This window comes from Trichechus manatus, unplaced genomic scaffold, assembly GCF_000243295.1.
Source record: "Trichechus manatus latirostris isolate Lorelei unplaced genomic scaffold, TriManLat1.0 scaffold00061, whole genome shotgun sequence".
NCBI lineage: Eukaryota > Metazoa > Chordata > Mammalia > Sirenia > Trichechidae > Trichechus > Trichechus manatus.
Window position 1 is genome coordinate 6,406,787 of NW_004443997.1, and position 64,953 is coordinate 6,471,739.

The 64,953-nt window shown below is 42.7% G+C and overlaps 1 protein-coding gene and 1 non-coding gene across 2 annotated transcripts; one reads left to right on the forward strand and one right to left on the reverse strand.

The window, feature by feature from the left end:
* Nucleotides 1–10,639: 10,639 nt before the first annotated feature.
* On the reverse strand, nucleotides 10,640–53,622 carry TMEM233 (transmembrane protein 233). The gene is made up of 3 exons (XM_023733753.1): nucleotides 53,437–53,622; nucleotides 21,518–21,654; nucleotides 10,640–11,115 (listed from the first exon to the last, which is right to left on the reverse strand). Exons 1-3 carry the CDS (start codon nucleotides 53,620–53,622, stop codon nucleotides 11,109–11,111), a joined length of 330 nt encoding a protein of 109 aa, XP_023589521.1. The 3' UTR covers nucleotides 10,640–11,108.
* Nucleotides 49,168–49,238, forward strand: TRNAG-UCC (transfer RNA glycine (anticodon UCC)). The gene has a single exon. It is a non-coding gene; the product is annotated as a tRNA-Gly (tRNA).
* Nucleotides 53,623–64,953: the final 11,331 nt, after the last annotated feature.

The following is a 64,953-nucleotide window of genomic DNA, read 5'->3' on the forward strand; positions in this document are numbered from 1 at the left end:
TCAGATGACCTAAGTGTTCCGATAAGAATGGAGAGCAGGATTTTTCTCTGATGGTTTGATGGTTTGCCATAGAGAGGCCTTCTCTCTCCCTGGAGATTGATGAGGAACTTTTTTCCCATGAGGGAAGCCAGTTTGTAATCAAAGAATACACATAGAAGAGGACCGAGCTGGGAGAACCAAAGAGAAACTGAGACATATACTGCTGACCTCATGATACGCTGGATCAAATCAACCGTGAAATTTGCCTTCTCTCTGAAATTTTCCATTTTGGAGAACCAGTTATGTCCGTTATTGTTTAAGCTGATTGGGTTTTCTGTTACTTGTAACCGAAAGCATTTAAATCATACACTCAGATTAGCTCATATTCTTAAACTATGGAAGTGTAGTTTTTTTCCCTGTGCATATCAATTATTGTACATAGAAAATTAGACACAGAAATGAGACCTTAGGGCTTTAAAAATATCTGATAAGATTCCAAACAGCAACTGTATGGTAATAAATGCAAGTCTGTCTTAAAAGATCAGTCCATGCAAATTTATGTCAAGCTTGGAACTAATTAAGGAAAATGGGTAATAGGCAATTAAGCCATTTTGTTCTGTCATATGTTTAAATTCGAATTTTAAGAAGTAGTTTTGTTGTTTTTTTCTAAGTTATGACTAAGCTATGAGAATCTGTTTATGGGAGCTAGTCAGGTTATTGATTAAGGTGTATTGATTTTGGAATCAAACTGTCTGGGCTTAAATCCTAACACTTCCTAGTTGTGTGGCCTTGGACAAGTTATTTAACCTCTGTGTGCCTCAGTTTCCTCAGAGGCAAAGAGGAGTTAATGATAGTATGTATGTCTAGGTTGGTTATAATTAAATGAGAGAGTACATATAAAGGGCTTAGCACAATGCCTTGGAGATAGCAAACCATAATGTTTGCCATAATATTATTATAAAAATCAGTTGCTGTGGAGTCAGTTCTAACTCATGGCGACCCCATATGTTTCAGAATAGAACTGGGATCCATAGGGTTTTTGGTGGCTGATTTTTTGGAAGGAGGTCACCAGACCTTTCTTCTGAGGTGCTTCTGGGTGGACTTTGAACCACCAACCTTTCGGCTAGCACCCAAGCGTGTTAACCATTTACACGAAGAACTCCAATATTATTATAGTTACTCACTGTTAAAAACAAAACACAACACTTAAACAATTCCTTTGAGGTAAACGAGTTTAGTACAGTGTTGCAGAATATAGAGACTGAAGAACAAGCCCTACCTGAGTCAGCCATTGGCCTCCACAATCACTAGGCATTTTACTATCTTACCTACCTTTGGTGTTTTTAAGGAACAGATATTTAGAAATTTCAAACCAGAACTAAATCTTAGAGTGGGCTGCCCAGAGGATCACCCCAGACAAGTATCTGATACAAAAGCAACAAACTGTACTTTTGCATGCAGGCTCTCAATAAGGGGTTAACTCAAGCCACTCTTGGGCAAACAAAGGAGGGGGCAGAAGAGAAGCTGTTGTTCGCAGAAAATATGCACCAAGGATGTTCCAGAAAGCATGCAATGAAAATGTTCTTAAAATTGCCTACCCAAACTGTTATCAGGAACTGACATGAAGAAAGAATTGTTCTTTTGAAATGTCTGTGGTATTGGCCACACTGAACCCTGTGTTTAAGAACTCTGCCCTTTTTTAGAATGGTGGAGCACTTTCTAACTACTTAGTGCTGCCCAGCTCGACCTGTAATATTTCTCAGTAAAACTCTTTGCTTTCACTCTTCATAGAGTAAGAACTTTGTATACGTGTCAACAAACTAGTGATTACTGGCAATTACTGTGGTGGTGAGGGAGCCCTGGTTAACATGTTTAAAGGTAAAAGAGAAAATTTGGGAAAGAAATTTAAGGTTGGAAGTTGGAGTGTCCCTATGGTTGTTAGGAGTAGGTATGCATACATCCACAAAAACATCCTCTCTTTGGATTGTCGTTGTGGTTCTTGTGTTGCTAGTTGCCGCTGAGTTGGCTTGGGCTCATGGCGACCCCATGCGCAGCAGAACAAAAGGTTGCCTGGTCCTGTACCATCTTCACGATCGTTGGTATGCTCAAGTCCATTGTTGCAGCTGCTGTGTATTTTGAGTGCCTTCAAACCTAAGGTGCTCATCTTCCAGCATAATATTAGATAACATTCTGTTGTGATCCATAGGATTTTCACTGGTTAATTTTCAGAAGCAGATCACCAAGGCTTTCATCCTTGTATGTCTTAAGTCTGGAAGCTCCAGTGAAACTTGTCCACCATGGGTGACTCTGCTGGTATTTGAAATCCTGGTGGCATAACTTCCAGCGTCACAGCAATGTGCAATCTACAATAATATGACAAAGTGACGGATAAGTGGTGGCTCTTTGGCTTGGCTCTCTGTATTCTGGAATGCTGTATCTAAATCTCTTCTCTCATGTGAGTATGTCCAAGTCCTGGTAAAGTTCATGCTACCTGAGGGTTCTTACATAGTCCAGATGTTCTAGGTTGAGTCAGCCAGGCTGGCAGAAACGGGCATGAGCTGAGTACAGGGAAGCCTTGTAGCAGTAGTGAGCCCTACTGTTGGTTGCCAAGTTTATGCCCTGGCCAAGAAAGGCTTGCCTTCCTCACCAGACGGTGATAACCAGACCTCTCCACATCTCAGGCCCACTTCTCATCTGCCTGCACCCAGAGCAGGAAGTAACCCTTCCTTGTTTGTCTACCTCATGTCCTATCCCAGAGTGAACCACCTCCTGGGGTGACGAACAGCCATTACCTGCATCCACCAGGTGACGTTGATATTGGGGATGCTACCCCAGGCCGTGTGAGATGGCCTCCAGATAATCTAGAGTTGATTCCTTCCAGAAACTCAGGTTAGTCAATTTTTTTAAATTTAATGTTCATTTATTTTAATAAACTTTAACTTTTATAGAATTTTTAGGTTTACAGAAAAATTGTGCAGAAAGTACAGAGTTCCCATACATCTGCCATCCTTCTGCACGCTTTCCCCTATTATTAACATCTTCCATTCCTGTAGTACATTTGTTAAAATTGATAAACCAATACTGATATGTTATTATTAACTAAAGTTCATAGTTTACATTGTTGTTGTTGTTATTGTTGTTAGGTGCCATTGAGCCCATTCCGACTCACAGCGACCCTATGTACAACAGAACAAAATACTGCCTGGTCCTGCGCCATCCTTACAGTTGTTGTTATGCTTGGGCCCATTTTTGCAGCCACTGTGTCAGTCCATCTCGTTGAGGGTCCTCCTCTTCTTTGGTGACCCTATACTCTACCAAGCATAATGTCCCTCTCCAGTGACTGATCCCTCCTGATAACATGTCCAAAGTACGTGAGACGAAATCTTGCCATCCTTGCTTCTAAGGAGCACTCTGGTTGTACTTCTTCAAAGACAGATTTGTTCCTTCTTTTGGCAGTCCATAACATATTCAATATTCTCTTCCAACACCACAATTCACAGGCATCAGTTCTTCCTTGGTCTTCCTTATTCATCATCCAGATGATTGAAAACACCATAGCTTGGGTCAGGTGCACCTTAGTCGTTTGACATCTTTGTTTTTGAACACTTTAAAGAGGTCTTTTGCAGCAGATTTGCCCAACGCAATGCGTCTTTTGATTTCTTGACTAATGCTTCCATCGACATTGATTGTGGCTCCAAGTAAAATGAAATCCTTGACAAGTTCAATCTTTCCTCCATTTATCATGATTTTGCTTATTGGTCCAGTTGTGAGGACTTTTATTTTCTGTTTGTTGTGGTGCAATCCATACTTTGGTCTTCATCAGTAAGTGCTTCAAGTCCTCTTCATTTTCAGCAAGCAAGATTGTGTCATCTGCATAATGCAGGTTGATTATGAGTCTTCCTCCAATCCTGATGCCACATTCTTCTTCATATAGTCCAGCTTCTCAGATTATTTGCTCAGCATGCAGATTGAATAAGTATGGTGAAAGGATACAACCCTGACTAACACCCTTCCTGACTTTAAACCACGTAGTATCCCCTTGTTCTGTTCAAACGACTGCCTCTTGATCAATGTACAGGTTCCTCGTGAGCACAGTTAAGTGTTCTGAAATTCCATTTCTTCTCAATGTTATCCATAATTTGTTATGATCCACACAGTCAAATGCCTTTGCATAGTCCATAAAACATGAGTAAACATCTTTCTGGTTTTCTCTGCTTTCAGCCAGGATCCACCTGACATCAGCAATGATATCCCTGGTTCCACATCCTCTTCTGAATCTGGCTTGAATTTCTAGCGGTTACCTGTCCATATACTGCTGCAGCTGCTTTTGAATGATCTTCAGCAAAATTTTACTTGCATGTGATATTAATGATATTGTTTGATAATTTCCGCATTCTGTTGGATCCCTTTCTTGGGAATAGGCATAAATATGGATCTCTTCCAGTTGATTGTCCAGATAGCTGTCTTCCCAATTTCTTGGCATAGACAAGTGAGCACTTCCAGCATTGCATCTGTTTGTTGAAACATTTCAATTGGTATTCCGTCAATTCCTGGAGCCTTGTTTTTCCCAGTGCCTTCAGTGAAGCTTGGATTTCTTCATTCAGTACCATCGGTTCTTGGTCATATGCTATCTCCTGATATGGTTGAATGTCAACCAATTCTTTTTGGTACAGTGACTCTATGTATTCCTTCCATCTTCTTTTGATGCTTCCTGTGCCATTCAATATTTTGCCTATAGAATCCTTCAAAATTGCAACTTGAGGCTTGAATTTTTTTCTTTAGTTATTTCAGCTTGAGAAATGCCAAGTGTGTTCGTCTCTTTTGGTTTTCTATCTCCAGCTCTTTGCACATTTCATTATAATACTTTCCCTTCTCGAGCTGCCCTTTGAAATCTTCTGTTCAGCTCTTTTACTTCGTTTCTTCCATTTGCTTTAGCTACTCGATGTTCAAGAGCAAGTTTTAGAGTCTCTTCTGACATCCATTTTGGTATTTTCTTTCCTGTCTTTTTAATGACGTTTTGCTTTCTTCATATATGATGTCCTTGATGTCATCCCACAACTCGTCTGGTCTTTGATCATTAGTGTTCAGTATGTCAAATCTGTTCTTGAGATGGTCTCCAAATTCCGGTGGGATATACTCAAGGTCGTATTTTAGTTCTCGTGGACTTGTTTCAGTTTTCTTCAGCTTCAACTTGAACTTGTGTATGAGCAGTTGATGATCTGTTCCACAGTCGGCCCCTGGCCTTGTTCTTACGGATGATACCGAGCTTTTCCATTGTGTCTTTCCACAGATGTTGTTGATTTGATTCCTGTGTATTCCATCTGGCGAGGTCCACCTGTACAGTTGCCATTTATGTTGTTGAATATAGGTATTTGCAGCGAAGAAGTTGTTGGTCTTGCAAAATTCTATCATACCATCTCTGGCATTGTTTCTATCACCAAGGCCATATTTTCCAACTACCAATCCTTCTTCTTTGTTTCCAACTGTCGCATTCCAATCACCAGTAATTATAATTATCAATGCATCCTGATTACATGTTTGATCAATTTCAGACTGCAGAAGTTGGTAAAAATTTTCAATTTCTTCATATTTGGCCTTTTTGGTTGGTGTGTAGATTTGAATAATAGCAATATTAACTTTTCTTCCTTGTAGGTGTATGGGTATTATCCTATCACTTACAGCATTGTACTGCAGGATAGATCTTGAAATGTTCTTTTTGAGGATGAATGGAACACCATTCCTCTTCAAGCTGTCATTCCTGGCATAGTAGACCTTGTGATTGTCCTATTCAAAATGGCCAGTACCAGTCCATTTCAGCTCACTAATGCCTAGAATATGGATACTTATGCATTCCATTTCATTTTTGACCATTTCCAATTTTCCTAGATTCATACTTCGTACATTCCATGTTCCAATTATTAATGGATGTTTGCAGCTATTTCTTCTCATTATGAGTTGTGCCACATCAGCAAATGAAGGTCTTGAAAGCTTGACTCCGTCCATGTCATTAAGGTTGACTCTACTTTGAGGAGGCAGCTTTTCCCCAGTCATCTTTCGAGTGCCTTCCAACCCAAGGGCTCGTCTTCTGGCACTATATCAGACAATGTTCCACTGCTATCCATAAGGTTTTCACTGGCTAATTCTTTTCAGAAGTAGACTGCTGGATCCTTCTTCTAGGGAGATTATCCTGGATTATCTGGTTAGGTCTAATGTAATCACAGAGCCCTTAAATGGGGGAAGAGGGAGGCAGAAGAGTCAGAACTAGAGATGTGAAGCTGGAAAATGCAAGAAAATGGATTATTCCCTGGAGTCTTCAGAAAGGAATGCAGTTCTTCTGACATCTTGATTTTAGCCCAGCGAGACCCATTTTGGAATTCTGACCTCCTGAACTATAAGATAATAAATTTGGATTATTTTAAGTCATTAAGTTTGTGGTCATTTGCTACAGTATCAATTGGAAATACACATACAGGGAGACCAATAAGAAGGCTATTGTAATTTTTGGACAAGAGTTGGTAATGGCTCCACAATCCAGTGTTTATTGGATACCTGCTAGTGTTGGGAGTTGTGTTAGTCATAGGTCATTTATTACCTCTATAGTGGGAGGATTTGGACTTTCACCAGTTCCTCCTGGTGCTTACACTCGCTCTAAAGCACAACTAGTTCCCATGCAAGGGATTCCATGTCACCGGGAGGAATAAACACTTGATGGATGTGCCAGGAGCAGACAGCTTGGGAAAACCAAATGGCAGGACACCTCCATTAACCCAGTACGAGTGTCAACTGGGCAAGCCTGCACTCTGAACAGAAGAGGGCTGACAGCTGGGACTAGACCATTGCAGATTTGACTGTGCTGCTTATCCAAGGTTTGGAGCAGTTGCATTACATGAAACTCTCAGATGCCTCAACCAGAAAATACACAAAGGCAACTTTGTCCTTCTCTCTCCTGTCTTGACCCCTGCTGCGGAAATCTCTAACAGAAAAGAAAATTTCTTCTTTTGTGGCTATTCCAGCAATGATGGGTGGTGTTTGTATAGTGTTTATCTTTGTATTCATATGTTTGTGTTTGTCAAAGCTGCAATTCGGAGTGTCCTCATTCCAGGACCTCCCCAGGCTCAATTATTCAACCTCCACTAGTATTTATTAAGGATTAGTACTGACTAATGAATGTGGATGCTGTATTAGAACATTTTTTTTCTTTGTAACCAGCAGCCCAAAACTGTCTCTTATATTTAGAAGCCCGGATCTACAGTTACATATCAAAATACAGGCAGTGCTGTTTTGCTGAATGCAGCTGTCCTGGTGTAGGCCAAAGATAATTTGCTGATCCTGGAGCTGAGGCTAGCGATTTTACGTCTGCGTCTGCTTCTGCCCATACCTTATGGGCCAAGACAGGGCAACTTCAAGAGCTGTAGCGATACCAGCCTTAGCGATGCAAACAGTAATAGGACAGAGACATTTGCTACCCAAGCCTTCCTCCCTCTGATACAGCCAGTGCTGCCTCCTCTCTGATCACAAAACACTTTGTTTCTGTCTCCGTCTTCATGCTCTCATGCTTCTTTCTAATTGTTTGCATCCACATCTGTACCCCACTAGCCTGTGAGCCCTTCCCAGGGGTCTCTCTTCAATGATACCTGTATTTCCAAAGTCTAGCCCAGTTCTTTGGTAGAAAAGGTGCCCCGTAAACAGGTCAAATGAGGAAATAGATGAGATGGACAACGTAATGGGGACATTGTTTGGAAAGCTATTAGATTACTTTCGTCCGGCTTGTGGAAGGAATAGGAAGAAGCAGCATGCTTGATGCAGATAGCGGTTGATCTATCTCTCCTGGTAAAAGCACTTTGGTTTTTAGAGGGGAGTCACCCTTTCCGCACCCTCAATCCATAAAGTTAGAGTGGAGCTGACCTCAGCCTCAGCTTCAGTGGCTGAAATGTGACACAAGTCTGGCCAAAGAGGGCGCCACAACACCCATGGCCACAGTATCAATTCATACCATCGTCACACCTGTTTGTCAACGGCTGGGATCCTTTCTGATTGGCCGGTTCCTGTTCCAAATCAATTGTGCATTATTTTGAATTGAATTTTTTTTTCTTCCCTGAAGCTATTGGGAGAAGAGGCACTTCCTTTCCACAAGCACTGTTAAACTGGTAGGAAGAAGCCTGAAGTGGCTGGCAGCCAAGGCAGCGGGGGATTAACCAATAAGCAAGGTACGCACAGATTTGTGTTTATTTACTCATCTGTAGCGTACAGTTTCACCTGGGTTTCGCCACATGTTTAATTTCACCAGGTGAAATTGTGCGCTATAGATTCATAAGTAAGCACGAAGAAACCCATGTTTACCTCGCTTACTGTAAGCAGGTGCATACCTTGCTTATGGATTAATCCGCCCCTTCTCGGAAGAAAGTTGTTGTTAGTTGCCATCTAGTAGATTCCCACTCGAGGAGACCCCATGGGTTGCAGAGGAAAACTTCATTGGGTTTTCAAGGCTGTGACCTTTTGGAAGCAGATTGCCAGGCCTGTCTTCTGAGGCACCTCTGGGTGGGTTTAAACCACCAAACTCTTGGCTAATAGAGCATTTAACCATCTGCGCCACCCAGGGACTCTTGGAGAAAGTTGGGGCTGAGAAATGGAGAGGGACAAGTTCCATATAACACTGAGCATCAAGATGCAGACATGCCTGAAGCTATCCTTGGAATTTTCGGTTATGAAAATGAGCCAGTAAACTCTACCAGTTTTTATCAGGTTGCTGAAAGAGCCCTCTGGTGGATATACCTGGTCATCTTTTCCCTAACTGTACTGTTAGGAGCGGAGCCTAGGTGATCTCAGCCTTGCAGAAGGCCCTGGAGAAAACCTTCATCTTTTTTGTCACTGTTAAAGCTCTCTACAGACTCCCTCTCTACCTGGGAGATCTCACTTTGTTATGGGAATTTTCTTTATTTTATTCTGACTTTAATGGGACGAACAGTTTTTAATACGTAATAGAAAAGCTTTTACCTTTTTGATTAGCCCATAAATTAGTTCAGAATGGATGCCTTTCTAGCCATGCCCTGTCCTCTCCACTGTTTTCCCTACAGGTTTGGGCAGGGATGGATTAGCACATTTTGGTTTTTGGAGTCTCTGGAAGGTGAGGAACCCCCCAAAAGCACAATTTACACACCATGGTAAACAGGCTTTCCTAAAACCATTTTTATTCTGCCTCATTCTCATTTGATTTGGGTAAAAGACCAGGGATCCCCCCCACACAAATAAAAACCACGATATGGGAAGCAGAAATCAGGATCCAATATGTTGGGCTGCCTCTAGAACCTCTGTGTGCTGAGAATATATGTCCCTGATTCAAATGCCCTTCAGGGACATGTGCTGACTCAGGACAGACACGTTGGTGAAATGACTGGTGGAATCTGGTGTCCATCAATTTTTATTTTTTGTTAGGTTTCAGTACTTTAACAAATGCCTGAGATTTATAATAAAACTCAGAAAATGCTTTGAATTTGCTCAGAACTTAGAATTTCCCCCCAGGGGCATTCACATCTATTATGGCAATTCTCATAACAACACTGTGAGGTAAGCAGGCAGGCGTTCTTATCTCCATATTCCAGATGAAGAAATTTGAGGCACAGAGAGGCTAAGAAAGAAACTTGCCTAAAATCAGCTTGCATAGCTAGTTAGTGGGAGAAAAGGGACTGGAAAACAGGTATTTTGTTCAGCCCAGCTTCTTGTTCATTTAACTAGAATAAGCTACTTTCTTTTTTGCTTAAAAAAGTTGGTGCAGTTATCATGGTATTTCTAACATTAGTTCTGTCAAGTGATTTTTGCCATATAAACACATTACCTGTTATGTTAATCACTTGGTATTTTTCTTTAAGTCCACTTTTCTTAAATTTATTTGAAAAGGAACACATCCCTAAGTAGAAAGCCATAAATGGAAGGTCATAAATAAAAATAAATATAGTCAAAACAAGACAATGGTATTAAATTTTATTTTGACAGAAGGCTCTGAACTTGAGGCCTGCTCTTTCTTTGATAAAAAGGGAAAAGAGCCATAACATCAGAAAGGTGTTAAAGACCTGCTAGTACTAAACAGAGACTTTCTCCTGGCTGTAATCAGGATTGAAAAAAAACTAGAAAACGGGAAAACTTTCTTTATGATTCAGTGTCACTTAATGTTGTGTGTGAACTACATAAAATTATCTTGTGTACCACCTGTGGTACACGCATCTCACACTTTAGAAAACACAAGGTTGGTGTGTTCTGGCAGGCAGAATAATGGCGTTATTAAGCCAGTATATTCACTCTGGAAGGGTTTACATTTGACAGAAAAGAAATACAATGGGTAGCACTTCCAGGTGGCATCCAGAAAAACCAAAGATCTTTCTTGAAATTTGCAAAAAAAAGAAGTTGGAAAAAGCACATTCCATAAACAGCCAGTTTATTCCCCAAAATGGGATGGGGATGGTGCACATATGCCTAGAATTGACCACGAAATATATTCTTAGAGTCTGTTTGTGTGAAGCGTGAGGTTGTGCTCAAGTTGACCAGTGCAGAATACAAGCAAGGTGCTATTAGGAAAAGTGAGGACCAACACAAAAGGTCATGGGTTCATCTGATGACCCATGGGTGAACTCTGGGGTGTTGACAGGAGGAGGAGTTCCTGAAGATTGGAGTGAAGCTACAGCATATGAAAATAAAAAAAAAAATCCACGAACCCAACTATTTTAGACAACTGTAAACATGCAACAATTGCTTGTGCTCAACATCGTCAACACCTGAGCCCACAGCTTGTCCCAGGAACCTCCTTCCCCCCCGAGCCGGAAGTCTGCCCCTCATCTAAAAGCGCCGACTCCCTGAGGCGCCGCCCTGGAGAAGAGGCGTGGACGCCGTGGCCTTCGAGAAACTGAGACACTGAGACGAGATACTTTCTTGTTTACAAATCAATGACTTTGGCTGATGTGGCTGTGCTGCTTGGTTTTACTAAATTTTGGACTTTCAGTTCAGTTGCCAGGGACCTGCCTTTGGAGAGTCCTGGAGGAAAAGACTTCCCAGTCTGAAGTCGAGGGTCCGTTCCTCAAACTCTTGGGGTGTGTGCGGGTGAGGTACATCCTCCACGCTCCCGGCCGATGGCTGGCTCCTCACATCCTGTGTGGTGCAGACAGAGTGAGAAAGACAGCGTGACTGAGGCTCCACGGTGCGAGACTGCTTCCTTATCTAATGGTGAGTACGCATGGGGTCGCCGTGAGTCGGAACCACCTCGACGGCAACGGGGTTGGTTGGTTGGTTGGTTGGTTTTTACTCTGATTAACGAGTACTGAACACGGACCAGCAGGACTACATGCTGCTGCCTCAAAGCACTGATTCCATTTTGAAAAATTTATTTTATTTTTCCAATTTTTGTTTACATTTCCATATATAAATATGCACATACAAATTATATAACCTTGTGTGTGTTGGGGTGGGGATTTAATATACACGGGACCATGCTGTATATATTCTGCAATTTTTTAAACTTATTCAACAAATGTTTATGTGCTGGGCATTGCTGCAGGTGTAGGTAATAATAATACCCAACAGTTACATAGTAGGTACAATGTGCTAGGCACCGTGTTTTACATATATTTACTCAAATTTAATCCTCACAACAACTCTATGAGGTAGATACTGTTATTATCCCCATTTTATAGATGAGAAAACTGAGGCACAGGTTGGTTAAAAGACTTGACCAAGGGCACAGCTGTGGAGAGGTAAAACCAGTAGCCAAGATGCCGAGTCGTGGTGACTCCACGTGTGTCAGAGTAGAACTAAGCTCTATAGGGCTTTCAAAGACTGATTTAATGGAAGCAGATTGCCAGGCCTTTTTTATGAGGCACCTTTCGGTGGACTCGAACTGCCAACCTTTCAGTAAGCAGCCAAGAACATTAACCGTTTGCACCACCCAGGGACTCCAATTAGAGGTAGAACCTAGATTTAAGCTCCAGTAGTCTAGCTTCCAAGTAGACACATTAAGTACTACATTCCACTATTGTGAGCAGTGAAAGAAATGAAAGTGTTCCTGGAGTTTTTCTGCACAGTAGGAGGAAACTGTGGTATAGTGGTTAAGAGCTTGGCTGCTAACCAAAAGCTCACAGTTTGAATCCACCAGCCGCTCTTTGGAAACCCTATGGGGCAGTTCTCCTCTGTCCTATAGGGTTGCTATGAGTTGGAATCAACTCGACGGCAACGAGTTTGTTTTTTTGTAGGAGGAAACAGACCATAAACATATATGATTTGTCAGGGACTGCTAAGTGCTAAGAAGAAAAGTAAAGCTGGGTAAGGGGATGGAAAGAGGGAGAGTGGGGCTGTGAGTGCTATTTGAGAGAAGTTGGTTAGGGATAGTTTCTCTGCTAAGGTGTTACATGAGTAAGCACCTGAAGGAGAGATGGGAGTAAGCCATGTCAACATCAGGAATAGAGTTCTAGGCAGAGGTTAACAGCAAGTGCAAAGGCCCTGAGGCAGGAGCATTCTTGTGTTGCTCAGAGAGCCTGGAATGAGTGTGGAGGTGAGTGCTGGGAGATGAGGAAGGAGACACAGCAACCACGTCATGCAGGGCCTTCTAAAGCCATAGTCAGGAAGGCATTTCCATGTTTAAACTGCAGTGTAGTATCTATCCTACGGATAAACTACTAGTACTTACTTAACAGAGCCCTGGTGGTGCAGTGGTTGAGAGGTCAGCTGCTAATCAAAAGGTCGGCAGTTCAAATCCACCAGCCGCTCCTTGGAAACCCTATAGGGCAGTTCTACCCTGTCCTATAAAGTTGCTGTGAGTTGGAATGGATTCGACGGCATCAGGTTTGATGTGGTTTTTTGGACTTATTTAACTGTTCTCCTACTGATGGACATTTAGTTTTTGAGTTCCCCTATTTCAAACAGGTGCAATGGATATCATTCCACATCCGAGGTTCACCACCCTGGTTGCACATTAGAATCCTCTGAAGAGCTCTAAATCATACCAACGCCCGGCTCTGTTGCTGGAGATTCTAATTTAATTGGTCCACGGCAGGCCCTGAGCGTTGTTGTTGTCGTTTTTAAGCTCCCCAGGTGATTCAAATATGCAGCTAGGGCAGGAGAACTGTTTTACATGCCTTTTTGTGCACCTGTATCCAGGGTGGATGCTAAGAAGTTGAATTGCTAGGTGGGTGGATACATGGGTTTTTTTGTTGTCTGCCTCGAGTTGATTCTGACTCATAGCAACCCTATAGGACAGGGTACCCCACTGGGTGTCCTAGGCTATAATTTTTACAGGAGCAGATCGCCAGGTCTTTTCACCTGTGGAGCCGCTGGTGGGTTCGAACTGCCGACCTTTCAGGTAGCAGCTGAGTGCTTAACCATTGTGCCACCAGGGCTCCTACATGGATTTTTATTCTTTCCTTTTTTTTTTCTACATGGATTTTAAGGCTTAATAAATACTTCCAGATTGACTTCCCAAAAGACTTTTCAATTTACTCTTCCATCAACAATGTAACATCCCATTCTTCATACTCTTGCCAACCTTGCTTGATATTACCCATCTTGTAATTATTTTAATCTGGTAACAAAGAAAATATTTCCTTGTTGCTTTAGTTTGTGTTTCCCTGGTTACCAGTGAGGTTGAACATTTTTTCACGTGTTATTCTGATTTTTTTTTTTTTTTAAATCAGTTTCCCACAAGCTTGTATCCTTTTTAAAGGAAAAATCTTTCCACTGCTGGCTGGTGACTTAGGTCTGAATTATCTTTATTCAGCTACGTGACCCAACAAAGAAGAACTCTTCTTACTTTCTAGAAATGGGTAATATATCCCCATTTTTCATCATGGAGTCACTAAAACTCTGAAGACACATCTTTACAAAACAATCCCAGGGAGCCTTACCCCAGCCAATAATACAGGGAAGAGGACAGATTTCCTTTTTTTTATTTTTATTTTTGCAAAAAGGCAACTTGTTGCTTATCTCCCACCTTGATATATATGCCAATCCTAATACAATGGAAGGATATTTTGAGGCCAGGAAAGGACCGTTTCTGCTTGTTTTCAGGAGACAAGCTTTGCCAGTACAGAGTGAGTTAATTTCTGCTAACTCTATGCCTGTTAATGGGAGACAGTTGTCAACCTTTAACCCTCTTTAGATGTCAAATCCTTCCTTTAAGGAAACTTTGGAATATGAAGGCTCTTACTGTCAAGAATGGCGAACAAGCATTTTCAAAACCTGGTATGTATGCCTGGTTGTTTAGATATTCACAAAGCCACTCAGGTGTAAGTTCAGTGGGTTCACATTGTATGTGTGTTTAACTTAAGACAAATCAATTATTCATGTTCCTCAAAAAGAAAAGAGCAACTATTTAAATAGAGCTGGAGAGTCGGGCAGTGGTTCTACTCAGTGCCCATGAACATTGGATGGGGATGTGACTAGGCTCTGTGTGAACCTAGAGTGAGGTTCCAGTGTTTCAACATACGCCAGGAGCCCTAAACACAGAAACTGCTTCAGATGGTGCGCAACCCAAGGAACAGTACTCGCTTCCAATGCTGAAGGAACACTGGCTGTGTTGGGCTGATCAAGTTATGGTGTGAGTCTCTAATATGGCGCCCTTTTAAGGATTCTTCCAAGATTAATTCTGATAATACTCAATGTTCGCCTTATGCCCTAACATTAGAACGTAACTCCCAAGTAAAGTGAAGCTTCACGGTCCATCTGGTGTCACCTGAGAGTGTCATTTATCATATTTTTGGTAGAGAATGCTTGCCTCCCTCACACCCAAGCTTTGCCCTGTCAATTAGTTTTCCTGCTACAAAAGTTCCACTGAGTTTCATGGAGCATCAGGTTCGTGACCATGAGCCTGACCACAAGGGTAAGGAAACTTGGGAGGTGTGTAAAATTTTCAGGGAGTAGAGGAAAGCAGCCATAGGTGAAGCTTCTACCAGGTATCTTAAACAACCCATCAGTTGCCATTGAGTCAGTTCAGACTCATGGCGATCCCCCTCGTGTCAGAGTAGAACCATGCTCCAGTTCTCAGTGGCTGATTTTTCAGAAGTGGATCGTTAGGCTTTTCTTCTGAAGTGCCTCTGGGTGGACTCAAACTTCCAACCTTTTAGTTAGGAGTCGAGTGTGTTAACTGTTTGCACCACACAGGGAGTCTCCACTTAAGAATTATTTTTGCGGGGGGAGGGATTTGCAAAAATGCACATTTCAGGGTCCTACTCTCAGTGATTGTGAGTTAGTCTTGAGTGAGGCTCAGGAATCTGTGTTTTTACAAACATCCCAGATGATTCTGTTGCAAGCGGTTCTGAGACCCAGGCTTTGAGAAACATGACTAAAATAACTTAACCTTGCTTGAATCCTCAAGGCACCAGCAGAAAGTAAAAGCCTGCAGGGACTTGAATTATTAGAACTGACAAATAGATTGCTACAATATTTAAATATTTGTGTGATTCATTTCTCCACCTTCCCTCCCAACTTGAGGGCAGGAAATTTTCTGACTTTGAGAGACTATAAGTTTCTGGTTTTTCTTGGACCAGAACATGTCTCCTTGGTCAACACAGCATTGTATCCAAAACTGTTGAATATTTGATGTCATGAAACCTCATCTTTCTTTGCTCCATCCACCATGTGGCTTGTATATATATCTTGTAAAATCAGGATATGATGAGACATTTTTATGAACTTAGGTATAAGCCTATCATGAACCAAGACTATTCCAAGAATTCTTGGGATTTTGACCATCAGGGCAGAAGAGGTTGGTTATGGTCTTGATAAGGATAAAGAATAATTTTTAAGAAGGCAGGAACATCACAAATTTTAAAAGGCAACCGTTTAATTCCGACGTTATTTTCGAATGATTGAAACTGAGAAAACTCACATATTCAGGGCCTTTTGTCTCACCTTCTGTCTTGGCCTCCTTTAAAGCCAGATTTTTCCAGCCCTGCAGGGGACGTCCTAGCTGCTTTTCAGATAGTAACAGAAGAGCCTCCCTGCGGGTACTCCTGCTCTTACAGTAACATTACTCCGCTCGCTTGCATTGAGTGGGATATAACAAGTCAGGGTGATGAGTTTGCTGATGTAAATGAAAACTGACCACTCTGTTAACAGCCACCATTAGTATGTTCTTCCTTTTGAACTTTATGGGGAGGAGATGTACCGGGGTTTTGCCAAGCATGCTTGGTGGACCACCTGCATCCGAACCCCCAAGGTGGGAGTGGGAAGGGTAAGGAGCTGGGTTAGGCCCCGCTTAGGACTTGGCAAGTTGGACTGGGGCTTGGATGTAAACTTCTTTTAAACCTCCCGATTTCTTCTCATGCAGCCCAAAGTTTGGGAACTTCTCTCTTAGTGGTTCTACATCACCATTCAATTCCTCCAGTAAGCTAGGGCTGGGAAATTTTATTTCAAAGGATGTCTGAGAAACTGGCCTTTTTTAAAACAGAAGATAGACTTGATTTCATTCTCTAAGGACTAGCTTCTTTCTCTCTCTCCCTCTTGCTGGCTCTGTCTGTCTCTCAAAACAAAGAACACACAACAAAGCCTTTAAATTTGAGTTTCCCTGTGGGATTCTAAAACTGTGGAAAACTTGTTTTCATTGATAATGTGGGGGAAAGGTATCTAAAAGGAACATGCGCCTACATATGGGGAAATTATTATTATCCCCATTTTACATATCAGGAAACTGAGGCACAGAGAGCTTAATAACTTGCCCAGATGGTCTGGGTGGTAGAGCCAGGATTTGAATCTTGGCAGAGCTGGCACTGAAGTCCAAGCTCTAACTATGTGAAACACTGCCTCTTAAAAAGAAGGAATAGAGAAGTAGCTCCCATTCATACCTTTTATCATTATTAAAAAAGCCCCAACACAAGCATACCCACATAAACACCCCCTCCCCACACAGAACCACTTATATTAAGAATGGAGAAAGGCCCTATATGTAAAGACCTCTGGGTCCCTTGAAAAACTTTTTGGATGGTGTTCTCATGGGCAAACTCATCTTTGAAAGCCAAATTGTCCACTGGAGGATACAAAGTAGACAGTGCTCAGGCTCAAGATGTGAGTTTTGTTGTTGGGTTTTTTGGAGTTTTTTTTTTTTTTTTTTTTTTTGCTGCTTTTTGGTCCTCACTATATGTTTAAACAATGTGAATTGATGGCTACCATCTAAAAATCAAGAGATTTTACAAAAAAATCTGAGCTTTCCAACTTCCTTTGAAAATTGGAAGCCTAAGTGATAACAATTAGCTGGAGCAGAGTAGTGGCTGCCCCTTTAAAATGTACTTGCCAATTCACCACAGTTCCCACTGCTCCCTGTTGTCCTACAATCAGGCTGCTTTATTCATGTATGTTCCCTGCCTGCTCTCTGTAGCCCTTTGACTTTGTAACCCTGTCACATCACATTTTTCTTTACATTGAAAATCTCACGTCAACCTCACTTAAATAACTTATGGAGTTAGCCACAGGTGAACGCCATCTATTGGCCTTGGTTACCAGATGTGCTAGAAGGGACACATTGGTTTAGAAGCAGTGTGGCATCGTGATTAACAGCACAGCCTCCAGAGCCAGACTACCCTAGGCTTAAACCCCACCTTTACCACTAACTAGCTGAGAGACCTCAGGCAAGTAACTTCACCTTTCTGAGCCTCAGTTTCCTCATCTGTGAAATGGGAATAATAATACCTACCTCATGGCATACTGGTTAAGTGCTATGGCTGCTGACCAAAAGGTTGGCAGTTCGAATCCAGCAGGTGCTCCCTGGAAACTCTATGAGGCAGTTCTACTCTGTTCTGTAAGGTTGCTATGAGTAGGAATCAACTCAACAGCAACGGGTTTGGTTTGTTTTTTTTTCTCGTGGGGTTGCTGTGAGGATTCAATGAGTTAATTCATGTAAAGAGCCTAGAACAGTGCCTGGCATACAGTAAGTCCTGTATCATTGTTGGACAATGAATAAAGGATACCGAAGAATAATTGATGCCTTTGAATTATGGTGTTGGTGAAGAATATTGAATATACCATGGACTGCCAGAAGAACAAACAAATCTGTCTTGGAAGAAGTACAGCCCCAGTGCTCCTTAGAAGTGAGGATGGAGAGAGACTTTGTTTCACATTCTTTGGAAATGTTATCAGGAAGGACCAGTCCCTGGAGAAGGACATCATGCTTGGTAAAGTAGAGGGTCAGCAAAAAAGAGGAAGACCCTCAGTGAGGTGGATTGACACAATGGCTGCAACAATGGGCTTAAACAGAGCACCAGTTGTGAGGATGGTGCAGGACTGGGCAGTTTTTTGTTCTTTTGTACACAGGGTCGCTATGAGTCAGAATTGACTCGACAGCACCTAGCAACAAAAACATGTCAGTGTTGCCTTCTGTTATTACAACCCACGCAGCTCAAGCCCTGGTCTGGATGGTATACATTTTCACAAGTCCTCAGGAGCCAAGCCACTACTTGGCCTCATTCCTTTGGAGTGCTAGCCTTTGCATCTGGCTCATGAGTACAAAGCCTTGAACTCTTTTTAATGGCTTCTTTCTAAATTCTGAGGACCTCGACCAGTAATGTTGATGACAGTAGTAACAGTACTATCAATAAATGGTTTGCAGTTTCTGAACACTGACTAAGGAACCGACACCAACCTCTACACATTCTGTGGATCATCTAATTAATTCACAGTAGCTTTCTGAAATGGGTACTATTATAATCCTCATTTTACAGCTGAGGATGCTGGGGTTGAAGGAGGTTAAGCAACTGGCTGAAACTCTCACAGTGATAAGTGCTGGTGGTGGTGGGGGGGGGGCTCGATCTCAGGTCCTCTGGAGCCAAAGCCTGCACCACCAGCACGTTCTACAACCTCACACCTTAAACACACACAAGCACATTTGTTGTTGTTAGTTGCGGTGAAGTTGATTTTGACTCATGGCAACCCCTTGTGTGCAGAGTAGAACTCCTCCATAGGGTTTTCAAGGCCGTGAACTTTTGGAAACTGATCTCCAGGCCTGTCGTCTGAGGTGCCTCTGGGTGGGTTTGAACTGCCAGCCTTTTGGCTGGTAGTCAGGTGCTTAACTGTTTGTGCCACCCAGGGCCTCCTCACAAGGACATTATGACTTCTTTAAAGAATAAAGTTGAGTGTGTTCACTTCTGTTCTCCAATCGTCCTCCCCTTCACAGGCTGACTCGACAGATTTGTCATCTTAGAAGCAAGAAACCTTGAGGTTTCTTTGATGTTTTAGTGTCCTTTTCTCCTCTCTTTGGACAAGACCACCTGTTTCTCCCTCTGTGATACTTCCTGTTTCAACATCTCCTCCATCCAGGTGCCGCTGATGTCTCCTGGACCTGGCTTGTCTAATGGTCTGGGTGTGACATCTGCTACCCTCTTGGCTGCCAAGGTTAGGTTTGCTGATCTGGCTGGTTAAAGGATGTGCTCTTCCTTCCTCACCTCACGTGGGAGTGCCCTTCCTGAAACTGAGAACATCCAGCCAAAGACTTTGACCTTCTCAGCTAGAGGGACATGGTGCTTTGGTCAAGGGTATAGGAGTAACTGTGCTGCTCTTGCAGAATAGCTAAAGGATGTCTCAGAGTTATTATCTGTCTTGTCATAAATTACAGAGCAAGACAGAGATGGATCTGGGCTTGTCATTTCTGGGTCTGAGCTGTCCATCACACCACCTTGCCCCCTGCCAAACCTCAGAAGGTGTCACTGATTCTAGCAGACAAAGAAGGAAACATTAACAACATCCATCTGTTTATGAGGTTAGAGCTCATTGGAAATATTAAAAATATGTGGAGAGTCTTCCGTCCTTAAACTAAGAACATTTAAGCTAGTTTAATGCAAAATCAAGGCGCCCTGGTGGTGCCATGGTTAAACACTCAGCTGCTAATCGAAAGGTTGGCAGTTGGAGCCCATCTAGTGGCTCCATAGAGACAGGCCTGGCAATCTCCTACAAAGATTACAGCCTAGAAAACCCTATGGGGCAATTCTCTGTCACATGGGGTCACTATGAGTCAAAAATGACTCAACAGCACCCAACAACAACAACAATGCAAAGTCACATATGAAGCCATTTGGCAGGTCAGATGGTAAGGCAGATCAAGTTATAACTCTGAGTATCCTGTTTTTTGTTCCATGTTTGCCACCCTATTTAGGTGAGACTGTGTGACAGTTTTAGCAAATGTGGGCAAAAGTGGCATTTCTCACTCCTGGACTGAGGCAGGGAAAAGCCTATGTGGGATTCTCTGGTCTTCCTTTCGCCTGCCTTAGCTTGAGGAGATCTCAAGTTCTAGATCTAAGGTTGGTAAACTACAGCCCTCAGGCCAGCCACCTGTTTTTGTAAATAACGTTTTACTAGAACACAGACATGTCCGTTTGTTTACATATTGTCTATGACTGCTTTTGTGCTGAAATGACATAGTTGAGTAGCTGCGACAGAGACTGTATGACCCAAAACCAAACCTGTTGCTGTTGAGTCGTTTCCAACTCATGGTGACCCCGTGTGTTACAGAGTAGAATTGTGCTCCATAGGGTTTTCTTGGCTGTAATCTTTTTTTTTCCCCCAAATTTTATTTAGTTTGTTGTTGAGAATATACACAGGAAAACATACACAAAGTTGTCAGTTTCTACATGTACAATTTAGTGATACTGATTACGTTCTTCGTTCTTCGAGTTGGGTAACCATTCTCAGCCTTCTTTTCTCAGTTTTTCCTCCCTCATTAACATAACCTGCCCCCTAAGGTTTCTATCTAATTTTCTGAGTTACTGTTGTCAATTTGATCCCATATAGATAGTTCTTAAAAGAGCATAATGCTCAAGGAAGACTTTTTTTTTTTTTTAAACTAGTTAAAAACACATTCCATGTCCTCCTCCTATTCCAGACTCTTTTTTCCTCTGTTGCTCCAGGTGAATAGAAACCAATTGTTAAGCCTTGGGTGGCTGCTTGCAAGCTTTTAAGACCCCAGGTACTACACAAGAACTAGGAGGTAGAACAAGCCCTGAACACATTATTAGGCCAATTAACTGGGATGTCCCATGAAACCATAACCTGAAACCTCCAAACCAAGGAACCAAATCCCATGAGGTGTTTGGTTGGACTTAAGCAGCCTCAGCTGCTATTCTTTTTTTTTTGGTCACTGTTGTCAATTGGCTGTAAGTTATTGTAAATGGGAAGCAGTTTGCCAGGGCTTTCTTCCATGGAGCTGCTGGGTGGATTCAAACTGCCAGCGTTTAGGTTAGCAGCTGATTGCAAACCACTTGTGCCATCCAGGGTCCTTGTATGACCCACAAGGCATAAAATATTTACCATCTGGATCTCTACAGAAAAAGTTTGTTGATCCATGTTCTAGATAGAGCAGCTACACGATGGTGAAGCTTCCCAAAGCCTGGGGCCCAGAGTGACTGTGTGGAGGAGAAAACTTCCACTGACCTACATGGCACATGTACAGTCACTGAGGAAAAATGAAAACCCTTTTGTTTGGGGTTGTTAATAGAGCACAACCTAACCTATCCTAATGGATTCCCATAGTCATTCAAGAAAGGACATTTTATACCTGGAGAAATTCGAAGACCCTACTTACTGCTTTGTGAAGTGAACTGCACAAGTGATGCTGATGATGAGAAGGCCAATGATTATGGATGCGATGGCCACCCACTTGGCATTCTGCCCGAGCCGCCTGGCTCCTTCGACATCTCCTTCATTGTAGCTGTGTAGAGACTGTGGGGCACAAGAGCAGAGCTGGTGATGACATACAACCCACAAGGAAAGACACGTGCTTCTCAGGCTGTCCTGATAAAAAGGCTCTGTGAGGCCCCTGATGACTTTGCTCCTCTCAGTGTCAGGCTTCTGAACAGGCAGCATGGCTAACACTTCCTTCAGGGAGCATTCCCTGAACTCCCAGGCTGAGTTAACTGCCCCCTCTTTATTTCCTAATTACTCTTATCTTAGCATTTACCATTGTTGTTGTTAGCTTCCTTCAAGGTAGCCCCGACTTATGGTGACCCCATGCACAGTGGAATGAAACATTGCCCAGTGCTGTGCCATCTCCATGATGGACTGCGGATAGGACCATTGTTATCTGTAGGGTTTTCATTGGCTGATTTTTGGAAGTAGATCACCAGGCCTTTCTTCCTAGTCCATCTTAGTTTGGAAGCTCCCCTGAAACCTATTCAGCATAGTAGCAGCACACAAGCCTCCACTGACAGATGGATGGTGGCTGTGTATGGGGTGCATTGGCTGGGAATCAAACCTGGGTGTCCTGCCTGAGAGGTGAGAATTCTGCCACTGAACCACAACGTCTCCTTAAGCATTTACCATAGCACATTAAAGTCATTGATTTTATCTCTCCACTAGAGAATAAGTACTATGTGGGCAGGGATTATTATTAGCACAGTATGCCAATGCCCAGTGCAGTACTTGTCATGTAGAAGATGCCTGATAAATATTTGTAGAATGAAAGGATGAATGAGTATTTCCGACTTGTCCACTAGAACAGGAGCTGGCAAACTACGACCTGAGTTTATGAATAGTTTGGAACACAGCCACACTCATTTGTGTAACTATTGTCTGTGGTTGCTTTTATACTACAATGACCATATAGCCCGCGAGGCCTAAAAAAAAAAAAAAAAAAAAAAAATTGGTCCTTTGCAGCCGAGGTTTACTCATCCCTACAATAGAAGGTAAGTCCATGAGGTCAAGGACCTTGGCTGACTTTTTCACCTCTATGCCCAGCCAAGGCTGACATTCAACTGGTACTCTTTGATAATGACTTTAACCAGTAATCAGTTGCCATCGAATCAGTTCTGATTCATGGCGACCCCGTCTGTGTCAGAGTAGAACTGTGTTCCACAGGGTTTTCTCATTAGAAGCAAGGATGACGAGACTTTGTCTCACATACTTTGGACATATTGTCAGGAGGGATCAGTCCCTGGAGAAGGACATCATGCTTGGTAGAGGGTCAGCAAAAAAGGAAGACCCTCAACAAGATGGACTGACACAGTGGCTACAATAATGGGCTCATACATAGCAACAATTGTGAGGATGGTGCAGGACCTGGCAGTGTTTCGTTCTGTTTTGCATAGGGTCGCTGTGAGTCGGAACCAACTCGATGGCACTTAAGAACAGCAACAGTGTTTTCAATAGCTGATTTTTCAGAAGTATATTGCCAGGCCTTCTGAGGCACCTCTGGGTAGACTAGAACCATGAGCCTTTTAGTTAGCAGTCGAGCACGTTAACCATTTGCATCACCCAGGGACTTTAACAGACTTTGTTGTTTGGTGCCATTGTGTCGATTCCAACTCATAGCGACCTTGTGTGACAGAGTAGAACTGCCCCATCGGGTTTTCTTGGCTGTAATCTTTACAGAAGTAGCTCCCCAGGTCTTTCTCCTGTAGAGCTGCTGCTGGTTAGAACTACCAACCTTTCAGTTAACAGCTAGTGCTTAACTGTTTGCACCACCAGTTATTAAAATATTGAAATACTTTTGTTGTTGTTCGTTGCTCTTGAGTCAGCTGTGACTCATGGTGACCTTATGTATAACAAAAAAAAAAATATTGCTACTGAATAGCAGCTACCCCAGCCTTTTCCCTCTCCCCCAATATCCTGGCCATCCTGGTCCCTTCTCAGAATCCTCCAGATTTCTCCATGGGCCAGCACCTTAAGGTTAACACTTGGCCCAGCAGAGCATCCTTTCTGATTCCAGGCCTGTGCCAAATGTGTTTAACATTTTAAATATCGTCCCTGTTGTGAGTACTTTGAACAGTGTCTGGCATATTCTAGGAGCTCAAGAGATACGTGTGGACTGAATGGATGAAGAAGTATGTCTGTTTCCCTATAAAATGTGAGTTCCATGAGACATAGTGGAGTCTCCCAGGACCTAGCCCAGCACCAGGCAAAGAGGAGGTGCTCAGAGAATGCTTGTTGAATTGAAAGCCAGTGCTGTCCTTTCCCCGGATAATAAGCCCACTTTATCCTCCCACTGCTAGGAAACGCCCAAAAGTTGTGCTCCAGCCCAAAGAAGACTGGAAATATGTATTCACAGGTTATGTGCAGAGGGACTCGCTTAGCACCATGAACTATGATCTCAGTGGGAACCTTGATTCTCAAATCACAGCACTTTGGTAATACTCTTCTTCCTGCACTAGTAAGGGGGCTTAGGCATATGCAGACAATTACAAGCCAGAGAAACATCCAGTATACCACAGGGCTTTCTGCTTCCGGAACCTTTCATGAATTCTTGTATACAGGCCACCTTAGTCAGCAACAGGCTGGGAGACTCAGCAGTGAAGAGGACTTGCTTTCAGGCCCCTTGTGTGAATGGCAGAGCTGGAACCTGCAGTTGACATCAAGGACTACTAGCAGGCTGAGTTCCAGAATTCTGAGTCCCAAATTCTGGAGTTCTCAACCCTGGCTGCACATTGCAACCACCTGGGTAATTAAAACAAAAACAAACCAGATAACTGGACCCCCTCCAGGAGAGATTCTGATTTATTTGGTGTGGGGACCAGGCACTAGTACTTATTAAAGGCTTCCCAGGACTGAAAGTCTCTGGCCCGGCAGCTATCTGTAATCTCCTAAAAGGTCAAGGTGCTCACCACATTAAATGTCATCCCAAGGAAGTAAGCAACAGAGCATGGACTCTACACTCAGAGAAGCCTGAGTTCAAATTCTACCTCTTACTAGCTGTCAGAGCTGGGGCAAGTTATCAAGCTTTCTAAGCCTCAGTGTGCTCATCTGTAAATTGGTTAGTACTAATGGCACCTGTTTCACATGGGAGGATCTAGTGAGTTAATGCATGGGATGTGGTCAGCATTACCTAGCACATACGATATGCTCAATAAATGTTAGTTTTTACTGTGCCACTACCTGTACCTGTTTTTCTTTTTAAGTTGAAATTCTTGGTGTGCGATAGAATCATCTTGGCTACTTATTAGAATTATAGATGATCAAGCTCTTCTCCTTGCTGGAGCAGAATCTTTGGGGACTCAGATTTGAGAATCTTCGTTTTAGAGGCTTCCCAGTCAAAGTCACTGCATAGAATCTTAGAACCCCAAGTTTTAAGCTCATAATCCAGTTTAGAATCAGATCCTCCGGAACTGATGATGATTATTCTATTGTGCTCCCTTGGAAAATGAAGTTCTGAGACTAATAATGGCGATGCCCTTGCGTTGCTGTATCCAGAGGAAAAATGATGAGCACCCTCCTTCCCAAACACTGTCAACTCCTGGCTGTTTTTTTGCTTTTGTTTTGTTTTTTTAAAAGTTTCAGGTCCTCAGCAGCAGTGACTGAAAAAGTGGGGAGAACAGCCATTTATGTCATGTTGAAGGGTACATCTGTTGTCTGTCCCTTGAGTGCAGGTGAGAGGGGGGTTCCTGGGCCACCTGGTTGCGTTATTAAAGGTCAGTAGAGCCATTACAGGTTAGTCGACCCAGCTGAAGGGGATTTGGATGCAAGCCACGGGTGAATGAATGCTGACCAACCTTCACTAGTTACTGCCAGTCTGGCAGAATATATGGGACCCTTCTCCTTGCAAACCATCATCTCTCTGGGGCTCTTAATAGAGCAATTGAGCAACCCAGAGATGGGGTGCAACTGTTGGCTTGCAAAACAAATGAAAAGCCTCCCTAAGTATCAGGTGTGACTCTCTCCCTATGAGTCTTCATTCTCAATCAGCTTCCTTCTCAGTTCTTGGAGAGAGTGTTTGCAATGAGTAAATGCAAGGACATGGAGGGTTGAGACCAGAGACTTTAGAACTCTCAGACTTCACTCTGAAAGACTTCACTGGCTGGGGTTCTAAACCTTAAGGGTGAAGATCTAACAGTGAAGTGGGGTGGAATCCCTCCCTGCAAAAAAATCCATTGGCTGTCATTTTTTTCCTCTCCCAATTGGAATTCCACACTTAGGATCTCCTGGTGGCTATGACAAGCTGAAGTGGCAGAAATGGGTTTTAGAGAAAATGGCATGGTTTATAAATGTTTTTCTGAAGAGTGTAAAAAGCAAACTATCCTGACTGTTGTGGAAGAACTAGAAAGAAATGGGATAACTTAGATATTTAAAATTTATGTGATCATATTCTTTTAAAAACTCTGAGTTTAACTTATGAACATGCAAAACATTCAAACGCTACAGGAACCATATACAGTAAATAGTAATCTCTTCCCTGCGGTCCTGAGTCCCAGAGAGAACCACTGTAAGCAGCTTGGGGCATTTGCTGCTAGATTATTTTCCTCCACAAATCATACAGAAGGAAAACTGACACATTTGCCTGCTTCCATTTTGACTAAGCGTATCACATATCATAACCAGGAAAAAGAAACAGCAATTTGCACCCCAAGATAAACCAAGAATAACAGGATCAGTCTGTCTAGTCCTGATCCCTCAAATATTAAAATCGTGAGCACTTCCATAAATCTTGGCCAAGACAACTTCATCCCTGCGTTTTGTAATGCTGATGCCTGAACACAGGGCAATTCCTATGTGGATGTTGTAATTTTATAAGATAGATACTGGTTTTTCACCACAAACAACTAATGTGAAACTTGGTAACTTTGGTAATTTTGCACTTGTTTCCATTACACACTTGGGCTTTTTATTTCATTAGCCGGTCTTCTGAAGTCGGACTCCCTTGCATCTCTTTTTAAGTAAATTTTTTTCTTTTCTTTTCTCAATGCTCTGGCCTTTGACAAACTAATAACGATAATGTTGTTGTTGTTAGTTGCTGTCGAGTAGGCTCCGACTCACGGCAACTTTATGTATAACAGAACAAAATGTTACCTGGTCCTGTGCTATCTTCACGGTCATTGGTATGCTCAAATTCATTACTGCAGTTACTCTGTATTTTGAGTATCATCCAACCTAAGCCAAAAAACCCGTTGTACCCCGAGACTGTTGCGCTAAGACACCCTTCTGACCTGGAACTGAAGCCATTCCCGGAGACCACCTTCCAGCCAAACAGTAGACAAGCCCATAAAATAAACAATAACGCCTGAGAGGAACGTGCTGCTTAAAAAAATCAATTATACAAGATTAAAAGGGCAATATTTGCCCAAAAGCAAAGATGAGAAGGCAGGAAGGGATAGAAAATCAGGACAAAAGGAAATGGGGAACCCAGGGTGGAAATGGGGAGAATGCTGACACACTGCCCAGAATGAAACCAAGTCCATGAAACACTTTATGTACAAACTATCGAATGGGAATTTGATTTGTTCTGTAACTCTTCACCTAATGCACACACACACACACACACACAAAAGCAAAAACGAAAACCCATTGCCGTCAAGTCAATTCCAACTCATAGCAACCCTGTAGCACAGAGTAGAACTGACTCATGGGGTTTCCAAGGTTGTAAATCTTTACAGAAACTTACTGTCACATCTTTTTCCTGTGGAATGGCTGGTTCGAACCACTGACCTTTTGGTTAGTAGTTAAGAGCGTAACCACTGTGCCACAACGGCTACTTCCAACCTAGGGGGTTCATTTTCCAGCGCTGTATCAGACACTATTCTTTTGTAATCCATAAAATTTTCATTGACTAATTTTTGGAACTGGATCACTGGGCCTTTCTTCCTAGTCTGTTTTAGTCTGGAAGCGCCACCGAAACCTGTCCACCATGAGTGACCCTGCTGGTATTTGAAATACTGATGGTATAGCTTCCTAGCATCATAGCAACTTGCAAGCCACCACAGTACAACAAACTGACAGATGGTGGAATCGTTATAATAATAGATAACATTTATTTTGCATTTATTATGTGCAAGGCACTGCATTGAATACTTTTCAAGGATTATCTCATTAGTCCTCCCAACAACCCTATGAAGTAGGTGCTTAGCATCTACCACTGCTGTTGTTGTTAGCTGTCAAGTGATCCCTGACTCATGGTGACCCCATGCACAGCTGAAGGAAATGCTGAACATGACTGGTTGTGGATCGGACCGTTGTGATTCATAGGGTTTTCACTGGCTGATTTTCAAAAGCAGATCATCTGGCCTTTTTTCCTAGTCCGTTGTGCGTGGAGTTGTCGTGAGTCAGGAGTCAACTCGATGGAAGCTAACAACAACATTAAGAAATTACTCTCCATTTCCCCCTCCCTCCATCCTCTGGCAACCACCATCTGCTTTCTCTCTCTATGGATCTACCTATTCTGGATGTTTCATATAAAAGGATTTATATAACATGTGCTGACCTTTTGTATCTGGCTTCTTTGACTAGCATAATGTTTTTGAGGTTCATCCAAGTTACAGCATGCAGTAGTACTTCATTCATTTTTATGGCTAATTAACGTACCACATTTTGTTTATCCAGTCACCAGTTGATGGACACTTGGGTTGTTTCCACCTTTGGGCTGTTATGAATAATGCTGCTATAAACATTCATGCACCAGTTTCTATATGGACATATGTTTTCATTTCTCTTGGGTATTTACTTAGGAGCAAAATTGTTGGGTCATATGGTAATTCTATGTTTAACTTTTTGAGGAACCGCCAGACTTTTCCACAGCAGCTATACCATGTTACATTCCCACCAGCAATGTACAGGGGTTCCTATTCCTCCACATCCTTGCCACAAGTTTTGTGTGTGTGTGTGTGTTTTTTAATTATTTTAATTTTTTATTACAACCTTCCTAGTAGGTATAAGGAGTCCCTGGGTGGTGCAAAGGTTAGTGCAGTCAGCTGGTATCTGAAAGGTTGGAGGCTTGAGACCACCCGGAGGTGCCTTGGAAGAAAGGCCTGGCAGTCTGCTTCTGAAAAATCAGCCATCGAAACCCTGTGTAGCACAGTTCTACTCTGACACACTTCAGGTTGTCATGAGTCGAAGTTGACTCTATGGCAACTAGTTTAGTTTTTTTGGTTTGGAGTGGGTGTGAAGTCATATCTCATGGTGATTTTGATGACTATTTCGTTAATGATCAAAGAAGTTGAACACCTTTTCATGTGCTTATTGGCCGTTTGTATATCTTCTTTGGAGAAATGTCTGTTCACATCTTTTGCCCAGTTTTTAATTGGGCCGTCTTTTTGTTGTTGAATTGTAAGAATTCTTTATGTATTCTAGATATTAAACCCTTATCAGACGTATGATTTGCAAATATTTTCTCCATGTCAATTGTCTTTAAACTTATATTTGTAGTGTTTGGATATTGCCCAGAGTTCTTTTCCAAGCTGTAGATCTCACAGTTTCATAAACTAACCACTCTTATTTTAAGGTGCTAAGTGGCCTGCTGCTGTCCTTGTTCATCCTGCAAAGTATGTTAAGAAGCATGTTCCTTTTCAGAAGTCCCTTGGTGGCGCAGATGGTTAAGCACTCGACTGCTAATTGAAAGACTGGAGATTTGAACCCACCCTAAAGGTCACAGCCTCGAAAACCCTATGGAGCAGTTCTACTCTGCACACGTGGGGTTGCCATGAGTCAGAAATGACTCTGCGATTAACAATTGTTCCTTTCCGTTTTTTTTCCACTGTGGTGCAAATGAACCTTTATAAGAAATGTAGAACAAATAGGCTCTTATCATACATTTTATAAGGCACTCAGGAGTCTCTAGCAGTGCCTTTCCCCTCTTCTCTGGACCTGGACTCGTGTTGGCAAAATGTAATAGTTGTTACAAAAGCTAGTAAGAGCAGCCAGGGCTTGGTCAGCTGCCTCGAGCCAGCGAAGGTCACACTTCCGGCAGAAATGTGCAAGTCCCTCTCTTGTAGTAATTACTAAGGATGTCACTGTCAACCACATCTAGTTATTTCCAGCTTATTTATATACCCTTTCCTTGGGTGGACACATGATACTCAAGTATGCATGGAAGGTAAGTTGGCCAGGAACCAGATGAGGGTGGTTGTTTCTATGCTGAACCTCAAGAAGCAGAGAACAGCAGGCTGTGTAGTGAGGCCAGGCAGTGAGGGCTCCTGGCTACCACCAGAAGGTACAGGCAACTCCTGGAATCCACACTTCAAAGAAAGAGAGACCCTAAATAACCCCATGCCTTTCGGTAACTGGAGTTCTAGGAATTTTGTGACACTCTCCACCAAACAGTCCTGAATGGAGAGGACTGTGTTCTTTCCCTCTGGTCTGTAAAACAGAACTCTTGCTGCATTCCACATTAATATTGGTTGTGACAGCATCACCGATGGGTTGCTACCAAGTGCATGCCTAATGAAGCTCTCCAAAGTTACACCTTTTTACATTCTGCTATGTTGGTGGTTCCTAACTCTGGCTACACCCTTTCCCGCTGAGTCGATTCCAACTCATGGTGACCCCACATGCTTCAGAGCAGTGCTATGTTCCATAGGGTTTTCAATAGCTATAATCTATGGCATTGGAGCCCTGGTGGCGCAGTAGTTAAGAGCTTGGCTGCTAACCAAAAGGTCAGCAGTTCGAATCCACCAGCCACTCCTTGGAAACCCTGTGGGGCAGTTCTCCTCTGCCCTATAGGGTCACTATGAGTTGGAGTCGATTCTACAGCAAGAGGTTTAGTTTTTTTGGAACTGTGGCACTGGATTGCCAGGCCTTTCTTCTGTGGCACCACTGGGTAGATTTGAAATGCCAACCTTTTGATTAGTAGCTGAGTACAAACTGTTAGCACCACCCAGACATTAGAATTACCTAGGAGAGACTTTAAAAAGTTCCTGTGCCCAAGCCCTGCCCCGTACCAATTGAATCAGAATCTCTAGCAGTGGGTCCCCAACATCAGTATTTTTTTTTAAAGCTTTCCAGGTCATTCTGAGGGGTGGCCAGAGTTGAGAACCACTGCCTTATAGTATAGTATAATACTACATTCCATTATACTAACATAATATAAATGTATAAGTAATTATATAAGAATATCACGAAGTACAATAATTCATTCATTCATTCATTTAAAAACTATTTATTAAGCACGGACTATGTGCCAGGCACTGCTGCTTGCCCTGTTGGAGCTTATATTCTGGTGGAGACAGAAAACAAGTAAACATGCAAATAAAGAAGATGATTACAGAATATTATTAAGCCAAGAAACAGGATAAAGGGTTGAAGAAAAGTGAGGTGGAGGGAGAGTGCTCTCTCTCCAAGGAGGGGCAGCTAGATGAAGACCTGAAGACCTGAGGAAAAAAAATCCAGGCCTGCAAACATCAGGGGGAGCACACATGGTAGAGAAAGCAGCAAGTGCAAAGGCCCTGAGGTGGGAGAACTTATTTGTTGGAGGGACCCAAGGAAAGCCAGTGTGACTGAAATGTAGTAGCAAAAGAGAGGATTGAGATGGAGATGACATGAGGCTAGAGGGGTAGCCAGGAGCTGTATCAGTAACAATAGTAAATTATCATCATATTGAAACAGCCATTAATATTTATTGAGTGCCTGTTCTGTGCCAGGTCCTGGGTTAAGCACTTTATGTACATCATATAATTGATTCCTCATAATAACCCATATGGGAGTAGAAGTAATTTTATCTCCCATTTTACTGACGAGAAAACTGAAACTTGAAACCCAGCCAACCAAACCTGATGCTGTCGAGTGGATTCTGGCTCATAGCGACCCCATAGGGTTTCTGAGGCCGTAAATCTCTGTGGAAGCTGACTGCCACATCTTTCTCCCACAGAGCCACTGGTGGTTTCGAACCGCTGACCTTTCGGATAGCAGTCAATTGCTTTAACCACTGTGCCACTAAGGCTTGAAACTTGGAAAGAGGGAGGCAAATAAGTTTTCTGCTTTCAATTTGCTAAAAGGGCTACAAACCTAAGCAAAGATAGTTAGTACATTGCAAGGTCCTTATAATAACTACTTCATTATGTCCAAAAGAAATCTAAGAGCTTGATTTGATGCACTGTTGATAACCTAGCCCCAGATAGCTGACTTGACTCTAATTCTGTAGAAATCTGGCCACTGATAGAAGAAATAGGTAGCTGTGCTACTCATCTTTCTGACAAAAATTCATTCATTTTCTTTTTTCTTGCCTGCCAACCAAATGTGCAGAATTTATCTTAGCCCCCAAACCAAATAAGAGCAATGGAAGATATTGCCAGTTATTTTTATTTTATCTTCCTGGTCATTATGGGTTAATAGATATAAAGTACTTGGAGCAGTGCCTGGAAAGCACTATCAATGAGCATTAGCCAGTTACCATTGATATCATTATTATGATGTATGCCTATTGATGAAGATGAAAATAAATGAACTAGCAAATATACTTTCATGTGTTCCACATTTCCCTTGCCTGATTGCTTCCCCTCATGATTGTGCCCAGTGTTAAGGAAAAAAGACCTCCATAAAAATAAAGAGTTCCACCACTGAATCCCATTTTTGGTTAGGAAGACCCAGAAGGTACATTTCTGTTACCTGGGACAGGTAACAGAGTGACACCTTAGCAACACCTTAGTAGGAAGCAGAACATGAGAACAGAGGGAAAAATTACTTGTGTGGGTGGATGGAATGGGAGCACTGAGTGGACTCAGCAGAAAGGCCTTCCTTGACTCCCCATTGCCCTTGGAGAGGGACTCACATTCTTAATTGTGGCCTCCCAAACCTGCATGCATCTGTCAGTTTGTGCTGTGGTGGCTTATGTTTGCTATAAAGCTGTGCCAGATTTCTATGAAATTAGAGTGAAGTCAGCTATCTGGGACTGGGTTATCAACAGTGCATCAAATCAAGCTCTTAGATTTCTTTTGGACATAATGAAGTAGTTATTGTAAGGGCCTTGCCAATGTACTAACTATCTTTGCTTAGGTTTGTAGCCCTTTTAGCTATGCCACTTGTATTTCAAATACTAGTAGGATCACTCATAGTGGATAGGTTTCAGTGGAGCTTCCAGACTCAAACAGACTAGGAAGAGAGGTCTGGCAGTCTACTTCCAAAAGTTAGCCATTGAAAACCCGATGAATCACAACAGAATGTTGTCCAGTACAGTGCTGGAAGATGAGCCCCCTCGGTTGGAATGCTCTCAGAATACGCAGTGGCTGCAACAATGGACTTGAGCATACAACGATTGTAGAGATGGCGCAGGACCAGGCAGTGTTTCAGTTCTGTTGTACATGGGGGTTATCATGAGCCAGAGTTAACTCGGCAACGAACAATGACAAGGGCCTGTAGGACCTGGCCCCCTCATTTGGAGGCTTCCTCCTTGCTCACTTCCTCCCTCTTTCATGTCCCTGGTTTTGCCCAGCTTGTCTCCTCCTCCTGGAGCTCTCTTCCCTCTCTGCCTCTTACATGTCCAGTGCCTGCTCATTCTTTAAGTCTCAGCTTACATGCCAACTTCCTGAGGGCAGCTGTTTCAGGCCACCCCGTCTTAAGAAGGTCTCTGACCTAAGCTCTGACTCAGCCCCTTGTTTGTTTTCTTCCTGGCCATTGACGCGACTTGCTGTTATTTTATTCAATTGCCTGTTGACTTATTGAATGTTTGTCTCCCTCACCTGCCCCTGAGTCCCATGAAGGCAGCAACCCCGTTCTCTTTACTCACCACTCTGTTTCTTGTGCCTAACAGAGGGCTGGACACTTAACATTCCCTTAATATGTATTTCTTTATATATGTATATATCTAATTTTTTGGTGAAAATATACACAGCAGTACATATACCAGTTCAACAATTTCTACATGTACAATTCAGTTACATTGATTACATTCTTCAAGATGTGCAACCATTCTCACTCTCCTTTTCCAAATTATTCTACTACCATAAAGATAAACTAACTACCCCTCAAGCTTTTCAAGTTGCTGTTGTCATTTCGATCCCATATAGATAGTTCTTTATAAGAGCACAATGCTCAAGGCAGACATTCTGTACTTATCAAGCTAAACTATTGTTTGGAGCCCTGGTGGCGCAGTGGTTAAGAGCTATGGCCAACTACGGCTGCTAACCAAAAAGGTCAGCAGTTTGAGTAGCCATCTAAGATGCATCAATTGGTCCACACCCACTTGGCGCAAAGGAGAATGAAGAACACCAAAGACACAAGGAAAATCTTAGCCCAAGAGACAAAGGTCCACATAAACCAGAGACTCCAGTAGCCTGAGACCAGAAGACCAGATGGTACCCGGCCACCACCAGTGACCGCCCTGACAGGGAACACAACAGAGAGTCCCGGACGGAGCGGCAGAACAGTACGGAGCAGAACTCAAATTCATGTAAAAAGACCAGGCTTAATGGTCTGACAGAGACTGGAGGAACTCCCGAAACTATAGACCCCAGATGCTTTTTTAACCCAGAACTAAAACCATTCCCGAAGCCCACTCTTCAGATAAAGATTAGACTGGACTAGAAAACAAAAAATAATACTTGTGAGGAGTGTGCCTCTTAGTTCAATCAGATAAACGAGACCAAATGCGCAGCTCCAGCCCGAAGGCAGGAAGGGACAGGAAGTGGTTGAATGGACACAAGAAACCCAAGGTGGAAAGGGAGAGTGTGCTGTCATATTGTAAGGATTGAAACTAATGTCACTTAACAGTATGTATATAAATTTATATATCAGAGATTAACTGGAGCTGTAAACTTTCACCTAAAGCACAATTAAAAAAAATAAAAAAGGTTGGCATTTCGAATCCACTAGCCCACTAACCACTCCTTGGAAACCCTACGGGGCAGTTCTCCTCTGTCCTATAGGGTCACTATGAGTCGGAATCGACTTGATGGCAACGGTTTTTCTTTTTCTTTTTTTTAATTGTTTGGTTTAAAGATGACTTCAGGGGATAGTTTCAGTTAACAAGTTTAAGGTTTAAAGATTATCTCAGGGCAGTAGTATTGGGTGGGTCGAGGGAGGTCATCCAGCCTCACTGGCTACAGAAAGTCTGGATTCCATGAGCTTTTATATGTATTGCTAATAAAAAAGAAAAAAAAATTAACTTCACCAGAGTTTTGCTTTCCAACTTGTAGTCATGCTGTTTGAAAACAGCCTTCTCATAGACGCACTTGCCCAAGTATCTAGCCATTGAACGTTTGCCATTGTGTAAAACAGAATGTTTGGTTGACCAAACAGGCGAAGCTCTATTGATGTGATCCCAAAGTGAATAATTCTGGTAGTTATCTGAATTTTTTCTTCCTCTTCCATACTACTGAAAATCAGGCTATCTAAAAATCTGGAAGATTGGATTGATTTTTTAGTTTTCACTTGTTTTGTGCAACAGGCCTGTAAGCAGGGCTTCATTTAGATATTAGGTTTCTCAAAGGCAAGAGCTGTTTATCTTCTCTGATTGTTTTATAAAATGGGGACTCATCTGTGTGGCTGAAGTTTGGGGAGCATCATCAAACACTGACCTCGAGAAGTAAGATTCTTTCCCTAGTATTGACAGGCACTGTGGCATGGAGGTGGAGTGTGTGGGCACTGAGCCACTGTCTGGATTCGATCTCAGCTCTATTACCTACTTGTGGAATCTTGCGCAAATGACAAACTCTTTGTGCCTTAGCGTCTGCATCTGTAAATGGGAGGGATGATGAAAATAGCACTCACTTTATTGAATGATTCAATGCACTGAAAGCTCTTAGTTGAGTGCCTGGCACATTGTAAACACTGAATAAAAGCAGCTGTTATCTATTTTCTGTCATAAGGAGATGGTAGGTCTTATGGGGACTTTTCTAGACAACTAAAACACTGTAAGTTACTGTATTCATTCATTGGCACGCTGGTGGCACAGTAGTTAAGAGCTCAGCTGTTAACCAAGGTTCGGCAGTTTGAATCCACCAGCCGTTCCTTGGAACCCTGTGGGGCAGTTCTGCTCTGTCCGGTAGGGTCACTATGAGTTGGAATCAACTCGACAGCAACAGGTTTTTTTTTTTTGATTAATTTATTGGAGCCCTGGTGGCAGAATAGGTCAGAGCTTGGCTGCTAACCAAAAGGTTGGCAGTTCAAATCCACCAGACACTCCTTGGAAAGCCTGTGGGGCAGTTCTGCTCTGTTCTGTAGGGTCACTGTGAGCTGGAATTGACTTGATGGCAACGGGTTTTTATTTATTCATTAAAAAATTATTAAGCCACTGCTATGTACTAAATGGAGCCCTGTTGGTGCAGTGGTTAAGAGCTATGGTTGCTTAACCACAAGGTCAGCAGTTTGAATCCATCAGCCGCTCCTTGGAAACCCTATGGGCCAGTTCTGCTCTGTCCTGTAGGGCCGCTGTGAGTTGGAATCGACTTGACGACAGTGGGTTTGTTTTGGGTTTTGGATGTATCAAGTACTGTTTTAGGTGCTGGGGATACCAGGCCAGTATGAATCAGGCAGTCCCTGGGTGGCTCAAATAGTTTTGTGCTTGGCTATTAACTGAAAGGTTGGTGGTTCAAATGTATCCAGAAGTGCCTCAGAGGGAAGTCCTGGTGATCTACTTCTGAAGGATCATAGCCATTGAAAACCCTATGGAGCACAGTTCTACTCTGAAACACATAGGATTGTCATGAGTCGGAATTGACTTGATGGCCCTTTTTTTTGAATGAGTCAAGCAGACAAGGTCCCTGTCCTCAAAGAGTTGAAGGAGATAAACATGAACATGCAAGCAGGTAAATAAACCAAGGAAATGTCAGGCAGGGAGAAGTGCCACGTAGGAAATAAGACAAGGTGCTGTGGTAGGGAGTGACTGATAGGCTGTTTGGCCGTAGTGGCCAGAGAAGACTTCTCAGGGTAGGCGATATGTGAGCTGAGACCTGTATGATGAGAAGGGGCTGCCGTGTGATGACCTGGGGGGACATTCAGAAGTCCTAAGCGGTGAAGGAGCTCCATGTGTTTGGCAGTAGAGGGAGATCTATGGGTTTGGAGCATGCTGCAGGGGCAGAAGACAGATCAAGCACGACTGTGGCAAGGAGTTAGGCTTGTATACCACTCATGAGGGTGCTTGGAAAACAGATGGCCAGACTCACAGAAAAAGAGACAGTTAACTTCAAGGTACAACAGGATGCATAGTAAACGCCCTGCACAAAAAGAAGCACGTAAATGTCACTGGAATTCAGGGAGGGGGCGACAGTAAGGGTAAAGAGTTTTTGTGGAGAAGACGGGCTTGATTCCAGTCTTGGACGAGGGAGGGTAGGATTTAGATCGGTGGACAGTGGCTGAAAAGTCGTAACAAAAACTAAATCCATTGCTGTCAAGTTGATTCCAAGTCATAGTAACCCTATAGGACAGAGTAGAGCTGCCTCATAAGGTTTCCAAGGAGCAGTTCGTGGATTCAGACTGCCAACCTTTTGGTTATTAAATGCTTAAGCACCGCACCACCAGGGCTCCTGAAACATCACAGATATGCAATAAGTTATATGTAGAATGACAGAGGCATTTCCAAGTGGGACGAGCTCTTTTGTACCTTGTGAGGCGCATCAGAGCTTATGGGGAATGCAGATATGTTTGCTTAGTTTATCTGACCAGGGAATATGCTGAACTCTTGGTTTGAGGCATTCATGCTTTGGCTAGAGAGGAAACAGAGGCTAATGCATTTGGCTGTTAGGTCCTCGGGTAAGGAAATGTCCTCTCTCACTAACACGAGGTTGGATTGACAGGAAACCATGAAGCAAACAAACACCAAATGAAATAATTGGCCAGCTTAACTTTCTGACCAACACAGCCAGTTATTATAGCTGTGGCAGAACAGAAGATAAGCCAAGTCACCTAACTTGCTGTGTCGGGGATTCTGAAGGGTGGATTTCTGCCTTAGAATGACACAGAAGGGTTTGCTGTCTGTTTGAATGAACAGAAGACAGGATTTTATTCTGAGGGCAGGAGTTCATGAATGAATTTCTGCCCTTCATGTTTCACTTCTGTGATGATTTTTCTTTTAAATGGAAACTTCTCCTCACCAAATATTTGTGTATGTGAATTGGACAATGCACTATTTTATCAAAGACAATGTTGTAAAATAGGTATATATGAATCTTTAATATGGTGGTAGTTGAACTGACTTAAAAATAAGCCTGCATAGGGATGGTGATGATCCTCAGTTTTCCTCCTCTGTAAAATGGGGATAATAATATTTACAGCACAGACTGGTTGTGAGCTTAAATGAGATAATGAGTGTAAAGGGCCCAGAATTATTCCATTTAATTTCTACAACCACACAGACGTGGGCATTAATGTTCCCAACTGTACAGATGAGAAAACCTAGGCTCAGAGCAGATAGGATATAAGGAGCAGAGCTGAGGTTCAGCTCCTGTGTTGAGTCTAGAGCCTGAACTGGCATGGCGCCTGACATGTGATCTGTCCCAAGCCAGTGCTTATGTGGGAGCCAAGGGAGAGAGAGAGGCTATAAGCAAAAATGGAAAGAGCTGTTTCACTGACACTCCACAACATACTGGGGAATAAATAGACCCCTCCAACACAGTTCACAAAGCAGTTAAAGAAGCAAGGCCCACACAACCCACTAAAGGGCAGAAAATATCTGCAAATCATTTATCTGATAAGGCACTTATATCTAGACAATATAAAGGACTCTTGCAACTCAACAATAAAAGGATAAATAGCCCAATTAAAAATGGGCACAGAATCTGAGTAGACATTTCTCCAAAGAAGATATATAAGTGGCCAATAAGCACATAAAAAGATGCTCAACATCATTAGCCATTAGGGAAATGCAAATCAAAACTACAATAAGATACCACCTGACGCCACTAGGAGGGCTACAATAAAAAAGACAGACAATAACAAGTGTTGGTGAGGATGTGGAAAAACTGAAACCTGTGTACATTGCTGGTGGGAATGTAAAATGGTGCAGTTGCTTTAGAAGACAGTTTGACAGTTCCTTAAACATAGAGTTACCATATGACCCAGTAATTCTACCCCTAGGTATATAGTCAAGAAAATTGAAAACATATATCCACACAAAAACTTGTGCACAAATATTCATAGCAGGGAAAAAATGGAATCATCCAAATGTCCATCAACTGATGAATGGATAAACAAAATGTGGTATATAGTCATACAATGGAATATTCTTTGGCCATAAAAAGGAATGGAATACTGATACATACTACAACATGGGTGAACCTTGAAAATGTTTTGCTAAGTGAAAGAAGCTGTACACAAAAAGGCCACAGATTGTATGATTCCATTTCTATGAAATGATCAGAGTTGGTAAATCTATAGAGGCAGGAAGTAGATCAGTGGTTTCCATGGGCTTGAGGGAGGGGGGATGGGAATGACAGCTAGTGGGTATGGGATTTTTTTTTTTTTTTTGAGGTGATGGAACTTTATTGGCATTAGATAGTAGTGATAGTTGCATAATCTTGTGAAGATACTAAAAACCACTAATTGTACAGTTAAGAAAATAAAGCAAGGCACAGAGCTTTTGCACCTGAGAGCTCCAGTGGGCTCATGGCAGCGCCCAGGGGAAGTTGGTGGTACCTGGCAAGAGATGGTGGCAGGGCTGGGAAACAGCCTGAGGGTGCCTGATGGTTCCCTTACTGCCTGCTGGCAGCAGCAGCGGGGTCCTGCGCGTATTACAGCTATCTCATTAGACTTTTGTGTGAGCACTTGGAAATACAGAAGGGCGTTTTGTACCGGTTGAGTTTCTGATTTAACAGGAAAAGGCAAGAACCAGTGAAGCCTGGGCTATTGTTTTTTTAATGTGACCTCCATTTCTTCTCAAATAAGGCCTAGGGAAACTGGGACCCAGACAAAAATACATCCGGCTTCCTCAGTGGCCAGATGAGTTTTGAGGAATTGTTCTGGTTTGGAATGAGGGTTGAAGTAAGAGTAAACCAAGAATTGGCACTAAACATGAGAGCGGGTTGGCTTGAGACCGAGGCAAACTAATGGTCTGTTAAGAGCTCTTGAGTGTCACTCCATTGGGTAACAGAAGCGCTAGCTCTATTATGTGGCCTACCCTGGGATTCCTTCCTGGAGGAGTTAAATCCATTTTCAGTGGATAACATAGAGGACACTGCATATATCCTTAGAACACACCAAGCTTGTTTCCACCCCAGGACCTTTGCACTTTTCTGGTCACTCTGCCCAGATCATTCTTCTGCTTATGTCTGCTTTCTTCTTATCCTTCAGTCTTCCTCCACCACCCTTTCTAAAGTAGAATCTCTTCTCCACCACCTGACTTCACTACTCCTTCTCTCACATATCTCCCTGTTTATTCTCTTGATAGCATTTATCATTCTCTCACATGGTCTTGTATATATGCTAACTTGTTTCTGGTCTGTCTTCTCCCACTCAGATGTGAGTTTCTTGAGAGCTGAGATCTTGACTGTTGTATTTGGGGGAAGATTGTGGTTGTCCAGTGCTGTCCGTGGAGGGCAGAGTAAGCCTGTCCAATTTAGGGGCAGAGTGTTAGCATGGATCTGAAGCCATGTTCTCTAAACAGCTCATCTGTGTGTTTCCTGTGTTGTCTTTCTCCACTGGTTCAGAATTCTTGAGGGGAAGAGAAGTGGTTAATTTGCTGAACCAACTAACTTACAGGTGCCCAGAATGTCAGCTGCACAAAGCTGGCATGCAATGTCAGGCTGCCCTGGCACCTGGCACATAGTAGGTGTTCAAAAATTATTGAATGATTAAATGAATGAATGAATGTGGGATGAGCTCCCTCCTACTTTCTACCCTTAGGGAATGGTGGCAGAATTTCCCAAGTGCTATGGAACCTTTTCTGAGGCCCAGCATCCGATTACACACTCAAGCGATGATTCTTTTGCATTGGCTGTAAGCACTCCTCCTTCTTCTGAATTCCTTCTCCCAGGTTTTCTGTTGGAACGTCAGAGCTAACTGGTACTCCAACCAGATTCCCACCATGGCAGCAGGGGCCAGGAAACGGCCATAACTGGAAGAGAAGGCTGGTGACCCAGGCTTTCTCTGTCTTTGCCCCTGCTGACGTCTCTTTCAGGTCTCTTGCCCCATCACCTTGGGTCTTGCCACAATCAGATGAGAATGTGGAAGAGACTTTTTGGAGGGCTTCTGGGATATTTGAAATGATGGGACCATTCTAGCTGATATCAGCCATTTCCTTCAGTTTTTAGATTCCTACTGGGGATATCGTGGAGCTCAAGGGAAGATTATGAGCCACATGTCTTTCAAAAACATGAGAATTTCCCCGAGGAGCATAGCCGTCAGATGTCTCTACATGACTGGGAGAATGAACAAAAAGTGGGCTTATCTTAGTGGAGGTGAGCTTCTGTTTAGGTAGAAGAAGAGCTATTTCTTACCATTTCATTGTTTAAAAAACAAACAAACCCGCCTCCAAAAAGCAAAGAAACACTGGGATTGGAACAAAAACAACAACAAAAGTGCTGACATTTTCAAAGCATTTACTTTGTGGCAGGAACTGTGCTAAGTTATAGTTTCTTTGTGCTTAGAGATTTTCAGGACTAGACTATAACAGCATTTGTCTTGAGTTAAAAATTTGATGACCCTTTCAACTCTAAATCATGTAAGAATATATGATTTAGAGCTAGAATCACCTTTTGAGATGGAGAAGGATTCTCCCATTTACTAACCCCTCCCTCCTTCACGCTAAAGGTTTTTTCTTTTTATCATCTTTAGAAAAATGCTTATTTCTGACTAGAAATGAAGATATACTTACTATAGAAAATCTGGAAATTTACTAGCCAGAATTTATCAAGCCTTATGCATATATTATCCCATTTAATTCAGACATAAATCCCTTGAAGGTAAGTGATATTGTTCTCATTTATAGATGAGGAAACCGAGGCTGAGGGAGGTTAACTATCTTGATCAATGTCCCATAATACTAAGTAGTAGAGGCAGGATTCAAACCCTGGTGGACCTGGTAAGAGTTTAGCATTTGTGCTCTTAACCTTTACGTTATAACGGTCCACAATCCTGTCACTTAGAGAAAACCATGTTCACATTTTACAGCATTTCTTCCCAGTCTTTTCTCCTCCAAGCATGTTCATGCAGATGTGTGCCCATTCACGTGGATATGGACAGTCTTCACTGATGCCGAATATGGGATCTCATTGCACGTATAATTGATATTCTTTTTTTTTTTTGCATTTGATCTTTTACCTTAAGCATTTCCCTGTGTCATAAAATATTCTTCAAAAGCATGATTCTTAATAGTTATGTACTACTCCATGCTGTAAATAGATATATTAGCATTTACTTAGTCTGTCTTCTGTGTTGAAATCAGTACCTCTATCCGTCTCCAGTTTTTTACATTTATTATAACAACAACAAACAAGAACAACAGCAGCAGCAGCAGCAGCAATAAATAATATTAATTCAGCAGTTAGTCTTTGCCAGGCACTGTGCCTCCTATGTATTAACTCATTTTATAGGTTACTTCATATTAATAGTGGAGTATCTTATACATAATGTTATGCTTCTCCATTTAGTTAACCGTTTTTAAAACAGATTTAATCTCTGGGTGAAGCTTTCTTTTTGTAGATATTGCATGATCTTAAGTTTATTTATTTTTAATTTTTGGTTGCTGTTGTGAATATGCCAATATTCTGATCTATTGAGTTGCCACTGTTGACGTTCTCATTTAGAACATATTCCCTTTTCTTCAAACCACCTTTTCCATCTTTCAAAGCCATTCTCGTCTCCTTCGCCTCTTTATCTCTAGTACATCTTTGGCCAGTGGGAGGTAAGTGAGGTTCTCTCTCTCTCTGTGCGCTCAGTCACTCACTCACTCACTCACACCTGTAGGCTTACATCAGTGCTTCAGCATAGTCTGAGATACTTTTGTCCACGTGTAAAGACTGTCTTTATATAGATCAGTATTGTCTTAGATTCTAAACTGCTAGATAGCAGGGCTTCATCAAAATAGCTTGACATATGTGGGCACTCAGTAAATATTTTTAGTAACAACGTCTGAGTTTTCAGATGACTTTGGGATTTCTTGTTTAAATTTTGTTTGCTCTTAAGTTTCTGTGTCCAAGGTACTGCTAGGAATTTTAAGACTGGGCCTCTAGATCACATTTCTTCTTCATCACCATTCATTCATTCATGCTTGTCTGTCCCCTTCTTGGGCTTTTGGGCTGTTTTTCTCCATAAATATCGTTAAGGACAAGTGAGAACTATTCTTTTGTCTGTTTATCATTAGAGCCAAAAAGCTGGAGAGGAATTCTGCCAGCGTTGATTGCTTCACATATTGATGGGACAGATAAAGCTTTCTGAACATCAAAGCTGTGTTCCTATCAAGGGATCAGGATGAGAGTAAAACTCAGGCAAGGGATAGCCATCTGATTATAATGTGTCAAGAGGCTAGACTGTAAACTCCACGAGGGTAAGAACTGTTGCATTTGATTTTGTTCTCTAATGTCACCTTTCTGAGTCTCAGTTTCCTCCTCATGGACAAATGGGAAGAGCAGCTTTCTTGCCTACCTTGCTGGGATTTTGTAAGGAACAAGTGAAATTATGTCAATATGAAAATGCTTTGAAAACTAGAGACCTGTACAAATGTAATAATAATAATAGCAGCAACAATAGAAATGCCACACTACTATCAGAACTAACCAGAACAAAGAACAAATAAAATTATCAAAAGAGGGAGTTTAAATACAGCAGGTCTCCTTCGGTTTGGGAAATAAGAGATGTGATATATAGAGTAAATAAAACAGAAAGATAAGGTCCCTAATTTTACCTGTAGGAAAAAAGACAATGAGGCAGGAAGAAAATCAGCAAAGTTTGATTGATGAGACCTATTAAAAACATCTGTGTTGGGAGAAAGGTGAGTGGTGGGTGTACAAGGCAAGAGTGTTCAGATTGAAACACTCTGCAATACCTCATATAAACAATGGCTGTACTCATTAAATGTGAGAAAAAAATGTATCATTAAGAACACTTTACCAAAGTGTATTCTGTGGACTGTTAGCTGTAGGATCAAAGGATCCTGGGAAACATGCTTAGTACATGCCCCCTGCTATACTGTTCCATTAAAGAATCATAAGGTACAGTGGCTTGCCAAAGGCTCTGAGAAGCCTGAAGGAAAGGAACCCGTTCACCTTTGCTTAACTAAGCATTTGACTTCTCAGTTTTTTTTTTTTGGTAAAACTTGTTATCATCAGGCAGAACCAGTTGTGTGAGAAGCATGGTTTTGAAAACTCAGGCTAAATTTCTGAACATGAGAACTTGAGGTTTTCACCTGTGTTCATGCTCACCCTCATAAGGCATCACCATTCTGGATGAGGGGCTTTGAATCAGTGTTATCCTAAGGACTAGCAACTTGAGAATAAAGACCAATTTCCAAATGTGGACGCCTTGGTCTGCAGTGTGAGGGTATTGGTGGGCTCCAGACCAGCCAGGGAAGTATCCTTGGGAACCAAGCCTTAGCCAACTTCTCAGTGACCTTTGGCATTAGCCTGGATGTTTTCCGAAAATGTTTTAGCAGAAATGCAGTGCACAGCTGGGGAAGGAAGGGGGATCCTTAGAGATAAAGGTAGGAACAGGCTTAGGCCTCTGTAGCCATTAATCATTCATTTGTTCATTTATTCATTCAGTCATCAAACATTTGTTACATGCCGACCATGTGCCTGGCATTGGGCTTGGTGCTGGGGTTCACAGGGCAACCTGAAGGGGCTCCCCTACACAAATCAGTGCAAGGAACTAAAGGTGCACTGGGAGAAATCTGTTCAGAGTACAGTGAGTGAGCAATCAAGAAAGGCTTCATGTAGGAGGTGATTTTCCAGCTGAGCCTTAAAAGATGAGTTCACCAGATGGACGAGGGTGGTGGAGAGAATCACAGGCTCAGGTGTCAGAAGACCTTGCTCCAGTCCTGGTTCTTAAACTAACTAGCTGTGTGACCTTGAAAAAAAGCACTTCACCACTTTGAGTCCCACCTTTTCTTATCTGAAATAACATTAACAATATTTATCTGAAATAATATTAACAATACAAAAAAAAAAAAAAAAAAAAAAACCCCACTGCCGTCAAGTCAAGTCCAACTCATAGCGACCCTACAGGGCAGAGTAGAACTGTCTCACAGGGTTTCCAAGGAGTGGTTGGTGGATTCGAACAGCTGACCTTTTGGTTAGCAGCTGTAACTCTTAACCACTGCGCCACCAGGGCTCTAATATTAACAGTAGTATTGTTAATATTAACAACCGGTTCTTGGGTGGATCAAGCATATAAAAGACTCAGGACAGTGTTTGAGACGTAAATGCTCAATTAATTGTATCTATTATTAGTATTTTACGAAACTGTAAGCTTCATCAGGGCAGGGACCTTGTTTGTCTATTTCATCACCTTACCCTCAGTGCCTACCATAGGCATGATCCATCAATCCATTGTCAGAACGATGTGGGGGCAGTGTCTCACCTCGTCTAATTTCACAAGGGAGAAGGAGAACCAAGATCAACAGCCCAAGGCTGATTCCTATGAGGCGGAGGTCAGACACACCTCCTCTCTCCACCATCTTCATTAACTCTGACACCAACCATCCCTCGCACAGTACTGTCTACTTCTCTGCTGGGTTTGATAATTCATTGCAATGGCCACACAGAACTCACAGACCATTCTTACAATTATGGGATTTATTAGGGAGGTATCAGTTACAGTTTAGGCTCAGAACACTCAGGATACAGTTCTTCCATCAAGATAGCCTCTTCCCAACTGTGCTCAAAGATACATGTCTCCCTGGCCCTAGGCCTCTCCCCAAAGGCACTCAGCTTGTTCTCTCCATGGGCCAGTAAGCCCACTGCGCTGTCTCCTGCTGCTGGGTCTCTCCTGCCGAGTCTCTCCTGCCACCGCTTCTCACCATCTTCAGGGTTACAGCTTTCTCTCTCTCTCTCTTTCTCGATCCCCTGCTTTCAGGAGCTTCTCAGCACAGGGATCGAGGGTCCAAAGGACATGCTCTCTGCTCCTGGCTGTTCTTCCTTGGTGGTGGTAGGATTCTCCTCTCTGCTCTGGAATTGGCTTTCTCTTAAGGCAAAACTGACCAGTCCCTTATTGGGCCACAATTACCCTATCGCCTACTCACCTGGTTGGGAGTTACAAGACCCTGGCTAGAAAGGCTACACAGAAGTAATCAATTGCACCACATCCATCAATCCATTGACCCATCAGACCAGTGACCGATTGATCCATCAGTCGATCAAGCCACCCATCCATCCCTCTACTCCACAATTATTTATTGAGTTCCTATGTGCCAGACACTGTCCTAGGCCTTGTTCCCATAATCCAGCTTCAACAACCATCCCTTCGTGGCCAATCTTGTTTTACCTATATCTTCCCCCTATATTATGTTAGGAAAAATTCAGCCATTGTATCATTTCATCAGTAAATTAGAATGGCATTTTAAATGTTTTCTTTTATAAGAACACACAGATTAACATCTTGAAATAGATATAGCCTGTACATCCAACAACCCAGGACTGAAAGGACCGTAAAGCAGTTTAAATTCTTGATTAACAAATGAAAAATTTCAGTGACCACCTCCCCCACGTAGTGGTGGGACCTATGAAAGCAGCAAGGTAGGGACTGTTTGGGCAACATGTGTATCTGTAAAATCTATAGGTATCTATAACAGAACTTTCAAACAGTTACACACTTCAGGCAAGATCTGTATGATCTGGAACCATCTTAATGCTCGTAAGAGCTTCAAAGGTAGAAATTTATAAGAAATAAATCTAAGGGGTCCATAATATTATATATTATAGTAATATCCCATTTCTCCATTTCTCAGATGACAGTCATGTGGAAAGAGCCAGAAAGGCTTGAGGGAAGTCACACTGAGAGAACTATGTTCAGCATTCAGAGCCCCAACTTGTGGGTGGTGGTAAGACCTCTGGGTTATTTCCAGAACTGTTATTTCCAAGTTCTACCCTGACTACAAAAATGGCGGAAAAAACCAAAACAACTTCACTCTAAACCTAATTGAAGTCCATAGTGGAGCTTGGGTGAGGTGGAAAGGACATCAGTTTGGTTTGTCTTTCATTTTGTGGGCCTTTACTTTCTTTTTGACCACAGAGTCTGTCTTCCAGAAGCAGGTGTGGTCAGGCTGTGGGCAGATCTGTGGCTTACTGTGCCAGCCCAAGACCAAATTATGGATTGTGACTATGGCTTCAGATCAGTCATCCATTACTAATTACATCTTCTGTGGGCTTATGAGCCTGGTTGCCTTGTTTTGAGGAGGATTTGTCTTTGTCTCTTTTTTGTGGTAGATCCCTTTTTCTAGATTCCATGTCTTTCTCTTTCTTGATTTACACTTATATTTGAGGGGTGCACATCCTTTTGTAGTTTCTGAGAAAAGCTGTATGCCAGGCACACTTCCCTTTGGAAGCTTGTAAGATCAGAGAGAAGTTTTATCTTTAAGTTGCTAAAATGTCACAATAGTGTGCTTTGCTTAGGTCTTGTTTTATCCATTTTATTGGGTATTGGGGGACTCTCTTAATCTGAAAATTGACATGCTCAGTTCTGGGAAATTTTCTTGTATTATTTATTTGCTACTTTATTCCCTTCAGTTTTCTTTGTTCTGTTTTTTTTTGTGGAACCTCTGTTGGCTAGATGTTAGATTTCCTGTAATGATTCTCAAATTCTATTATGTTTTCTTGACTATATTTTTTTAAATCTATTTTTGATGTTTTTTTTCCCTACTTCTTGTGTTCTTTCCTTACACTTCTTTTCTCCTGTTTAGGTGGAGGGGTTGTCTCTTATTTCATAGGCATTCTCAAAATGTCTGATGATCTTTGGCCGCTTCTTCATGTTTACAAGTGAGCCACTGAAAAACTGCTTGGTTGTTTTGTGTGTGAGGTTGGGGCTTGTCACTTGATGGGCATCCTGTGGGGCCATTGAATGGGGATTCACTTATTTCTCTGGAGGACTATAAAATGTTTGTAGCTTTTTTTTTTCCCCTTGGGCTGGTCATATCCCTGAAGTGAAATTCTCCAGTATCTTGTTTGGATGGCCAGGGTAAGGGAGCCAATTTGGGGCAGGAGTTGGGGGCTTCACTGTTTAATATGCAGATTTTACATTAATCCCCTTATATCATTATGGTGCTGCAGCTCTGCTCTCACCTTTGCCTGGTGTCTAGAGCGTTTCTGTTTAATATTACTAGAGAGTAAACCTTCCATCTTCTGCCAGAATTGGTAAGGGAGTCAGTGTCTGGCTGTGTGGTATGGCAGACAATCTCTGGTTGTCTGAGGACGTCTTGAACAGACTTTGAAAGGTTCCTCCTCTCTTCAGCCCTATCCTTCATTCCTACCTTCAGAAAAGATATCTTCAATGGGTACCTCAAATTCCTGAACCTTTCTAGAATCTTGCAGGGCAAATTGACTTTCTTCTTTGTGGTTCCTTTCTCTGCAGAATTTAAATTTTAGTCTTATCTGCTCTGTAAAATTAGTCAGGGCTCAAATATCACTTTTTCCATCTTTTAAGATTTTGTAACCTCTCTTATCTCATCTCCTAATTTGTCATTAGGTGCTTATATTCTTTTTTTATTCACTTTCTATTATTTTAAGGGGTTTGAGAAAGGAGTGAAGAAAAACAGGTATGCTCAATACTCCATTCTTAACCAGATGTCCTCCTTATTTATTTTGTGTTTCAGTTTAGCATTAATACTTATCTTTAGGCTGCAACACTTATTCCAGTGATATGTTTATTTGTTATTGCTTTTATTCTCATCAAACTTGCTAGTCTCAATAAAATCAGAAAACTGTTACTACAAAAGATAATGGCTTGTATTCTCAAAACATACACATCTTATCATCACCATCATCAGCATTAATACTTAACTAAGTTTTGGCTGTGTGCTAGGCAGTGAGCTGAGAACTTTTAACATTTATCATTTAATCTGAAGAACAATACTTGGGTAGGCACATCCCCCATTTTACAGATGAAGAAACCAGGCCTCAGAAAGGTTGGGACACTTGCATGAAGTCCCATACCTAGCAAATAGCAGAAAATAACTTGAACCTGAGTGGCTGGTCTCTATATAGGTTCTGTAGGTGTGACAGAGAAGAGGTTGTGATTAAAGAAGGCTTGTAAACACCCAATCAAAAGTCATTGGCTATTTTGTATCCAAACACAGAGTAGTTGGTTCAGCTGTCCAAATGACTGTATCATGAAAGTCATCAAGAATGGAGGCTCAGCAGGGATTCATCTCAAGTCTTCAGGGATAGACCTGCCTCTAGCTACAAAACCAAATGGAGCTCATCCTAAATTTGTCAGCACTCCTGCAGCTTGCCTGGAACCTCTCTTATTCCAGATCCAGGAGGGCAGAGATCTTCCCTGTCTTGTTTACCTTTCGATAGAGATAAAGGAGTGTACCAAAACCTGGAACAGAACCTGGCACATAATCGGAGCTCAAAAAATACTTGTTGAATGAATAAAACATTCTTTTGCCTGGATTAAGAGCCATACTAGAAAATTTTTGGGTGCCTTTCAGACTGAATAAACAAAGATAACCTAGGATGTAGGGCAGTGGTAGTTCAGTGGTAGAGTTCTCGCCTTCCATGTGGGAGACCCAGGTTCGATTCCTGGCCAGTGCAGTTCAAATGTAGCTGACACCCATCTATCAGTGGAGGCTTGTGTGTTGCTATGATGCTGAACAGGTTTCAGTGGAGCTTCTACACTAACACTGACTAGGAAGGAAAGCCTGGTGATCTACTTCTGAAAATCAGCCCATGAAAACCCTATGGACCACACAGTCCATGTTCAGTTGTGCATAGGGTGACCATGAGTTGGGGGCCGACTCCACGGCAGCTAACAACAACAACAGCCCAGGATGGTTGGGGGGCGTGATGAGAGAGGCCTGAAAGCCACCCTGCACTTTTCTTATCAAGCTGTGTGCCCTGGTGCAGGTCTTTGTCTGCATAGTGGAAGGATGCCATTTTCCAATTCACATGAAGGGGCAATATGGGACTGCAGTGGGTGGCCCTGTTTGAGGGGAAGTTCTTGGGATATATGTCCCTAAAATTGAGTACAGGTTAAATTCACTTTCACCATACCAACTTACATACACAGAGAAGCAAAAGACTTCTCTGTCCCCACCACTGGTGGTGCCTGACACACCAGTGTTCCAATACAGCAAGTCCTATTGTGCAGGATCTGCTCTGTGATGTGCTTCCTGACAACTCCTAAGACTCCCCTGGGTCCACATGGGGTGGTGGAAAGAACACCTACGCTTGAACACTCTTCTTAAATGTGTACTTTGCAAAGCAGTTCTATTATTCTCCAGTCCCTACTCCAACTTTGTATTTTTATAGGAGTCTTTTCAGACATGATTTAATAAATAAAGGTATTGATTGTTTTGAGATTGCAGGCTCTTTTTATAGTCCTGGGAGCTAGTTATTTTGAGCCTTGTCAATATTTTCCATACATCTATGTTGATATCAATTTGCATCTGTTTCTTAATTGGGATGCTATTTGCCCTTTGTTGTTAATTGCCATGGAAGGCAGTTCTGACTAATGGAGACCACGTGTGTCATGGTAGAACTGTGCTCCATTAAGTCAGTAAGGCATTTGAGATGGGAGCATTTTTCATCGGGAGGACAGTCCCAGCACTGCAGGACATTAGTACCCTTGGCCCCTCCTACAAACTTCCAGTAGCACTCCCAATCACTGGGGCCAACAGAGATGCTCCCCCACATTTCCAAATGCCTCCTTGGAGAATTGTACCATCCCCAGTTGAGGACTATTAATTAGTTGTCGTGCCTGAACTTACCACACATTACAGATAAGTGTGATACAGAATTAGGATTGAACATCACAAAACACCGCCAGGACAAACACACCTGGCAGCAGTTTGTCAGCCACCTTCCTTCTACACACTCTTCCTTTTTCTCTTTGTCCTTTGGACCTTGGGGTCCTTATGGCCAAACTTGCCCTGCCCAGACCTGCACTTTGTCAATGGGAAAACCCTTCCAGTACCTGAGGGAGTGCAGTGGGGATTGGTTTCATTTATTTTATGTTGTGTTTGTTTTCATATGTGACATATGATGTCTCCAGGCTCCAAATCTATCCATCTGTCGACAGTTAATTGCTCTTACTGGCACAGTGCTGGAGGCTTAACGTGCTTAATCTTTTTTCATCCTTACAACAGGTTGCTTGAACTTAAAACACTTTTTATATTTCCATTTGATAGATGAAGAAACTAAGACTTTATAAAGGTGGTAGTAACTTTCCCATAGTTAACGTTCTGACTCCAATGCCTGTATTCTAATACCAGACTGATTCCCTGGCTATAAAACTATTGAAAAAAGCTTGGAGGGGGAGGGACTGGGGGATAAAGAAGTAAGAAAAAGGTTCCTATTCAAAATGTGTACAAACTTCATTCCCCAGGACCCACCAAGTGGCATCATTAGTATCCATCCTGTTAAACCACCAGCTGGAGTATTAGCTGGTCGCAGACCAGTGGGAAAAAAGCTTGCAGGCATTTTTCTGAATGGTACTGGTGGGGGTGGGGGACAGGATTGGCTGCCTGATTAATAAACCAGGATGGAGTGTGGGCACCATTGCCAGCCAGAGAGTCCGCTGCTGCCTGAGAAGTTGGCTGCATCGTCCACTCCAGCTTCTCTGCAGAAACAACAACAAAACCTGAAGCCGGGTATCTGGCGAGAGGAAGAAAGGGAGGAAATTGGCTAAGGAACCTGATGCCTCCTTGGCTTCTGGGACTCCAGTATGAGGAACAGCAGCGCAGATGTCATCTATTAACACCATTCATTCATTCATTTTATAATATTTATTGAGCATCTACCACGGGCCAGGTTCTGTTCTAGGTGCTGAGGATACACAGGAAACAACACTTACAAATAGCCCTGCCCTCATAGAGCTTATATTCTAATGAGGGAACACAGACAATAAACATTAATAAATAAAATAACCCTGAGAGTATGGTCCCCCGACACCCTTTTAGCTCAGTAATGAAGTTACTCCCGAGACTCACCCTTCAGCCAAAGATTAGACAGGCCCATAAAACAAAACGACTAAAGGGGCACACCATCCCAGGGGCAAGGACTGGAAGGCAGGAGCGGACAGGAAAGCTGGTAATGGGGAACCCAAGGTTGAGAAGGGAGAGTGTTGACGTGGGGTTGTTAACTAATGTCATAAAACAATATGTGTGCTAACTGTTTAATGAGAAATAGTTCTGTAAACCTTTATCTAAATTACAATAAAATAAAATAATGATGTAGTAATGTAGGCAGGCACTGTTCTAAGCACTTTACAATGATTATCTCATTAATGCTCACAACACCACCAAGAAATAGGGGCTATCATTCTTCCCATTTATAGACAAAGACTGAGGTTCAGAGAGACGCAGTGATGTGCCACAGATCATACTTGGTGGAACTGAATTTGAACCTGGGCTGTAAGAACTTCAGTAGCTGCTTGCTTGTACTTCAAGCGTTGGGGCAGACACAGCCTACAAAAGGCTTTTGGGGAGGGGCTAATGGGGTCCCTGTGGGTACTCACGAAGCGAACATGGTACCATCCATAGCAGATGTGGGCAAACTTAGGGGGTGGGGGCTCTCGTGATCTTCACTCAGCTGCACCTGGACTCTCCCTGTCCATGGCGGGGGAGTTCCTCGCTGCCGCAAGCCAGGTGGGCCAGTGGGGGGAGGGAGCACAGTGGAAGGGTTGTCCCGGGATAGTCCCGGCCTGAGCCTCACCCCACCATCACCCCTGGGCCAGCTGCTCTAGTCAGTAAGGCGAGGACCTCGTGGACGCTAGTTCCCCTTCTGTTGGGGTTCGCCCGGAAGTTCCTACGTGGGCTAAAAAGGGTCGTGGAGCTGAGCTCCGGAAAGCCAGACTAGAAGAAGCACCAGGGGCCTCTCCTCCACAGAGGTGCGCAAGTGGGAGGCAGGCGCGTTTGCGTGGGGGGCGCGCCGAATGGCACTGAGCATGGAGTTCCGGAGGCATTCCTGGTAGCCCTGGGCGCAGGAGAGAGCGGCTGTAGGGTGCCAGGAAGCCCTTGGGGAACGCCAAAAGTGGCGGGGATAGGGTCTGTGTGCAGCAAATAGGGAAGGAACTTGAGTACAAAGAGTAAACGAAAGAGGCTGCACTTTGCAGGTGAGGGGGGCACAGGGAGAAGGGTGGATGTGAGTCAGCCTCTGGCGTGCTGGCAAGAAAGACGAAGTATTGCCAGAGAGAAGCAAGGAGGGGGAACTGGACATGGAAGAAGCAGGAAGGAACCGTTGTTGCCTACAGAGAGCGAGCCAAAGCGCGGGACCGGGGGCCAAGGTGGGGGGAGGTGCGTCGGGGATCGCCTGGGGATCCTTGGAGAGTGTGGCCGAGGCAGTGCCTAGGACGCAGCAAAGGAAGGACTATACGTTAGAGATGCAGAGATTCCAGGGTGCTTGGGAGCATAGGGCGCACTGTTGCACTCCAGTGTGGTGTGCTCTAGGACTCTGGAAATGCGGGTTGAGCAGACCCGGAGGAGTGTTTGGGAACACTGGAGGAAGCAGGGAGAGAAGCAGCTAAGTCCACGGACTTCGGCGGGTTGGAGAGAGCACACCATGGGCACTGGAAAGAAGTGGAAAGCCGGCCTGGGGGAGGCTTGCCCACGGCTTTGAGCACCACAAGGTGTGATGACTGCCGGGGAGGGTTCCCAAGAGCCTGAGAAAGGAAAGAAGAGGCGCAGAGAACAAGAGCACCCCGGGCTCCTGGGACAGAAAGTTAGGGAGCTGTGGAGAGCTCGGAGCGCGCACCGTCCGTGTCTTCCTTCCCCGGCTGCCCCAACCCACTCACCATGACGGAGAAGACTAAAGCCACGATGTTGATGGGGTACGCAGGGCAAAAACACGAGAAGATGGTGAGCCACAGGTAGTTCTCGTGCCTGGGCAGGTCCTCTTCGGTCTTTTCATTCTCGGTTTTGGCCTCGGGACTGCTGTCCAGAGCGTTCTTGAAGTCCGAACTGAGGGGGAACTGAGACATCGGTGAGGCTGGTGGCGCTGGGTGGGCGGAGGAGCGCACGGTCCGCGCAGTCTGGGGCTCTCGGCATGAGCTCGTGGCAAGGCTCTGAAAAGCCCCGGCGTGAGGCTCAGGGGAGACGTGACCTCACCCCTCCTGCATCGTCCGCGTGCACTTGCCAGGGCTCGGGGACCGGGCCAAGAGCCTCTTCACGAGGAGTGGGGGAGGGAATAAGGGGAGGCGGAGAAGAGAGGGTGCCAGTAAGTCTGCCAAACCAAGGGGAAAAGACAGACCAAGCCACTGCACTCCCTGACAGACACACCCAGAGACCATCTAACCCACGACTAGACTCCCACTGAGAAGTCTGGAATAAAAGACAGCTTCAGGAAAAGGGAATTGGAAGGCCCTTTAAGTTACAAACTGGCCAGCCAGCAGGCTGAAGGTGACCAGCTCGTTTTTTGTTTTTGTTTTTTAAAAACCATTGAATTTGAATTTGAATACATTTGGACTCATCCTATCTACCGTCTGTACCACTTCTCTTGACTTCAACAATTTACCTTAATTTTCTGGAACCTGAGTCATTTAATTCACATTCCCTGCCTCAAACCCCTTTTCTCCTTGAACACTGAGCCCCCCTGTAATCACTCTTCCTCTGCAGGTGGGTGAACAGAGGGAGGCAGAGCTATGGGTGGGCCCCTTCTTGCTGGGGTCCTGTATAGCCAGACCCTGGGGCACAGTGAGCACCGCCCTGGTGCCCCCTACTTCTCCCCAAGAGTGGAAACAAGGATTTCTGTCTCCTCCTCACCGCCATGGGGCGAGGTGCTGGTAGATCTGGTCGGTGTAGACAACCCAAGTGGATAATAGGGATGGGGAGAAGAGAGAAGGATATGCTTTGAGAACTGGGGTAAGGATAGCAGTCGTGTCAGTTTCTAAGCAATTCGTGGGAGGCAGTAGTGACCAGAATTGAGGTTCCAAACTCAGATGGAGCTGGGGGGTTGTCATGTCTTAGTTGAGCGACCTCAGGATAGTACCGTCATCTTGCTAGCCCCTATTTCTTCATCTGTAAAAAGGGAACAATAATAACAACAATCCCTGGGACATCATAGGGACTATTGTTGTGAGTACTCCATGAGACATGTCCAGCCAGGCTAATCTAAGTGCTCCATAAATGTTCACTATTAACGGGATGTAACTATTTCCCTCAAACATAGCTGAGTATACAGTATCTCAAACCCTATATCCATTGCTGCAAATATTTCACCCCAAATCCAGATACTCTGAGCTGGCAGGGCCACATAGAAATGGAAATAGTTTATCATGTTCAGTCTAAAAAAAAAAAAATTGCTTATATCATCATTCTCAAAAGTATTAATCATCTGTTTGGTTTTCTCAGAACATGAACTGATTGTCTGAGATGCTCTCAGTTACCTCATGGAGCCGTATTTATTCGGTTACCTGCTTCCCTCATCTGACTGCAAACTCCCTGCTGAGAGAGGACTGTCTTGCTCATCTTTGTGTCAGCACCTGGCACAGTGCCTGGCACAAGATAGGTGCTTAGTATAGCTTGCAGAGTGCACACAAAATGCCCTCTCCTCCATCTTGGTTGGTTAATCAACTAGGAATAAAGCAAAAAGTTGGATTCATCTGCTGAGTTTCCAACTAAGCCTTTGTACTGGCTGTTTCCTTTGCCTGGAATGCTGTTCCCTTAGATGGTCACATGGCTGACTGCTTCTTATTCCCATCTGTCAGCTCAAATGTAACTTTCTGAGAGAGAGGTCTTCTCTTTAGGTTTATCTAATGTAGGTTCCCACAATAACTCTGTATTTTGCCAGCTTTTGTTTTCCTCTGTGGTGTGTATCACCGTTGTAATTTATTTGTTTACTTCTCTGTCTATTCTTTCTCTAGGCTAAGTTCTGTAGCCTGTTGAGTGCCATATCTCCAGCACTTAGTTTGTCCTGCCACATGGTAGGAATGTAAGAAGAGTTTTTTGAATGAATGGATCAGAATTACCAGCGAGTATTGAAAAACTCATCTTTAGATCTCCACCAGGACCTAGTGAATTAAAATTTCCCAGGGTGGCACCCCTAAAATCTGTGTTTTCGGTGCCTGAGAAATCTATATTTTTCAGAACACTCCCAGGTGATTTTGATGTGGCTGAACGATTTCTCAAATCCCAGCACTATGTTTAGTTCTTAGGATATAGTCCTGGATTTTAGTCTGGATATTCCCCTCAGGTGCCTCATCCTCAACAAATCAAATGTGTTCTCATTGTCTTCCCCAGGAACCCGCTTCGTAAGGCTCATCTGTTAATGGTCTCTGCCCACTTCTGCAGCCTCATCTCCCAACTGTCCTCTTCTCTGTCACACTACCTTTCAGCCACATCAGCCCTTTTTTCCCCCCATTTTCAAGCACTCCACCTTTTCCCACTCCAGGGTCTCTGCACCTGTTGCTCCTTCTTCTTGAGGTGCACCCTCTTCCCCCCACTCCTCACCTGTTAGCGCCTTCTCATCTTTTAGGACTCACTCACCTTACATGTTACCTCCTGAGAGAGACCTTCTGTGACAATCATATCCCAAGTAGCTTTCCATACTGTTGTTCTCTATCCCATTACCCTGGTTATTTCCTTCATTACAGTTATCCCAATCAGAAATCCTCTTCTTTATTCATTTGTTTACTTATTTATTGCCCCACTAGAAGGTAAGCCCCATAATGGCAGCAATTCTTTTTTTCTGCTTGGTTCATTCTATATCCCCAGTGCCTAGAACAGTGCCTGGCCCTTAGTTGGTGCTCAATATTTGTTGAGTGACTAAATCAGCTGTTGATTTAGTTATCCAGGTGGAACTTGGGGGCATTATTCTTCTCTTTCCTTCAGCTTTCTATGTGAACTATTTATTAAACCCTATTGATTCAATCTCAAACATTACTTTTTCCCATCTCTGTAGCTATCTTTCTAATTCTGGCTGTTTTCAACACTGAAAAGGCTGAGTGGGTGCTCTCTGAGGCATATGTGGGGTCTGAGGGTGGTTAATTTAGTTGGTGTGACTAAGTCCAAGGTTTGAGTATCAAATGGAATTTTGCTGTTTCAAGACCACAAACCTTATTGTCCATTCCAACCCACCTGTGTCATTCAAGAAATTTACAAAAGATGCAGAGTCCCTGGCTGGTGTAAACATTTAACATGCTTGCTGCTAACCAAAAGGTTGGAGATTCGAGTCTACCCAGAGAAAGGCCTAGCCGTCTGCTTCTGAAAAAATCAGCCACTGAAAACCCTGTGGAGCACAGTTCTGCTCTGACACACATGGGGTCGCCATCAATTGGAGTTGACCCAGTGACAAGTGGTTTTTTTAGTTGACTCAGCAGAGCCTATCTTGCCAGGAAAACAATCCTCCAATACCAGTCACGCCAGAGTTATCAAACATTTACTGAGCACCTGCTGTATGCACTGGATTTATTCTCCACATGCATCACCTCACTTACTCCCTACAGCAACCCTTGTGAGGTAGGTGGAGAGGTTTCCTCTGGGATCAGATAGATAAAAGGACTTGCGTGAGATCTCACAGCTAAGTGGAAGTGCCGGAGCTTGAACCATGTACAGATACAGGTAGAAATGCTTGTTCTGCCAACACGTTTCAGAAGGAGTTAGATTGACATCTCTAAAGTTTCTTAAGTCCTTATACTCTGCTCAGGGAAGATGGATTAATAGCTTGTTGACTGGTCTAAAATGTAGCAGTGAAACTGGGATCTCTTGAAACATTTGCAATTCAATGGAAAAGAAAGTGCCCACACCAGGAAGTGTATTGTATATGTACTGATTCTTGAGGGATGTATTAGATCACTTAGTCAGGGTTTCCAGTTCTAATTTCCTGAGTTTCACTAATTTTCTCTTGAGATGTCAGTTTATTGCTCTTGGATGAACCCTACTGGCTGATTGCTTAATAGTGTGGCAGTACTTTCCCTCTTTAAAATGAAGCAGAGAAAGTGAATTCCTAACAGCCAGTCTACATTAAGCCTTTCTGTAACTTTCTGGATCCCAATGGACCAACTTATGTTTTGACCTTTTAAAAAAAGTTTTATTTCTGGATATAAAAGTAATATGTGTATATTCTAGAAAAGCTGGAAAATGAAGAAAAGCATAAATAAGAAGAGGTATCACCTGTAAGTTACCACCACATATGTAAGAGGCTGTTTCCTTCCAACTCTCCTTCTACATGTGTATATTTTTCTTTACTAAAATGGGTTTATTATACAAGTCTGTTTCTTGCTTTTTCTGCTCGATGTTATATGATGAATTAACATTATTTGCAAATATTATTACAGTCTACATAATTTTTCTATTGATTAGATAGATTATTATTTATGTACCCATTCCCTGATCATTAGGTATTAAGATTATTTTTAGTGTTTTTTTCTTGTATTATGAAAATGCTGTGATGAACATCTTTTGTACCCAGTTGTCTGTTTGTGGTTATCTTCTTGTGGTTCATGATATTACAGGGTAGATGTCAGTCTTTGAAAGGACAGAGAAATTCAGATTGACTGATTGAGGCATTGTATTATCAGATATGTACCAAAGGTAAAATTAAAATTTAAGCTAAATGAACAGTCACAAATTCGATGGACTACAGAGTGGCTGAAAATGAGACGTATTCAAAGAACAACTTCCCAATGCCAGATAGACCCCTAAATCTGTAATATGTAGTGGGGCGAGGTTGAATCTGTAAATGTGTGTGGGAGTTACTCGATCTTAAATCTTTCGATCTTAGCTATATCTAGGATTCCAAAGTGAAAGAAGAGATAGCAAGAGATTGAGATTCTGCTGATCTGTGAAAACGCAAGAGAAAGATTCCAGATCTTTAGGAAATGGTAGGAGCTTGAATGCATTTGCTGCCAAATTTCCCATTAGTCTCAAGTACCAGCCTTTAGTAGTCATAAAGTAACTGCTCTGGTCTCAGGGGTTTGCTACAGAAGAACAGTGTCTTTCTGGCTAATATTATTAGAAAACAATTTACCTTTCCAGTTTCCAACAACTTTGATCCTCTCACAAGAGAAAAAAAAAAAAAAGAAGGGATGAGTTGGGGAAACAGATTCTGTACCGTTAATTTTTTAAACCATGCCTTTTAATGAAACCATTCAGGACAGAGGGAAAACACAAACCCTCACAGGCTTAACGTGCCATCTTTTCTCCATTCCTCTTCTGCCACACCAGAGAATAAGGACAGCACCTGTTCTGTCACTCTTCTTGCCGGTTGAATGGTATAAAAGTGTAGTGTCTTGATCATACTCTTTAGCTCATGGATGAGATGAGCAGGGACCTTATAATACAGTAAAACCTGCAAAAGATGGAAACTTTGTAAGGTGAAAACCTGTTGGAGAAGGAAAACTCAAATATGTTCCAGTAAAACAAGCAATAGAAAAGTGGTAAGACTGCACTCTGTCAGAAGCGGAAAACTTGCAAGACCCAGAAAAACATGGCAGTCCTGTCGAGTTCCAGCTCTCAGAGATTTCACTGTAATTCACAAATATTATAACAATGATAATGGAAATCATAAAGCTGTCCATGGCTGAAACTAGACATACCAGCTGTCTTAGCTAGTGCTGCTGTAACAGAAATATCACAAGTGGATGGCTTTAACGAAGAGAAGTTTATTCTCTCACAATCCAGTAGGCTACAAGTCCAAATTCAGTGCATCAGCTCCAGGAGAAGGCTTTCTCTCTCTGTTGCCTCTGGAGGAAGGTCCTTAGGATGCGTCAGTCTTCCCTTGGTCTGGGAGCATCTCAGCGCAGGAACCTCAGGTCCAAAGGACGCGCTCTGCTCCTGGCACTGCTTTCTTGGTGGTGTGAAGTTCCCATGTGTCTCTGCTCACTTCTCTCTTTTATATCTCAAAAGTATAACTCATCAGTATAACTGCCACTAATCCATCTTATTACATCATAGTGATAGAGTTTACAACACATAAGGAAATCACATCAGATTACAAAATGTTACACAATCATGCAATACTGGGAATCATGACCCAGCCAAATTGATACACACATTTTTTGGGGAGACATAATTCAATCCATGACACCAACCACTGACATCTTCCATGCCCCCTTCTAGTCTTTGTGTCTATCCAGGTGCACTATTCACACACTTGCAATTAAAGTGTGTGCACGATTTTGAAACTTGATTTTTTTAACTTAATGCTCTGACCTAGATCTTTCCCACATTGTGATCCTCTAATAATTTTTTAACCATTTTTTAATTGTAGTAAATATATATGTAACAAATTGTTGCCTTTTGAAAATACTTTGCACGTACAATTCAGTGACGTTGTTAGTTGCCATCAAGTTGGTTCCAATTTAAAGCAACCCTGTATACAACAGAATGAAACACTGCCTGGTCCTACTATATCTTACAATGTTTCGCTGCTGTTCATAAGGTTTTAACTGCCCAATTGTTTCAGAAGTAGACTGCCAAGTCTTCTCATATGTCTTAGTCTGGAAGTCTGGAAGCTCTGCTGAAACCTGTCCCCATCGGTGACCCACTGGTATTTGAAATACTGGTGACATAGCTTCCAGCATCACAGCAACATGCAAGCCACCACAGTACAACAGACTGACAGACAAGTGGTGGTCAGTGACGTTAGTTACGTTTATCATGTTGTTCAGTCCTTAAGATGATCTCGCTACAAATTTTCCCATCACCATTAACAGAAGCTCAGTGTCTCCTATCTGCTTAATCGTTTTTGATGACTTTCATAACTTTATGATAATTGTAACTGTTTTCCTCTCATTGGATATTTTTGAGGATATATTATCTTTCATGTTAAAAATAAGGAAGCCAGAGATTTTAGACATGCTCACAAACCCTATTCCCTTTCTTCCTTCCCTCACCACCCTGCCCAGGAAAATGCCCTGGCCTCATCCAATGAAATGGAGACAGTCTTCTTTAGCTAACTGTGCTTGGAAACTGACTGTACTGGGAAAGTAGAGGCGAGGTTCCAGGGAGTGGAATCATTTCTAAGGAAGTTGTAGTCCAAACCACTTAGGGACTGAAAGGATGAAAGTTGTTGTGTTGAATTGGAATCCAGAGTAAATGATGTTGGAGAGGCACTGGGGGTGATGAGTGAGCAGGCTTGGTCTGGAGAGGGTGTTAGGAAGATTGAAATGCAGTAGACAAGAATTGCATTAAATGTGGCTAGAGAGGGAGAGCTGAGTTTCTGTGTTTGGAGCATATAATTTTATTGTTATGGATGGAGCTGTGTCCCCAAAAAATGTATATCAACTTGACTAGGCCATGATTCCCAGTATTGTGTGATTGTCCGCCGTTTTGTCATATAGTATGATTTTCCTGTGTGCTGTAAATCCTTCCTCTATGATATTAATGTGGTAGGATTAGGGGCAGTTAGGTTAATTAGGCAGGACTCAATCTACAAGATTAGGTTGTATCTTAAGTCAGTCTTTTTTGAGCTATGAAAGAGAGAGGCGAGCACAGAGACATGGGGACTTCATACCACGAAGAAGCAAGAGCCAGGAGAATAGTGCATCCTTTGAACTCATGGTCCCTGTGCTCAGAAGCTCCTATATCAAGGGAAGATTGATGACAAGGACCTTCTCCCAGAGCCGACAGAGAGAGAAAGCCTACCCCTAGAGCTGGCACCCTGAATTCGGACTTTAAGCGTCCTAGACTGTGAGAGAATAAACTTCTCTTTGTTAAAGTCATCCACTTGTGGGATTTCGGTTATAGCAGCACTGAGATATTTATGCACCAAAGTTAAGGAAACCAGGTATTCTGGATTTTTGTCAACCTGTGTCGAACTACATTGTTGTTGCCATCGAGTTGGAGCCTACTTTCAATGACCTTATCTATAACAGAATGAAGTGTTGCCCACTCCTGTACCATCTTCATGATCGTTGGTATGTTTGAGTCCATTGTTGTGGCTGTTGTGTCAATCCATCTCATTGAGGGTTTCCCTCATTTTCCTTGGCCTTCTACCAAACACGATGTACTTCTCTAGTGATTGGTCTTTGCTGATGATGTGTCCAAAGTAAGTGAGCCAAAGTCTCACCATCCTCGCTTCTAAGGTGCATTCTGGTTGTATTTCTTGTAAGACTGGTTTGTTTGTTCTTTTGGTAGTTCATGGTATGATCAACATTCTTCGCCAACACCACAGTTTGAATTCACTTCTTCTCTATCTTTTTCATTGTCCAGCTTTTGCATGCATATAAGGTGATTGAAAAGACCATGGCTTCTCAAAATGACATCTTTGCTTTTTAAGACTTTAAAGAGGTCTTCTGCAGTAGATTTATCCAGTACAATATGTCATTTGATTTCTTGACTTTGCTTCCATGGACAAAGATTGTTGATCAAAGCACAGTGAGATGATTGACAACTTCAATTTTTTTCCCCTCATTTATCATGATGCTGTTTATTGATCCAGTTGTGAGGATTTTCGTTTTCTTCATGCTCAGGCATAAGCCACACTGAAGCCTGTAGTCTTTGACCTTCATCAGTAAGTGCTTCAAGCTGCCTTCATTTTCAGCAAGCAAGGCTGTGTCATCTGACTACTTTAATTAAGTCTTAATAATTCAACAAATAATTTACTTAAGGGGCTACCCTGTGTCGGGCTCTGATCTAGGGGTTGAGGATATAGTGGCAAACAAGACAGCCATGATTCCTGCTCTTGTGGACAGATAAGTAAGATACTTACAATTTGCGATGAAGGAAATAAAACAGGATAATGTGATAGTGACTTGGGGCAGAGGAGTTCTTTAGATGTAGTGGCCAAAGAATGGATGTTAGATATATTGTGCTTAACCTTAAAGCCACTCTCCACCTTTTCTACCCTGTCTTCCACTCTGGCAAGCTCTCTTGAATGTTCTGCATCAATGGTCAGAAAACGATGGTCCACTGCCTGTTTCTTTAAATAAAGTTTTATCGGTATACAGCCACACTCATTCATTCATGTGTTGTCTGTGGCTTTTAAAACCTAATTTTGGGAGTGACATCCCATCATTGTTGTTGTATTCGATTGGCTAGAGGGAGTACCTGGGTGGTGCAAACAGTTAAGTGCTCAACTATTAGCTAAAGCATTGGCAGTTTGAAACCACCCAGTGGCTCCATGGGAGAAAGACCTGGCAATCTGCTTCCATAAAGATAGTTGTTGTTGTTAGATGCCATCAAGTCGGTTCCAACTCATAACGACCCTATATACAACAGAACGAAACACTGCTTGAGCCCATTGTTGCAGCCACTGTGTCAATCCATCTTGTTGAGGGCCTTCCTCTTTTTTGCTGACCTTCTGCTTTACCAAGCATGATGTCCTTCTCTAGGGACTGGTCCCTCTTGATAGCATATCCTAAGTACGTGAGATGAAGTCTCACCATCCTCACTTCTAAGGAGCATTGTGGCTGTACTTCTTCAAAGACAGATTTCTTCGTTTTCCTGGCAGTGCATGGTATATTCAGTATTGTTCATCAACACCATAATTCAAAGACATCAGTTCTTCTTCGGTTTTCCTTATTCATTGTCCAGCTTTCACATGCATATGAAGCGATTAAAAATACCATGGCTTAGTCCTAAAACTGACATCTTTGCTTTTCAACCCTTTAAAGAGATCTTTTGCAACAAATTTGCCCAACGCAGTACGTTGTCTGATTTCTTGACTGCTGCTTTCAAGGACATTGATTGTGGATCCAAGTAAAACGTGATTGTTGACAACTTCAGTATTTTCTCCATTTATCATGATGTTGTGAGGATTTTTGTTTTGTTTATGTTAAGATGTAATCTATACTGAAGGCTGTAGTCTTTGATCGTCATCAGTAAGTGCTTCAAGTCCTCTTCACTTTCAGCAAGCAAGGTTGTATCATCTGCATATCCTAGGTTGTTAATAAGTCTTCCTCCAATCCTGATGCCACATTCTTCTTCACATAGTCCAGCTTCTTGGATTTTGTGCTCAGCATACAGATTGAATAAGCATGGTGAAAGGATACAGCCCTGAGACACACCTTTCCTGATTTTAAACCATGCAGTGTTCCCTTGTTCTATTCGAACAACTGCCTCTTGCTGTATGTCCAGTTTACACACGAGCACAATTAAGTGTTCTGGAATTCCCATTCTTTGCAGTGTTATCTTAATTTGTTATGATCCACACAGTTAGATTGCTCTGAATAGGCAATAAAACACAGGTAAACATCTTTCTGGTATTCTCTGCCTGCAGCCAAGATCCATCTGACATTAGCAGTGATATCCCTTGTTCCACATCCTCTTCTGTATTGGGCTTGAATTTCTGGAAGTTCCCTGTTGATGTACTGCTGCAACCATTTTTAAATTATCTTCAGCAAAATTTTACTTGTGTGTCATATTAATGACATTATTCGATAATTTTCGCATTCTGTTGGATCACATTTCTTTGGAATGGGCACAAATATGGATCTCTTCCAGTCGGTTGTCCAGGTAGCTGTCTTCAAAATTTGTTGACATAGATGAGCAAGCACTTCTAGCGTTGAATCCTTTTGTTGAAACATTTCAATTGATATTCCATCAATTCCTGGAGCCATGTTTTCCACAAATGCCTTCAGTGCAGCTTGGATTTCTTCCTTCAGTACTGTCTTAGTTATCTAGTGCTGTTATAACAGAAATACCATAAGCGGATGACTTTAACAAAGAGAAATGTATTCTCTTACAGTTTAGGAAGCTGAAAGTCCAAATTCAGGGTGCCAGCTCTGGGGGAAGGCCTTCTCTCTCTGTCAGTTCTGGGGAAAGGTCTTTGTCACCAATTTCACCAGGTCCAAAGGACATACTCCCCTCCTGGTTCTTCTTGCTTAGTGGTAATGAAGTCCCTCTGTTTCTCTGCTCACTTCTCCCTTTTGTATCTCAAAAGAGATTGTCTCAAGATACAACCTAATCTTGTGGATTGAGTCCTGCCGCATTAACATAACTGCCTTTAATCCTGCCTCATTAACATCGTGTTGTTGTTGTTATTAGGTCCCCTCAAGTTGGTTCCCACTCATAGCAATCCTATGTACTACAGAATGAAACACTGCCTAGTTCTCCACCATGCTCACAATCATTGTTATGCTTGAGCCCATTGTTGCAGCCACTGTGTCAGTCCATCTCATTGAGGATCTTCCTCTTTTTCGCTCACCCTCTACTTTACCAAGCATGATGTCCTTCTCCAGGAACTGATCCCTCCTGATAACATGTCCAAAGTATGTAAAACGTAGTCTCGCCATCATTGCGTCTAAGGAGCATTCTGGTTGTACTTCTTTTTTTTTTTTTTTTTTTTAGTTGTACTTCAGGTGCAGGTTTACAGAACAAATAGTTTCTCATGCAGCAGTAGTACACATATTGTTTTATGACATTGGTTAACA

What these genes read in the sequence shown, in the direction of transcription:
- TMEM233 (XM_023733753.1), bottom strand. Translation starts at nt 53,622, where the DNA reads ATGTCTCAGTTCCCCCTCAGTTCGGACTTCAAGAACGCTCTGGACAGC. An exon ending in CTTTAGTCTTCTCCGTCATG is followed by an intron (nt 21,655 to 53,436) that starts GTGAGTGGGTTG and finishes TGTGCCCCACAG; the next exon opens with TCTCTACACAGCTACAATGA.